The sequence below is a fragment of the Lygodium microphyllum genome, chromosome 9 (genome assembly GCF_053477565.2).
Source record: "Lygodium microphyllum isolate KBCC chromosome 9, Lygodium_microphyllum_v1.1.10, whole genome shotgun sequence".
Taxonomy (NCBI): domain Eukaryota; kingdom Viridiplantae; phylum Streptophyta; class Polypodiopsida; order Schizaeales; family Lygodiaceae; genus Lygodium; species Lygodium microphyllum.
The window spans coordinates 40,690,929-40,763,017 of record NC_141143.1 but is presented as its reverse complement, the minus strand read 5'-3'; the positions used below and the strand labels follow the sequence as shown (position 1 = coordinate 40,763,017).

Genomic DNA, 72,089 nt, shown 5'->3' with positions numbered 1-72,089 from the left:
TAGCAACTGCTTCAGCCCAATAAAAATCTGGCAGGTCTTTTTCATTGAGCATGGCACGAGACACCTCTCCAATATGCCTGTTTTTCCTTTCTGCAACTCCATTTTGCTGTGGGGTATGACTGCATGAATATTGCTGCTTTATGCCATGCTCCTGCAGGAACCTTGCAAACTCATTTGAGAGGTACTCTCCTCCTCCATCTGACCTTAGGCATTTTATCTGCAGACCTGTTTCTTTTTCAGCCATAGCTTTAAGAGTTTTGAAATGCCCAAAAACTTCACTTTTCTTTTTCATAAAATACACCCAAACTTTTCTGCTATAGTCATCAATAAAACTGACAAAATAATGACAGCCTCCAAGAGATGCAGCTTTAGTTGTCCACACATCGGAGTGGATTAATTCCAATGGCTTCTCACTCTCTTGAACATGTCTAGGAAATGGTTTCCTTGCCTGTTTTCCAAATTGACAGGCTTCACATACCTTATGCATTTCTGCAACCTTGAATTTTGGCAATCCTGCAACAATATTTTGGGCCTGCATTGATTTAAGTCGCTGTACATTAACATGACCAATGCGTTTATGCCAGATATCAATATCTGCAACTACACCGGTCCCATGTGCAAACATTGCTGCACTCAATTCAGGCATGTCTGCATCCAACGTAAACATTCTGCCCTTCTTCTTTCCTTTTGCTATCAAGCGACCTTTATTTTTCATATCCTCAACAAAGCATCCATGAGGATTAAATCTGACCTGCAAGCCCTGCTCAACCATTTGACCAACAGAAACCAGATTCTTGGTGATATTCGGGACATGAAATACATCGGACAGGTATTTCTTTTTCCCATCCTGCATAGACAAGGGAATTTTTCCAATCTGCACAATAGGATGTGTAGTATCATCACCAGTCTCCACAAATCCTGGTTTTTCCATTTTCCTTGCATCCTCCATCCATTCTGCATGACCTGTCATATGGTTTGATGCACCTGAGTGAACATACCATACATCGTTGCTTTCTTCTCCACTTGTCACAGAATTGTTCATGTGCTGCACCATGAACAAATGCTCATTTCTGTCATCACCCTGTCTACTAGAAGATGCATAGTTCCCTTGTTGCAGTTTTCCATTCATGATGTCATTCTGCTTTTTATAGCAGTCTTTAGCCATATGACCCATTTTACCACAATAGTAGCATTCAACATTACTGTTTGCATTTTGACCTCTTTGCCATCCACCACGACCTCTTTGGCTCCCCCTGCCTCTAGAGTTACCACGTCCTCCTCCATAGGACTGGTTTTCTTGAGTTTGCTGCATATTCTGATTTCTACCACGGCCTCCAAATCGGCCTCCTCTACCTCTGCCTCTACCTCTTCCAGCATTTGAGTAGAAGACAGCTTCTTTTGAAGTTCCTCCTGAAGAAGATGCACCACCATTTCTCTGCTCCTCAGAAATTAGAAGAGCAATCAACTCCTCAAAATCAGGAAATCTTTCACGGACGGAAATGGATGTCCGAAACTGCGCATAATCCTTTCCTAGACCATTCAAGGTCACAGAAACTAAATCATCATCTTCCACGGGCGACCCAATGGAAGCAAGTGCATCTGCAATCTTCTTCACCTTCATGTGGTAGTCATTGATGCTCATACTTTCTCTTTGCACGTTATGCAACTCTTGCTTGAGCTGCATTTTCCTGGCTTGCGTATTTGTGCTATACATTTTTGACAGAGTATCCCATGCCTCCTTTGGCGTACTTGCATCCTGAATATGCACAATCATAGAGTCTGAAATGCTGATAGACAGCCAATACATAACTTTCCTGGCTCTCTCATGCCATGCTTTAAATGCCTGCATTTGCTGTTGATTGGGAACATCAGGAAGAACTGGTTCTTCTTCATTTCCTGCAACAAATTCCCAATATCCTTTTCCCATAAGGAAATTCGTCATTCTAAACTTCCATGCTTGGAAGTTGTTCTTGTCAAGCTTTTCAGTGACAATCTGTGAAAGAGAATCAGATGCCATTACAGAAGACTGCAAAAAGTTCTGTCACTGCAAAAACCACAGCTTCACCCTCACAAGGGAAAATCTGCAAAACTGGCGAAAGTGGTATTTGACCACACAGTCACTTCCTAGTGACGATTTTGCATCAACAGGCAACAGGGATGATTCTGTAACTCCCAATGTCTCTGCGCACAAGCATACAATGCAATTTTTACAGTAACTATTCACCGACCTGTAGAACAGTGGCTGCACAACATAAAACTGGGCCTTTTCCTGAGTGCGTGCAGAAAACTTCCGCCTCCAAAACAGGCCCCGATATGGCCTCAAATAAAAAAAACAGGGTCGCCAAGAGCTAAAGCTCTTTCCCGCAGCATATACTGCCCTCTTGCTTCACCGCGAAGGGCGTCTCAACCTGAGACAATGCACTCCTGCAATTTCCGGCTGTGCTACCTGCAGAGATCTGCTCCCAAAACAGAAAATGAAAGCAACACTGCTCCTCTTACCAGACCACCGCGAGCTTGGCTTGCTTTCTTGAGCTCCTTACCACGAACAAGGCTCTGATACCATGTCAAGATTGTGGGAGAGAAGGAAGGAGTCTCGCTTGAAGCTTTCTTGCTTGCACAATGGGGGAAGACACACAAGGGTGGAGGCTGAAAACAGTTTTCCTCTTCTTAGTTGTGTAAGCCAAAAGAACTCGAATACAAAGAAATAGAAGAACCCTATATATGGGTCTCAAACCAAACTCAACTAACTAAGGTGGCATACTAACTGAGCCACGAACTAGAGTAGATAAGGATAGCTATCATGTAGCTATTATTCATGGGCGGTGTACCAACCGCGTCTGCAACTGACACGTCGGTGACATAAATGCACAACGGTCACCCTGGCGTATCACGAGTGGAGCTCGATATCTCAACAGATTCCTCCACAATGAATCCTTTCGCAAAACTAGTTGCGAGCTCCTATACTAGAAGGGAGGCTGTTATCGGCAATGATAAAACACACATAGGGTTGATGGGTACTTCTGACATGTTTCCGTTCAGCCAAGTGTAAACACTAGAAGTTTTGAAAGACAAAACTTTCCTTCTGATTTATGATTCAGATTCAGTACATGTTTCAGAAAATGTTGATTGTGAAAATGAGGAGATCATTTGGTTTTGTCAAAGAAGCAGAGATCAACACAGGACTTGATAGAAAACAGATTTTTATGCAAGGCCATGATAAAAACAGGTGCTCAATAGTCGTACTTTTGACTGCGAGGCATGCTGCATATGAAAGAGACCTGGAAGAGATAAAACGGCTCTTTGTTTACTGTTTTGAAAAAGGCAAATCACAGGAGCATGTGGAGAGAAAAGCTAAATTGGGGGCCTGCTTTATGGGTCCGAAGGAAAAAGAAGAGCCGCTGGAAATGGAGAGGGGATGTCGTTGTTTTATTTTTGGGGAAAGGGAGAAAAGCCAACATCGAGAGATCTGATTCCGAAGACAGAAAAAATGGACGATGATCAACAATGTGCAAGAGGGAGGAACGAAATGATGCAGGATGAAGGTGATGATGTGAAGTAAACAGAAGAGGAGGACGAAAAGATGAAGACGAAAAACTGTTTCAATATCCTATCTCTCCACCTCAAAAGGAAAGAGAGATTCATTTTTGGTGGGATGCTCAAGAAAACGACGAAGAGGGAAGGCGCTGAGAAAAATTGGAAGGATTAGCAATCTTAAGAGTGTTGCTGGCTTTGAGTGCTTGGACTGCAATCAAAGATAGAAGTCAAGAGGGTAATATGGATCAAGACCATGAGGAAAGATTGTCTATAGTAAGGGATTTGAATACAACAATTGAGCTTTTGTGGCAAGCTCTTAGCAATTGTGCTGGTAAGATTGAGGCATCTGCAGTAAATCAGGAGCAGTGATGTTATTCCCAAGGAGGAACACGTTGAAGCATCAACTTCTGGCTCTGAAGAAAAGTTGGATCCATGTGCAATTCTTTTGAGCTTACTGAGTGAGGAGCTTCGAAAGCTTTGCTTGCTTCTTGCATGTGAAGGACTCTCAGAGCTGGCATATTCACGAGTTTCACAGGTGCTCAATAAGCTAGCTGATTTGGCAGCCCCACATCGACGCCTCTTTATTACAGAACTGGCAGATGCTGCTAGAAACCTAAGTAGCTCTGCTGTCAACGATCTGAAAAACCTTGCAGATGCAGACTCTTTAGCGATAATTACCCGTTTGTAAACATTTACTTTGCTTGGATTGTGTAGCTCTGGATAGGGAAACATGCACCTTGCCTGGCTGTGGAAATCCATATAAAGTGCAAAACTTTGAAGATCTAACTCGGCCTGAGAATCCCAATCCAAAAATGGCCAATGCCATAGGTGCTAATTCAATTGAAACCTTCATATGTTCAGGACAATTGGGATCCACATTGGCAAGCAACTTCAAGCAGCATGGTGGCTTATCTTGTTGACAGGCTGAAAGAACTGAAAGGCAACAGACGATAATCCAGGAACAGGGCAGATTGAAGGCTAACATTATATATAAAAATGGAAAATTTGAAAATTGTTTCTAACCGTAAGCCATCTCAATATCAGTAAATAGTCATCATGATGGAACTTGAATCAAAAAATTATCCATGTTTATCCACTTTCTTACTCATCGATGAAGACCATACTCTTGGAAATTTTCTTTGAAATGTATAGATGATCTATGCAATCCAGAGGCTGCTCGGGCTTCTTCATCTTGAATCTTGAATCTCTTATTGACAGAAATAAAACAGAGTCTTGACACTATTTCCTCATCTTGCTTATTCATCTGTTTGATCTTTTATCTTGAAATTTATCAAGGTCTTCTGAAGACGCGAATTTGCTTTCACAAACCCTTCGACATCTTTGGTGAGCCCGACGTGAAAGCGTCGCAGAAATTTCAGGATGGGAGATACTTCAGCCTCTATTTCAGCCTCGTCCACAATTCCAGCTGCGTCCTCTACTTCAGCTCCATCAATGACTGCTGCATCAAGTACTTCAACAGAGGATCTAAAGCAGATTTTGCAGAACATGTCCATGTATATGCAGCTCCAAAATTAGCAGACACAATTGTATATGCAGCAGCAGCAACAATTGCATCAACAACAGTTGTCTCAGCAAAGGCAACTCTATTCGAAGCAGGAGAATGCAAACAATGCGACTAAGGCTATTGAAGCAGTTGATAATGAGAAGAAGCTATTTGATGGCCGTAATGTTTCAGCATATTTGAAGACATATGAGATCAAGATGGGGTTTTTCGGAGTTCCAGCTGGACTTATGAGTAAGTACTTCCTTCGTCTTGTCACACCCGCTTTGAGGGCAAAAGTGACTGATCTTTTTATTCAAAATACACATTGGCAAGATTTTAAGAAGGCCTTGAAAGAAGAATATTTCCTTGAGGACTTTGGTATGGCTACTCGGCGGTCATTCCGAGAGTGGGTCTACATGCCAAACAAAGGTCTAGCTGCTTCAGAGTTGATTCGAGAATTTGAAGAGAGGTATAGTCAGCTTGATGCAATTGAACAAAGAGCATTGGATGTTGAAAAAGTTGAGCTTTTCTTGCAAGCTGCAGATCCTGCTCTTCAGGAAGAGTTGGGTGAGCTTCTTGAGGATCGCACGAAGCCTATGGGTCTTAAAACGGATTGGCACGATGCCCAGGATGCAGTCTCGACTTTGACCAAGAGGAGGATATGGAAGACTTGCCTACAGAATGGTTCCATGACACCTACACCATCATCTGCTCCTATGCCTTCTTCTATCCCTATTATTTCTTCTCCTCCTCAGCCAGTTTCTTGGCCTATGCCAGTGCCTACTATTTCCACTCCACCTATTCCTCCTGTTCCACGACCGATACCTGCACCTTCTGCTCCAAAACCATCCGCTCCATCGGTGCCTACCTCTCTTGATGACATAATTAAAAGCATAACAGATTTGACACTGGAATCAGTTAAAGCGGAGTTGGTGGGAAAATTGAAAGAGCAGTTTGCTTCGACTGCGCCTACTACTTCTTCTAGTGCTCCTACTGCACCTAGGAGTGCTCCTAATGCACCTAGGAGAGATTGGAGATGTATTTGGTGCGATAGTATGGACCATCAGCATTGCAGGGATTGTGAATCTTTTCATGATGCAAGGAGGAAGAACTTGGTATATTGGGGACAAGATGGTAAGATTTGGTTGACTGAGACAGGAGCTCCACTTGCTACCAACTTTGGTAAAGGTGGAATGAAGAAGTTAGTGGATGACATGGCTGCGAGTACTTCTTATGTGACAGCTAGAGGTGATGCTTCTGCATATGGAGTCCAGATTGAGAAGGGATCAGAGACTCAGTCAGCACTATGGACTTATGCTATGGAGACTGCAAACAAGGGAAAAATTCAGCAAACTGTTTTGACTAGTGCAGGCTCTAGCATAAGATCAGAGACAGGTTAGGATTCGCCTGTTGACAGGTACTCTATTTATGCTTATTTGGCTAAGTCTCAGGGAGCATATGTACTTGTTGAGGAGAAGCGTAAGAGGGATGAAGAAAATCCAAGTGCAGCTAAGAAGACTAGAGGGGGTGAGTTTGTTACTCCACCTACTGCAGGACCGTCTTTGAGACCAGCGCCAGAACGGCAGATGGAAGATGCTCAAAAGAGAGAAAAGAGGCAAGAGCCTAGAGAGAGAAAGCAGCCAGGGTCTAGATTGATGTCCGATATTGAGACGTCTACAGACATGAAGAAAATCTTTAATGACAAGATACTTGGCAGTGAGGTGACTTTCACTATTTCTGAGGTTTTGGGCATCTCGAAAAGAGAGTTTCAGGATCAGTTTCAGGAGGTCCTGAAGAGGAAAAGACATGCATTGCCTACCACTGATACACAGGGAGTTTTGATTGGGGAGTTGGATGAGGATGAGGATGAGGTTATGGTTGAGAATGCTTCTATTTTTCCGCATGTAGAGAAGAGGGTTTAGTCTATGCATTATGCTGAAACTGATGAGCCTGTCTTGATACCGCGTAGTCACTTTTTGTGGAGTCATTGGGCTAGGGCAACTACAAAGACGATGGTAAAGATTGGAGAGAAACAGGTGCCTTATGTTGCATTGGTGGATCATGGTTCAGAGATTAATCTCATAGTTCGTGGAGTTTATGAGAGTAACAGATGGCCTATGGATATAGAGCATGGGTGGCATATGAGAGCCGCCAATAACACTGCAGGTGAATTGTATGCTGCATGTCCCAGTGTTAGGGTTTCTATTGGTGATGTAGAGGAGGATTTCCATTTCTTTGTGCAGGATTCATGCTCTTATCCTATAATTCTTGGACAGCCATTCATCACAGAGATGCGCATAGAAACAAAGGTAATGGATGATGGATCTGCTTATGCACGGATTCGTAGTAAAGATGGTATGAGAGCAGTTCAGTTTATGACTGTGTGTGTGAACCATGTTAGAAACAGGGATACTCTCAGAGATGCACCTTTGCCCATTGTGAGGGATTCGGGTTTTCATTAGGTACCGCCGTTTCGCGAGATGACGGTGGTACAGAGCAGAGGAGATTGGAGTTCTCGCCTCCTGGCAGTAGTGTTTTCTCCTCCGATTTTGTTGGGATTTCAGCAAACAGTTCAATGAGCTATCAGAAGTTTTCAAGGTTGCCTAGAGCTGCCAGGTAGTACATATGCAAGAAGGAGAAAATTTTGAAAAATGCAGGAATTTTAGAGGATGATGAGCACATAGATGGGATGTATGACAGTATGATTTGTGCAGATACGATGGAAGAGATGGAAGATATACTGAAAACTAATATGCAGAGTTGTCACAGTAATGTATTAGTGCAGTCCCTGGACATGTTTCATGAAATTGCAGATTTTGTGTCACAGATTGAGTCAGAGGCTGAGGTGGCTCAGCAAAAAGTGTTGAGTGCTGAAGAAATTCAGCAAACAGAGTTTCCAGCTAGTTATGATCAGCTTTTAGAGACACAGAGGACTGAAAACTTTCAGCCAACAGAGTTTACTGCTGAAATATTTCAGCATTCAGAGTTTAGGGCTGTTCCTATGCAATCCATAGAGCAGAAGGCTGAGGATATTCAACCATTGGAGTGCAGAATTGCTGATTTATAGCAAGATTTGAGTAATGCAGAAGAGCATAAAGAAGCCAGGGTTGACACGAAATACAAAACTGTGGATAAGAAGGTGAAGCCGGTAGCTGTACCGCTTCCACCTGACAGTGATCAGGAAATAGAGAGGACTGCTAAACAGCCAATTTTGAGGAATCCGGAGCATATTGGTCATAAATTTTCAGCAGAGACTCTTACTGAATTGAAAATTGGAAATTGTGATTTTTTGTTACCCATAGAGAAGCAATGCTTTCAGGAGATGCTTGAGCGACATGGAAGGGATTTGCTTTTTTCCCGCATGAGATTGGATGTGTGAATCCTGATATTATTGCTCCTATGGTAATTTTTACTATTTCTCATATTCCATGGAATCTCCGACCTATTCCGGTGCCTAAAGCACACCTACCAAAGCTAATTGATTTATTGAATGAGAAAATAAGGATGGGAATTCTTGAGCCTTCATCTGCACCATACTCAAACAGGTGGTTTACAGTTCCAAAGAAGAATGGTACTCTCTGATTTATTCAGGACATGCAGCCAGTGAACAGAGTTACTATCAGGAATGTTGGTATAGGTCCAGTTGTGGATGAGTTTGCAGAAGCATTTGCTGGATGTGCCATCTATTCTTTAGGTGATTTGTATTCAGGATATGATCCGTTTCAGCTGGCTTTGGAAAGCAGGAACATAACCACCATGAGAACTCCTATTGGGCTTGTCAGGATGTGTACCTTGCCTCAAAGTGCCACTAATTCTATTGCGCATATGATGAATGCCATGCATAAGGTCCTTCGAGATTACATACCTCAGCTTATTATGCCTTTCTTGGATGATGTGCCCATTAAGGGATGTGCAGAAGAAGAGAAGAATGAGAGTCTAAATGAGCAGGGATGCAGATACTTTGTGGCTGATCATATTTTAGCATGTGAGAAGATTTTGGCCAGGTTAGAAGAAGTGAACTTGACACTTTCAGGGCAAAAATCTATTTTTGGAGTGAATGAGGTTGTCATTGTTGGACATATGTGTGGATATTATGGCAGGAAACCCTCACCTGATAAGGTGAATGCTATAGGCAAGATTGCGGAGTATTGTTCTACCACTTCAGAGGTACGGAGATTCATTGGAGCTTGTGTGTTTTATATGACTTGGATACCTCATTTTGCACACATAGCAGATTGTTTATATCAACTACTTCGAAAGGGGCAGAAATTCTATTGGGATGAGAGCCACACTAGAGCCATGCGGAAATTGAAGAAGTTATTGCAGAATGCTCCTACTCTCAGGAAAGCGGATTATAATTGTGGAAAGCCTATTGTATTGACAGTTGACACTAGTCCAATTGGCATAGGTTGGGCTGTGGGTCAAGATGATGCAGATGGAAATAGGTATGCTATTCGGTTTGGGGCGAAAGTCCTAAACGAGAGACAGAGAAGATATCCGCAAATCAAGAGGGAGTTACTGGGGATTGTTACGGCTCTCAAATGTGACAAGGAGTACTTTACTGGAGCTTCAGTTGTGGTAGAGACAGATTGCTTGCCATTGATTGGTATGATCACGAGTTGCTCTACTCCGGATATAGATATGCTAAGATGGATTGCATACATCAAGTCATTAAATCCAGAATTTAAACACATAGCAGGGAAGGATAATCCAGTGGCAGATATGGTGTCTAGAGCTAGATATGATGATGAGGAGACTCTACTTGTAGAAGAGGATGATGCAAAAATTTCAGCCACTACGGTTGAGATGAATGGACAGATAAAGAGTTCAAGAAGATCAGAAGGAAAGCCTATGGTTATTTTCTCAAGGATGGATTTCTTTGGAAGCATCTGAAGAAAAGAGGCGGATTACCTTTGCGGGTTGTCTGCGATAGAGAGACACAATTACAGGTGATGAGAGAGTTTCATGAGAGTCCTTGGGCTGGTCATAGAGGAGTGTGGTCTACTTATGAGAAAATCAAGGAGAAATATTGGTGGAAAGGCATGTATAGAGATGTTTCTCACTTTGTTGAGACTTGCAGAGATTGCCAGATGTATTCAATAGTGCGTCATCAAGATGAGCTTCATCCGACCTATCCGCTATGTATTCATTATAAGTGGGTAGGTGATTTGGTTACTATGCCTATGGGTCTATGGCAGATGAGATACATTGTTTTGGCTAGAGAGGATCTTACCAATCATGTTGAGGGCAGATCTTTGAGAACGAAGACCACTAGTGCAGTGTGTAAGTTCTTATTGGAGGAAATTTTCTGCAGGTATGGTTGTGTGGGTAAGATCACTGCGGATCGCGGTGAATTGGATGCAGATGAAGCTAGGGAGTTTTTCTCTCAGCTAGGAATCAAGTTGGCTCTAACTGCAGCATATAATCCAGAGGGAAATGGGAAGAGTGAAAGAGGGCATCCGTTGATAGTGAAAGCATTAGCCAAAGCATGCAGAGGATGGATTGGAGAATGGCCGAGACTTCTACCATTTGCTTTGTGGGCTGATCGTACTACTCATAGTGTTACCACAGGATATATGCCTGCAGAGTTGATGTATGGTTAGAAACCTGTTATGCCGACTGAGACTTGTGCTTTGACTTGGTCAGTTTTACCTTGGCAGGAGGATTTGACGAGAGAGGAGCTCTTAGATCTTCGGATTCGACAGTTGGAGAGGAGACCAGAGGATATTCAGCTAGCTATTGACAGGTTGAAGGTTGCTAGACTAAGAAATAAGAACAGGTTTGATAGCACGCATCGCTTGTGGCCTAGAGCAATAGAAGAAGGATATTGGGTATTAGTCTTTGATAGTAGCCTTGAAAATCAGCATACTGCACTTCGAAAGATGGTGAAAAGATGGTTTGGGCTGTACATAGTCAGACATGTTTTTGATAATGCAACATATGAGTTGACAGAATTGGATGGGACAATACTTAGAGTGCCTATTGCTGGAAAAAGAATCAAGATTTTCAAGAAAAGAGATGATGAAGAATATGCATTGGAAGAATTTGCAAGAGAAGAGCAACGAGAAGAAACTCAAATGGAAGAGATAGATGATATGACAGATAATCTTGTTGATATACTGGAAATGCATAATGAAGAGATTGATCTATTTGTGGATCTTGATGATAACGATCATGGGTAGTTGGCCCATCCGGAGGATGTCCAGGATTAGAGAGGGTGGATGCCATACTACTGCGCATTCGAGATGTGGAATCCACCAAAAAGATATGCTGAACATGGGACTGATGAAGAGGTACGTCCAAATGCTTTCATTTATCTTTACAACTTGAAAACTTGTAGCATTACAGGAGCTTTGGAAACAGGACATGAAATGCATGCTGAAATAATTCAAAGGGGATTTGAAAGGGGAGTTTCTTGTGGGAAACATGCTGGTAGAAATGTATACCAAATGTGGCTTTCAAGGAGATGCTTCCAAGTTTCAAAACAATCTACCAGTTTGAAACACAGTTTCTTAGATTGCGAAGCTTTCAGGATATGTAGAATGAGGGAAAAGGATTGCTATTTTTCTGTTTCTCTGAAAAAGCCAAAGAGGGAAAGAAGGAGGGCCAGTTGATAGGGAACTTGATGTCCTATCTAGACAGTAATGACAATGACCAGCAGTCAAATAAAAATGGTTCTGATTATACAATCAATTTGATAGGGGAAGATGGGCATATAAAATCATCTAGTGAAAACATGACTGGATGTCATAATGAATCGTTTGGTTCTGAGGTCTCCAACATAAGCAAGAAAGGTAGCAACAAGAGCTTGATTGATGAAGATGTGTTTGTACCCAGTGGCAGCTATGGGAGGACTGACAGTCTATTGTTATCAAATGACCCTGATTCCTCCACGATGAATCCTTTCGCAAAACTAGTTGCGAGCTCCTATACTAGAAGGGAGGCTGTTACCGACAATGATAAAACACACACAGGGTTGATGGGTACTTCTGACATGTTTCCATTTAGCCAAGTGTAAACACTAGAATTTTTGAAAGACAAAACTTTCCTTCTGATTTATGATTCAGATTCAGTACATGTTTCAGAAAATGTTGATTGTGAAAATGAGGAGATCATTTGGTTTTGTCAAAGAAGCAGAGATCAACACAGAACTTGATAGAAAGCAGATTTTTATGCAAGGCCATGATAAAAACAGGTGCTCAATAGTCGTACTTTTGACTGCGAGGCATGCTGCATATGAAAGAGACCTGGAAGAGATAAAACGGCTCTTTGTTTACTGTTTTGAAAAAGGAAAATCACAGTAGCATGTGGAGAGAAAAGCTAAATTGGGGGCCTGCTTTATGGGTTTGAAGGAAAAAGAAGAGCGGCTGGAAATGGAGAGGGGATGTCATTGTTTTATTTTTGGGGAAAGGGAGAAAAGCGAACATCGAGAGATCTGATTCCGAAGATAGAAAAAATGGACGATGATCAACAACGTGCAAGAGGGAGGAACGAAATGATGCAGGATGAAGGTGATGATGTGAAGTAAACAGAAGAGGAGGACGAAAAGATGAAGACGAAAAACTATTTCAATATCCTATCTCTCCACCTCAAAAGGAAAGAGAGATTCATTTTTGGTGGGACGCTCAAGAAAACGACGAAGAGGGAAGGCGCTGAGAAAAATTGGAAGGATGAGCAATCTCAAGAGTGTTGCTGGCTTTGAGTGCTTGGACTGCAATCAAAGATAGAAGTCAAGAGGGTAATATGGATCAAGACCATGAGGAAAGCTTGTCTATAGTAAGGGATTTGAATACAACAATTGAGCTTTTGTGGCAAGCTCTTAGCAATTGTGCTGGTAAGATTGAGGCATCTGCAGTAAATCAGGAGCAGTGATGTTATTCCCAAGGAGGAACACGTTGAAGCATCAACTTCTGGCTCTGAAGAAAAGTTGGATCCATGTGCAATTCTTTTGAGCTTACCGAGTGAGGAGCTTCGAAAGATTTGCTTGCTTCTTGCATGTGAAGGACTCTCAGAGCTGGCATATTCACGAGTTTCACAGGTGCTCAATAAGCTAGCTGATTTGGCAGCCCCACATCGATGCCTCTTTATTACAGAACTGGCATATGATGTTAGAAACCTAAGTAGCTCTGCTGTCGACGATCTGAAAAACCTTGCAGATGCAGACTCTTTACCGATAATTACCCCTTTGTAAACATTTACTTTGCTTGGATTGTGTAGCTTTGGATAGGGAAACATGCACCTTGCCTGGCTGTGGAAATCCATATAAAGTGCAAAACTTTGAAGATCTAACTCGGCCTGAGAATCCCAATCCAAAAATGGCCAATGCCACATGATCTAATTGAATTGCAACCTTCATATGTTCAGGACAATTGGGATCCACATTGGCAAGCAACTTCAAGCAGCATGGTGGCTTATCTTGTTGACAGGCTGAAAGAACTGAAAGGCAACAGACGATAATCCAGGAACAGGGCACATTGAAGGCTAACATTATATATAAAAATGGAAAATTTGAAAATTGTTTCTAACCGTAAGCCATCTCAATATCAGTAAATAGTCATCATGATGGAACTTGAATCAGAAAATTATCCATGTTCATCCACTTTCTTACTCATCGATGAAGACCATACTCTTGGAAATTTTCTTTGAAATGTATAGATGATCTATGCAATCCAGAGGCTACTCGAGTTTCTTCATCTTGAATCTTGAATCTCTTATTGACAGAAATAAAACAGAGTCTTGACATTATTTCCTCATCTTGCTTATTCATTTGTTTGATCTTTTATCCTAAAATTTAGCAAGGTCTTCTGAAGACGCGACTTTGCTTTCACAAACCCTTCGACAACGTTTATACCTTAAATACTTGCCCACATTCCCGGATTGTAGAATTAGTAAATTGAAAATGTAAAAGAACTAGGGTTTGTCCCTGAGTTACTTAAAAGGAAATAATAAAGTTAGGAAACCCTAGGTCTAACAAACGTCAGCTTAAAGAAACTGAAACGGATTGCTTTGTGACTCCATTATCGCATAGTACGATGCAGGACTTGCGCGGCAAGTACGAAGTCATATGGTCTTGTGATTGATTCCCAAGAAGAAAGGTTAAATATCCTCAACAAGGATGGTGGATCCTTACACAAGTTATCTTGCAAAAAGGATGTATTCTTTGATATCCTTCTAAGTAAGGAAGGTTAAAAACTGGAAACTAAAGTATCCAATGAACTTTAGGATTGACCACGTTGGGCTAATAGGGTACGTCCTAACCCAGAATATAAAGGATCTTGCCAAGTTGCAAGGCACCCTGGATCGAGTGCTAGATACACTCAAAAGGAAAGATTCCTTCCTTAGCAGTTTGCCAAACAACAAGATCGATCAATGGAAATGATTGTGCTTGCTAGAGATTTTAGATCACTGTTTTATCTATTAATTACAAATTAAATGAATATCTATACTTCAGGTTGAAGGCCTGAAGGGAGAAGCAGCTTCAGTTACCCCCGACTATCTGCCTGACCCTAACCAAGGCGGTTGTTGACCGCGCTGGGAACGTGGACCGAACCCACTGCGAGAGGTCTCTCCGTTGAGCGCTACTTGGAGCAGGAGGACGCTTGGGTGCCAGGGGGGCTCTGGTCGTAAATCCCTCGCCTTTTAGGTCCTGCACAAGAGGCTAACATGACTCGAGATTGGATCTCAAGGCCCGCATACTAGTCTATGGGCAGAAACTTGGAATAGTGATCCCTGTGGATTGCTGGATAGCCTTCGGGCAGATTGTGGACAAGCCTACGGGTGGAACTCCTTGTATTTCAAAGATAAATATGATGATATGTTAATAAAGAACTTGTTTGATATTGTTTTTCTATGTCATGTGATAAGATTACGTGAAGGAACCAGTGCTTAACGGTTTAATTAAAGAAGCTAATTGTTACATGTCCAATTAATGTGTTAGTTAATTACATAACTAAAACAAATCGAGGAAAGTGCGGAGGATGGGCCATGGGTCCGTCCTACGGTTGGGTGGTCCCGGTTGGCCGGGAACTTTTCTCAAATCACAAGGAAAGCAGGATGGTCGTCAAAAGGCACGAATAACAAAATCGTTGACCTAGAGTTATGTCTTACCCAATTTACGCTATTTTAGAGGAACGGAATGGAACTATACCTTATGGCAAAGAGGTTGAACTTTGCATTCCCTCTCGTTTCCCATTCTCCTTGAACGAAGTGCAGCGTGAATCCGCTTTGGACCTGGCATTTCTGCATAAAGTAGTTTGCTTGGGTCCGACGCTAGTTGCTGTTAGGAAATGACCAATCAGGAAAACCCTAATTCCGATCGATCCTAAGTGGGAACGGTCAAAATACTTCTGCTACGTGGCAAACGCGGAAAGCCCTAGATCGCAAATCCCGTAACATTCCATGGGAGTGCCGGGCGGAGCTTTCTAGACATCCTTTTTGATGGACTGCTAAGACGTGTCCTGGATGATACTAGTGGACACGTTACAATAGGGAAAAAAAGGGTATCCATAACCAACAAGGTTTCTTCTTGATTCATCTCCATTCACAGGGCTTTCTTGATACCCAAAAGCTTGAATCTTGCCCCCGGGATCTAGTGTACCATTTGGGGAAGCTAAAGGAGTGATTTTTCATAGTCTATGGGCTGTTTTGGACTATTCAAAACTATCATAAACAAGGCAGCCCACAGTCCACTCAATTTGGAAGAGCTTACAAGTGATCTAAATGCATGTATATATTGGATACACTCCCCAAATAGAAGGGAAACCTTGGGCATTCATTAAAGGAGCTTATGATTGAATTGATATGCATTTTGAAGCCTCGATTTAGGGCTTGAATACTCTATTATTGATAGGGTCTAAGTATTTCATTAGATTTGAGAGGGATTTGTTACATGTTTTTTATATATGTCCTTCTTGCAAAGGCTTCTACCTCTATTATATTGAAGCTATATGTACTTTTGAGGAAAATACCTATAAAACTCAATGGAGGACAACAACATGGATCATGGATTCAGTTCATGGATTATGTTATGCATTTCTATATGAGATAGGCTATTGTCTCAATCTATCTTGGATTTCAATCCTCTCTTCTTTGAATGTATTCAGTTATGAGCAAAAATTATGAGCTAATGTATAATAGTATGAAGAAATAATTTGACTGGATTCACCATCATCAATTACATCTCTTATTTCTTTGATCCCTTTCTCTTTTGTCTACTCCTCCCCTTGAATCTCCCTTCACCCTACTATCTCCTACCCCCGTGGTAGAATTTCGATCTCAAAAACTTCGACAATGTTGTAATTTTTTTTTCAATAATGATAATAAACTATTAACCACAAAAAAGGTAAGTAGAAAAAGAAAGCCAGAGAAAGCCATAAATGGAAAGATGGAGACACAAAAAGGAGAAAGGAAAATAATAGCACAAATTTGGTAAAGGTGTAATGTTTCAAAAATATTTTGAAGAATCATCATTTTGGACCTCTCCTTTGTATGTAATAATTCCTGGGATTACTACCCCTGGTTATATAACTCGAAGGGGTTACTCATGAATACACACACACACACACACACACACACACACACACACACACACACACACACACACACACACACACACATATATATACATATATACACACACATATATATACATATATATATCACATGGATTTGAAATAATTTATTTTTAAAATAATATTTTTATGTATTTTTAACATACAAAATGGTGTCCTATAAATGGATTATTTATAGATTGAATAGAAAAGGGTCATGTTTAATTTACCAAAATTTCACAAAAAAGGGTATTTATAAATAGTCCTTGAATGCACGTGATATACATAAAGTAAATCCCCTAAGTTATATAATCATTTATAAAGTTAACTTGAGATTTGTGCTCAATATTCTTGCAAGTTGTAATATTTTTTTTATTGGGAAAGAAGACCCAAAGCTAGGCAAGGTTGTGAGCACTAGTTTTTTGTTCATTTTCAAAAGATCAATCTAATACAGCAAGAGTCAAAGTGGAGGGAAGAGTACTCAACTTGGAGTGGAAGCCACAAAATCAAATCTCTATATATATAAATGAAAAACTAAATAGATAAGTTGATTATTGTGGTGGAAATATCGGAGCACTCTGCTTCTTCTTTTTGCTTCTTCTCTTATTTTTTTTGTATAGACCTTGAGAGTGAGGGAGAGAGTGAGTTTGGGAGTTCAAGCTCCTCGCTTGCTTTGCATTCTTCTCTTCTTTTTGATAAGACAAATAGTGGAGGAGTAATTGGTTTCTTATTATCTTCTCTACATTCTACATTGTCTTTGAAAATGGGTTACTCGTGGATTGAATCAGTAACTTTGGAGTCGATAAGCAGGAATTATGGAGCCACTTGTAAGCCTTTGAGTCATGATGCCAATATGAAGGTACGGAGGTGAGCTCACCATGCCTTTCATTAGTTTGTGCATTCTTTCTTTCACGGAGATTCGAAGATGAGTGAGTAGATCATTCAAAGAGGGAGATATATTGGTGATCTTAGAGGTATCCATAGATGACATCATTGAAGATTTTGAATGAACTAAGAAATGCACCACTTTTCATGTTTTCAACATTGCATCTATAAAGGTGGAAACATTTGGTTCTGTTGTTAGGACCTAATGGAATTGATCATTAAGGTATACATCCCTCCACCATGTAAAAAATAGAAGCATGTAATTCTAAAAACTATAGGAGTTTGCATTTTGAAGTAAAATAGATACACAAGCTAAAAAATTGGCCATAGTATAGTTCAAAAGGAGGGAGGGAGCATTATCTAATGAACATGATTTATTTGGAGAAAATACAAAAATGAAAAGAGAAAATAGTTCAAGTGGATACCATTTGAATCAAGAAAGCCCACCTCCATGAGTTTGAGAATATGCACCATTGTAAGACTGGGACTAGAGATGTTGAAGGCAGTTCAAAAGAGAGGAAAAAAAAATTTAGAGAGTAGATCATGTTAAGAATCATGGGGGGGGGGGGGGGGGGGGGGGGTTGCTTGAGCTGCTACACCAAACACATATCATACACACAAGAGAAAGCTCACTCAAGAACACAAGAAGAGAGATGGATGCCAAAACATTTTATTGCTAGTTTTTATCTCCTTTTTCCACACACAATACAATGTACACAAAGTATAGCTAAGATATAAGATAAACAAAAGTGGCCTACTAAGTCAAATAGTGCATAACTGACTATACTAATTGACTGGTGCCATAACTATGCCAGTTGTAGGTAGGTGCAACAAACTCAAGGTAATAAGTAATAAGTCACTAGCCATTTGAGGATCATAATGATTGCTAACATACTAAGTATAGATACACATGTTGAGCTTGTCATTTCAACACTCCCCCTCAAGCTCAACTCTATCTCTACCTCTCTAAGTAAACTTCAAAACTTTTGAAGCTTCTTTGCACCCAATGCCTTTGTGAAAATATTAGCTATTTGATCCTATGTGCTGACATATACCAAGTCAATCTCTCTAGCAAGTATATTCTCTTTTACAAAGTGGAAGTGCAAGTCAATTTGTTTTGTCCTAGCATGGAACACTAGATTTCTAACTAGTTGTATGCTACTCATGTTGTTATAGTGAATGACAATGCGAGCATCTCCCTGCACATCCAAATCACCCAATAACTTTTGTAGCCATACAAACTTACATGCTACCATAGCAGCACCTCTATACTCAGCCTTTGTACTTAATTAAGCAACTGTCAGTTGCTTTTTGCTGCTCCATGTAATTGCTACACTACCAAGGGAAAATATGAATCTATTGGTAGACCTTATGTCTGACATGCTACCAGCCCCACCCGCAACTCAAGTCTCAACTTGTGATAGTCATGTAAATTAGACTACCTACTATCCTCCTGAACATAGTAAGGTCTCCTATCTCATCCCCAAAATCACTACTCAACTTCACATTTTGCTGCAATGGTAGTGAAAGAGGCTTACATATTGTCATATTATACATGGATAACATATTCAAGCCATACTGTCTTTGGAATAGCCATATACCATTATCATATCTCATTGCCTCAATATCAAGAATGTACCTCAGCTAACCCAAATCCTTCATCTCAATTTTTTTTTTCAAAAAATCCTTAACTTCTGAAATCTCACTATCATTGCTACCTATAATAATCAAGTTATCCACATAGATGACTATGATGACTAAGTATAAATCTCCCTTTCACACATCATGTGAGTGGTGAGCATCAGAAACATAAAAGAAAATGTTGACAAGATACCCTTTGATCTTGTGATAACATGCTCTAGGTACTTGCTTCATCCCATAGAGCGCATTCTTTAACTTGCACATATAAATGAGATTCTTTAAATCCTCATAACCTACTACTTACGCCATCTACACCTATTCTTGCAATTCACCATATAGAAAGACATTCTTGACCTCTATTTACTACAAATTTGAACCTTTGGCTATTGCCAAAGCAATCACAGATCTAATAGTTGCCATCCTTGCAACTAGGCTGAATGTCTCCTCATAATATATGCCATATGTTTCAGCATAGCCTTTTGCAACTAGCCTAGCCATATACTTGTTCAGCAAACCATTTGTGTTGTGCTTGATTTTGTAAACCCACTTACAACCAATATCTTTCTTGCCCTTAGGCAAGGGTAATAAATCCCAAGTCATATTGGATTCTAACGTAGCCACCTCCTCATCCATTATTGCATCCTAATGAGCATGACCAAAAGCATATTTAAAACAAGTAGGCTTAACATCCTCAACTACCTTTACCATATAGTTATAATGGTGAGCTGAATAATCTTCAAAACCAAATCTTTTAACATGGTATCTCAGCTTACTGGACTTGCATACCACTGGATTAATTAATGTAGTTTAATCATATACTCTTTGTACACCTAGTATCCTCATAGAAGGAATACCCAGCTCATCATCCAAACTCTCTAAACCACTAGAATATTCATCAAATCCCAAATGACTAGTACATGCATCAACTCTCTGAACCATTTGACACTTTCTTCTTCCCTTTGTGTTTACCTACAAACCTTGTAGATCCACCTAAAGATATGGGGCTATTGAATCTTCAAGACCAAGGGCTAACTGTAGATGTAGTAATAGATGATGTTTCTAGTTCACTAAGGCTCCATTATTATTGCTTTTATTTCTACACATAACTATCATCATCAGCATCATCATTATTTAATGCATCACCATTAGATGTGTATCAACTGCTCATCTTATAAAAAATAGCATCCTTGCTCACTCTGAACTCACCTATGATGACATGGTTATAACAATGGTATCAATGGTACCCTTTTTGCTTTAAAGAGTATCCAATGAAAATATATTTTTTAGCCTTTGGATCAAGCTTCTTTTGCAACTCGTGTGATACATGAACATAGGCGATACAACCAAACACTTTCAAGTGTGATACATCTGGATTTCTGCCTTTAAAGCATTCTTTAAGGGGTCATCTCATAAACTGCAATCATGGGAATTCTATTTATAATATAGATAGAACTATGAATAGCTTCAGACCAAAAATATTTTGCATATTCTTTTTAGCCACCATCAGTGCCCATGCAACATTTGCAATATGCCTATATTTTCTTTCTACAATCTTATTATGATGTGGGATACACCTCAAAGTAAATTGTGTTTTTATCCCATGAGACCTCAAGAAGGCACTAAATACATTGTAGAGATACTCTTCCCCTCCATGAGACCTCAATAAGGCACTAAATATGTTATAGAGATACTCTTCCTCTCCCATGAGACCTCAAGAAGCCTATTTCTATTGCAATAGTAGAAATGAAAGTTTTGAAGTGCTCAAATATATCACCCTTTTTCTTCATGAAATATACACACAGCATTCTTTAACAATTATGAATAAATGTGACAAATTATGTTCTACCACCAAGAGATACATTTTTTGTAGTCCTCCAAACATTTGTATGTACAACATTAAGTATATTTCTGCTCACATCTCTTTGTCATTCGAAAAATGTTGTCTTGTCACTAACATGCTTCACACACTTTGTGAAATTCCGCAATTCTAAAACCAAACAACCCTATAACTAATCCTTTTGATTGCATTAATTTTAGTCTTTGTACATTTACATGTCCAATACATTTATGCCATATTTTAATGTCTATAACCACTCCTTTTTCTTTGGCATACATAGTAGGATTCATTGCATGAATTGGAACATCTAAAGTGAACATGTTGTCAACTCTACTTCCTTTTACAACCAACCTACACTTATTATTAAATTCTTCTACAAAGTAACCTTTTGTATTAAATTGAGGGTGCAACCCTTACTCTTTGTCTAGCCATCATGGAAGGACAAGGAAATATTTTCAATGCGTGAAATTGGGTCGCATGAATCATCACCCATTTGTACATAATGTGGATTTTGTAAGTCTTACATTTTTTCAAACCATTCAATATGATTGGTCTTATTCGCAGAGTGGAAAGATGGTGGCCATCAAGATCATCGACAAGAAGAAAGTGAAGAAGCTTCCATAATAAACTCTAGACTGCTTATTGTATAGGAAAAAAAAGAGAATTTGCTAGTTACTTTTGCACATAACTAGAAAAAGTTTAATATAGAAAAAATCAAACATTACTAGATTGCTAATCTAGAAAAATAGTCTTGAATATATATATATTTCTCTAGCTAACTTACTATGTAGAAATTTTATTAAAGTTATTATATAGTAAAATTATAATATAGTTATCTATATAGTAACTGTATCATATAACTTAGTATATAGCGATTTAGTAAAATTTTAAAAAAATATATTTTACTATCTACGAGGGAAAAATAGAATTTAATAGAACAAAAGTGAATAATATTTTTTTTTTGCCAATGTCCATAATAGAAAAGTAGCATACAAAAAACAATGTTCATAACTGCATGTTTTATAAGCTATCATATTAAAATTTTATATGCAAAAACTAATCTAATGGTTTCATTGCACATCACAAAATCTACAATGTGGCTTGGTCACGTGGGCAACATTTTCGTGTTGAATCGACAAAATGCACTCCACAACGGATTATGGTATCATGGCAAAGTTGGAGCAAGAGAGGCAACGGTGCGCCATGAATAGGAACATTGTTGTAGATGAGATTAAGTCTTTTGAAAACTTATAGTGTTATCTCAGTGGATTACCATAGCTTCTCTATGATCATATTCGATGTATAATGGTTTAAAGTGTTATTGAAAGAAGCTGGGGCAACCGTTTAGTGAGATCCATCGGGATTTTCGAAAATAGATTATGAGAAAACATGGATGGATCTATGCAATACGTTTGTCTTTGTGGCCCATTATGAACATGTACATCACCTATTTTTTAAAAAAAATTCACAACACGAAACAATCACAATTGTTGACTCACTCTTATAGGTAATACTGAAAAATGTAATCATCTATCCAAATTCCCGATGATCTTGATGGTGGTATGTTGTGCCATTAGCTCCTCGGAGTGTGAGAGTGTATGATGAAAGAAATGTTATTGGCATAGACAGGGAGAGTATACAGGTGAAGGGGTTGATATTGCGGAGGGTGGAGGTAGAAGAGGGCTTGGAGTATGTAGAGGAGGCAGACACAGGTAACGTAGATGAAGAGATAGGAGGCTAGGAATTTTTTGAGAATGAAGTGGATTGCTCCTATTGTGATGACCTATCTATAGATCTGCCAGTGTACATGGAGTTGTGCTAGGAGATTGACATGGGGCTATAGGTTGGGTCATATTTGCATCCGCCTACTTAATTTGTAGCATCTTTGCATGAGGAGTTTTTGGTATCTACCGTGGCATAGAGGTTTCCATTGGGTGGATGATGGAGTGTATGCGTGTATACACATCACATAGAGGATTGAAGGCATGCAAGGTACTCAAGAGTGGCACCTCAAAGCCTGAGTGGCTGGACATAGATGATTGACAGAGACTCACGAAGGAGGCTATAGATTCTCCAGGATGATGGCGACAACAATGAGAGGCAGCAAGGGCACAATCGGAGGCATCATGCATTGTCTGGGGAATGGCAGCCACAAGACTTATCTGTAGGAATTTGTAAGTTTTGTTTTGGTTCTTCTCACTTTTTTATTTGCAATATTACTTGTATTCTATTTTCATTGCATCACTTCATCACAAACCATGATCCTAGAGATTTGGAGACTTGATATGTAGAGAGACATGGTATCCTTGTACTCATCGATAGATTGTACGCATGCGGAGGCTCAATAAGTCAATCATATTTCTTGTTCATCATCACTTTTTTTTTAAAAATGCATTATATATGGTGGATTGATGTGTAGTTATGCACTTTACAGAGTCCATTCGATACTCCTTTGCATCGAGACAAGCTTTTTAATAGCAAGGATCTGTAGCATGCACTTGGATTCATGGAGCATACATGGTTTTCTTTTTTGGTCATGTGATTTGTGTAGGCATATTCCATATTCCATAGATGTATTTATCATCCTTTATATAAAAATGTATCTTGTGATAATTACAGATAAAATTTCATATTTTTTTTGGCTCTTCTCTCTCTCTAGGGTTCCATGTAATGTCATGCACTGTCATCACTAGTCTTGTACTTATTCAATGAGTTATCAATCTTGTGGGTTTAAGTAGTTTTGGTACTCCTCTAGATGAGCATTGCATATCCATTGCTTTGCACAATATTATACAACACATGGTGCTATATATGTCTACCTGCCACAAATTCTTTTTTTCTCCATAAAACCGTCCTTATAACATCGTTGATTTCTCTACACACATCGCTATCGCCATCACTATATGTATGTCACAAATCCTCGTTATTCGTGTCGGTATTTGCATCACAGATGACAATGGTTTCTGCGATGATTCTATAGAGACATTTATACAAACACTTTTCGTGATGATAGAGGCAAATTTTTTAATAAACATTTTCATTGCTTTGAATGCTAGTATGAGGCTTTGTATCTTTTAGTGCATATTTTCTTTTAGGATGAAAGTCCAAGAATACTATAATTGTAATCTTAAATTATATAGGCATGTAAAAACATGTTTATGATCACTAAATAGCCAATACTTTTTAGGATTTTATTAACACTTTGTTTATATGGATGTTTTATTGCTCCATAGTTCTATGTTTTTGTGTATTCTTACATAAACGTGACTATACATCAATGTATATCTTCTTTGATTATGTTATAATAGTTTTCTTGAATTTGTCATCTAGATCACACAATTTGATCGTGAATTTGGTGAATTTATCATGTAACTTGTAGCCTTATGTATTTGTAATTCGCTCTTGGACATTGTTTACTAAGAATAGCAAGTTACACATGATAACATGTATGTTTAATTATGCTTGACTAGTTCAATTCAAAGAATTGCTAGATGAATTATCTAATTGGCACTCATGACTTTGTTTATTGAGATGGGCCATGTCATACATGGTAGCTCATGTAGGGGGAGAGAGAGAGAGAGATTGTTACATGGGACAAACACACACACACACACATAGAGATGGGGAGGAGGAGAAATAGAGAGATAATAATTGGTGGGAAATGGAGGAGAGAGAGAGGTAATTGTACTTGAGGAACTCAACATGGGGGGAGAAATATAGGTGGAGGAGGTGGTGGTGGAAGTAGTGGAGGTGGTGGCATGAAAGGGGTAGAGGTGGTATTGGGAAGAGCAATGGAGGTAGTCGTGGAGGAGGTGGTGGTGGAGATGATTATATTGGTGGTGGTGGTGGTGGTGGTGGAGATGGTGGTGATAGCAGAGGAGAAGTAGTGGTGCTTGATATATGCCTAGGAGAAGAGGAGAAATAAGTGGACTATGTGAAACAAGAAATGAAGGTTGTCTAGAAAAGCTTGCTCAAATTCTCGTTCAAAAAGCTCACTTCACACGCAATCCTTTTAATAGAATGGTATATCAAGTTATTTCCATGTTTCCTAAAACAATCCACGCTTTTACCTCTAAGAACTTATGAAGAACATCATGCCATATTGAGTGATAACACAAAGGGAAAAGACAAACTGCAAACTCCTTTATGTTTTTCTATGTATATGTTCAATGACTATTTTTCAAATTATCATTATATGACCCCAAAACAAGATAGCCTTTTTTGCCTCTTCATGGAGTGTCTCGCATGAAAAGTCTTATGGAGGGAGGTTTAACAAGCATTAGCTTTGTTATTAGAGGAGCAAATTTACATTCATGCCATACTTGACACTATGTAAGTTTGTAAGGGAGATCATGATGTATAAATTCTATATATCACATGCGTTTATCGCATGTTTTATATATCCCTATATGTAACATATTCTCTATTTTTTTGGATTTTTTCTGTATCTTTTGACCATTATTTATAAATATATTATTCTAATTTTATCTTTTTCATGAAGAATTTAAAAAATCTTTATGTAATAGATATAAATATTTTTCATTTACAAACCTTCACAAATCTACTGCGAACTTTGTAATCTCCTTTTCAAAGTATTGATGATCTTCGTATTAGTTGAAAACATATTGGCCCACATGTAAAATACCATCAATGATCATCTCAAGGAGTGCACTATATATCTCTCAAACAAAATACCACAAGCTTTTCTAGCTGAGCTCCTTGATTGACATGCATCCGTTCTAAGATTGGTTGCCCTAAACATAGTCAACCCTCTATTTGAAATCTGGAATTGGTATAAATACCTCATGATCCTTACAGAATATGTTAGGTGATGGTATGAAGTCAATATTGTTCTAGATGATACAACACCAATAGTGGCTCAACTCTTGCTAGAAGATGTCATCATCAAGCATTCATGCCCTGGACAAATACTTTTGAACCAAGGCCTTAAATTCAAATCTAGGGTAATCGTGTTTTATTGGCAAAGTATGTGGGACTAACACAATTGTTTGCATCATCTTACCACCCTGAAATAGATTGCACCAAAAAATGACTAAATAAGATAATCAAACAAATGATTGCTATGCATATAGATTTAAACCTTGAATAGTGGGGTTAGGTGTTATTGTATCTTTTTCATACCTATCACACAATGGTAGAAGAATCATTACTATATCCATTTTGTGCTCAAGAAAGTCATGATTGGAAGTTTCTTGCAAATCTAATGTAGATGTATGTCCATCTTGGGAAGAATGGTGTGATTGATTGGCAAAGACATCTCCAAACATATTGAGCTATCATGTGCATCCCCACAGTAGAGAATCTCAAAAGCACGCAATAAGGACAAAAGAAGAAATGTGATCTCAATCATCGAGAGGTGCAGAACTACCCAATACAAAAAGTATTCTCTATTACCCACTCCAGAAAACAAGGTTATTAAAAGTTTTAAACATAGATGGAATGGTTATTATGCATTGGTTCGCACCCTTAATAAAACAATATGCCTGCTCACTTGGGATTACCTTACCAAAATGAAAGAACAACTCATGTATATGTCAAATCAAGCCTTATTTTGGGTCCCCATAGATGGATTCATTAGCAGCAACAATTTTAATTCTCTCCTCACCCTATTCAATGCATAGATTATACAAAACTATGTACACAAACAAGAAACGAGAATGAAGTGCAATTCGTTACACTCCAATATTTGCATTCCTTTGATACAATACATGACATGATGTATGCTCATTGGGTTGTGCCATAGTAATTTGACTCAGGTTTGAGCAATAAGAATCTATGAGTTCAAACCTTGTGCACCACATTCCCTATGGCATAATAAAATAACCATTCGCTTCTAATATATGACATGATGTATGGCACTTGGAATACCAAATTTATATATTAAAATGTTGATGACTCTGATAAGTCCGTTTCTTTAGCACAATACACGATGATAAAATGTAGATAGATCGTAGAGTTGCATGAGGTACCTAGGTGTTCGCGCGGAACGCTAAGATAGTTTCTTGCACTTGGACCAACATTTTGCTCTGTATCGCAGCAGGAGTAGAAGTTAGAGGAAAATGCAATGGCGATTGCATAGCCGGGTTATAGAGAGATTGAAGACCGGGAGGGCGAACTTGGACGTGTTGTCGGCTAGAGCTACTGACACTGTCGTGGGCGGCATACTCAGCCATAATTCGGCATCATGGATCGGTGCGGCGATCATCAGCCAGGAAAACATACGAGTTATTAGTTTAGAACCATGGGTCCCGTCGAATCTCATGGATGGTGATGCGCTTTCAAGGGTCCATAGTAAGCAGCTTCTTGATAAGCGTCCTCGCTTGTGGAGAGACCCAGGGTAGGAAGGAGAACTGGGCAGCACAGATTTAATCAAAAAGTTGAGTTCCAACCGCAGCATCTTTGAAGGGCCTGCGACTGTCCAGCAGGGTGAACAAGACCACCCCGTAGGACCACAGGTCGGCAGCCGCACCATCATAGCCATAGGCATTAATGCCCTCAGGCTCACTCTCCCTGCGCATCCCTGTGAGAATTATCTCCGGCGCCACGTACACAAGGAACTTTCAATCGATCCCCATATAGGAAAAAAAGAGAATTCCCCATGGAATTCCCTAGTTGAAAATACATATAAGTGGGGAAAGTAAAAACTAGGGAAAATGGGACATTTCCTAGTGAGAATAAGTAGGGAATCACATAAGACCTTTTCTATGTAGGAAATATTTCTAGGAAATATTTCATACATAGAAAAATACAGAATTTTCTATGTAGGGAATAATTCCTATATAAGAAATATTCCATATATAGGAAAAAAATTCTAGATGTGATTCCCTAGGTACTCTCACTAGGAAATCTCTCATTTTTCCTATTTTTTAGATTCCCTACTTATATGTACTTTCAACTAGGGAATTCCGTGGGAATTCTCTTTTTTCCTTATCAATTTATCTACTTTGCCCTTACTCTTAGACATGCTAATGTCAAACAAGAAATTACACAATAAATTTTTAACTAGAAATTTATATAGAGAATGTCATAATTTCTAAGTAAGGATCAATAACATACATTTAATGATCAAAATAGATTAAACAAATTAAGACGTCAACATCTACTTCTAGCAACCAAAAGAAAAATGAAAATACTTTTAAAGGAGCATAGAACTAAAAACTAATTAAGCAACATATGTGTCTTGAATGTTTTATCCCTTAAATCTCCAATATGTTCCAAAGTAATAAATGTTTGAGTAATCCCTCAAATCTCCAATATGTTGAAAAGCAATAAATTTTTAACTCAAAGTAGAAGTTATGCTAAAACTTCCACATCATCTAGACTAAGCACATTGCTATTTTTGTTTAATACAACTTTGCCATTTCCTAGTAGCCAATAAACAATCTCCTTAATCATATCATCACTTGTTGGCTTCTTTGTATCCTTAATCAAGACTCGAAAGCTAGCTTCAATCTTTTTGAGATTCATGTATGTACTCTTTAAAGAAAAGTACATATCATGAATTGTAGGCACACCAAGATACTTCAAAAGTATGGTTTCCATGTTCTCTTTTGTCATATTAACTTGCATTGAATAACAAAAAGAGAATAAGTAACTTATTATACTATGTATAGATAATTAAATGACACGAATTATAATATGAAAAGCTATAAATTTAACTACATGACTATTATATATATATATATATATATATATATATATATATATATATATATATATATATATATATATATATATATATATATATATATATATATATATATATATATATATATATATATATATAAACAATAAAGCTACCCTTTAAGCATCATTTGAAATGTTAATCTCAAAGCTACAAATTCAACTACATGACTACAATTATATATATCTAATTAAAATATAAATTAACAATAAAGTTACCCTTTGAGTATCATTTGAAATGTTAATCTCAATGCCTTGGTTTGGGAGATCTTTAAATTCCTAATTCAAATAAAATAAAAAGATTAGATTATGCTTTTGATGTATGACATAAACAAAAATATAAACATTTACATCTAGCACCTTTGGTTCTTTTTCGTTGATACTAGTACCTCGTTTCATGCTCCTTTATTGCAAAATATCCTTCATCTTTTCACTTGGCTAGTCAACACGTAAAATAAATAGTTATATAATAAATCATATCTTTAGTTATTCACTAAACTACGACGCTATTGTTCTCTCACAAACATATATCAAATACCTTCCTCTTTCTTTGACTTTTTCGAGATGTTTCATTAATGTCATCATCTGGATTAGCCTACATTCAAAACTAAAATTAGTAATCACATTAAAAACATTTATATAGAAAAAAAAGTTACATACCTTATCATTGCTTGAACTATTGATACTTTGTTCCAGAGTTTCTTGACGTTTAGTTGAGTACATTATTTTGTCTAAACCATGTGACAATAACTTTGAAAAGCTGGCACAATTTTCCATATCAAGTGTCTCATCTTCATTTTCAACATCCTACATTTTAAGCATGTAAAGGATAAGATACTGTTAAGAACATGAATCATATGGTTAATCTTAAATTTAATATAAAGCAAAGAACCTCATCGGATGTATAACATTGAAATTCTTCAAAGCTCTTTTCTTCCTCCACGAACATATTCATCTATGGGAAATGAAAGTTAATGTATAAGTATCTGTATAAGAGACATTCTCAAAGAAAGTTATTAGATATGAGCTCAAAAGCATTACCTGCAAGGATAAATCTGTTTGCTTGTATTGTTGTCCTTCAAAGGAGCTACTTTCTTCTAGAGGCTACATCAACAAAATAAGATCATGTGTATAAAGCAAATGTCTCCAAAATATATGGAATCAAGTACAAAAATGATAAACATATAAGATTATAAGATACCTTTTTCAAACCTTGTTCATTCGCAATATCATCCATGCTAGGAATGTATACATCAAGTTGATTAGAATCAATAGTAGCAACATATGGTTCACTCTGCCATCAATAGACACCCCTAAATGAGTATGGGAGAAAAAGAGCCAACCCTACACTTATGATATCAAGCTTATAAATCATATCATCTTACCATTGATGATGTTATGTCATTTGATACATTTTGAAGCTTATCTATATCATCCACTCCAAGAGATATGGATAATTCTCTCTATATGTCATAAGATTAATAGTTCAATAACTAAGAATCTACACCTCAAATATTAGGAAAGCCAATTAAAAAAAGTAACAATCAACTTACCTTCTTTAAAAAATCTTTTTTCTTCAAATACTTTCTTTCATCTTGGTTTGTACCCTTCCACCAGTCATATATGTCATTCTCTCTCCATATGTACTCACATTCAGTAAACGTCAATGGTAAAATCTCATGGTGATTCTCTGATATAATTTTCATGATATACTTTTTATCCGCATTTTTATAACGTAGATCATCTGGATTTAAGGATTCAAACCACCTACGTACTCGATGATAATTTTCGAGCATGACAGTGTGTTGACTTTTAAAGTATTCACCCAAGAGCTTTTTTCCATAAAGTCTACCCTCTTCTCTAAATTTCAACATGGGTGGCCGATAGATATCATCATATGATGGTATGCGTATCACTCCTATTGATACTCAAGTGATCAAATATCATTAGTTAGTATAACCATTTCAAAAAATGACTCATTATCAACATAAGAAAGCTGATAATACCTGATTCTTGGCTTGAAGAAGTGTTAAGGCAAGCAATCTCAATGTCTTCCTTTCTTACATTGTCTCTTGTGTCATCTTTAGTAACTTGTTTACCTATATATACATAGAGCTAACCAAAGCTCACGATAATACAAGGTTATGAAAATTTTCAATAACACAAAAGAAAGTAATTAGATATTGTGTATGAATTTGGATCACCAAATTTGTACAAGTTTTTGATCCTTAAAGTTGGTACCTGCATCTTGACTTGAAGAAACATTATCGCAAGTAACCTCCTTATCTCCCTTTCTTACATTACCTCTTTTCCCACCTTTTGTTGTTCTTTTATCTATGTTTATATATATACACACAATTACTCAAAGTTTAAAGATATGAATAACTATGAACATTTTAAATTTGGCAAAGAGACTAATTAAAGCTAGTTAATCTCAAAATGAATCACCTAATAAAGCAATATGTAATATATGTACAAATTTAAATTTTCAAAGTTTAGTAGAAATAAAGACATATACCTGTATCGTGATTTGAAGAGACATTAGGGCCAATGACCTCCTTAGCTTTCATTGTTCCATTATCTCTTGTACCTGCATTTGTGATTTTGTTACCTTTATGTACACATAATAAACCAAAGTTTAGAAACATAAGAGACTTATATTTTTTAAAAAGAAGTACTATATCAAACTAAATCACTTAATTCCTTAGCACTTGGATTAGAACACATAAAATAGTAATAAAATTAGGTATAAATTTAGTTATTAGAGTTAGTTACCTTTCACTTCTTCCACAACTGAATCCACAAGCCCAAGTAGTTTGGGATCCTCACTCATCATTTTTTTCAAAAGAGCCATCATCTCTAGATTAGAAGTCGACATGGCAAACCTACATAGGCATGGTAACAATAAGAAAGTATTTGCAATGTATGTTTGAAAATGTATATCACATTAAGCAATACAAAACAAAAGACTTCAATAAACATACCGTCATAATGTTTGAAAATGTAAATTACATTAAGCAATACAAAACAAAAGACTTCAATAAACATACCGTCATAACATTGTTGCCTCATGCTCATGCGAACGCCACATAGTAGGTACAATCTTTCTTTTGTTGTCAATTGCAATTGCTTTTGTTTTGAGTACTTGCCATTGCTTTTTCGTGGATACACATAGCCACCAATCCTTCCAATCTTGATCCTCTATTCTCACTTTCCAAATATTTTCTTGCAAGTGTACATTAGTTAGCCATCCCACTTTTACTTGCTTCATTTCATAGTGTACTACTCTTATAACCGCATATTTGAGGTCATTTGGCTCACATAAAGCATCTAGATGAGACTTCATATAGACAACATCATTTTCCTCTAGCCAAGGAGGAATGCAACTGATGCAACCTATCTTAATCAAACGTGACCTTGGTCTCAAATCTTTTGTCTCATATGCGATGATATTGTTTCCATGTTGAAGTGGAATAAATTTGTGTAACAATGATTGTATTGGTCTAATACAATCCCATGAAAATGGAACAAAACCATTTTGCAAGACACTCATACCTGTAGTGGTATCCACAACTAGACTTTCATGGCCACTTTCAACCACAATACATTGTGTAATAAGCTCCAAAAAATAGTTTCACTTCACCATTGCATTCAAACGAAAAAAATGATGATATGCATGCTTTCCAATGGCCAACATCTATGTCCACTCTAGAGTCTTCATCGCATCTTACCACCACTTTATCTCCCACTTTATAAACTTCTCCCTTTAGAAAAACCTTTTTATATTCTGTCACTGTTTCCACCTCTATGTTGAAGCTATGATGAACATATCTCTTTTCTTCATTAGTTGCATCTCTGCGTCTTAACTTCTTTGCTCCTATGGTTATTCCCTTTGTTAGAGCTACTCTTTTGCATGCACAATCATTAGCCTTTTCTAAAAAACTCCATATTTCTTTTGCTTTCTCCACACATGATACATGCATGAGACCTGATGCATGCCATTCTGGACATTCATCGTACCTATTGGAATCCACTAAGTATCCATCAGGTGGTAGTAAAGCTTTGTGGCGTTCTCTTGTCATCCTTTGATACGGCATAAGTCTGTCACGTTGGTCTTTCGTAATATGCATAAATATCCATGTAAAGAATCTTCGTCTTTGGTAGTTTGCATAAGAAATCTCATTATCTTTGTTATTTGTTTTGATATTGACATATATGAGACCATACGCTCATAAATATAACACCAGAAAGCATCTTGGCTACCATGTCGAATAATGTCATCCAAGAATTCTCCAAAACCTACATTTAGTAAGGCAAGAAAATGTATACGATTAAAGTGAAATATAATTGCTATATAAATGAAAAAGCTAAGAAAATAAAAAATATTTATACCTGGAACATGTTCCAAAGGAGCTGAGTTTGATCCTAAGAGCTCCTCAGATCTTACTCTCCATGAACCAAGCAATTCTCTCAAAGTGTTTATATTTTCTCTAGACCAACCATTGTCACGAGTGTAGTTGTAAAAAGCATGAGCAATGTCTATCAGAATCAATCCTAGGTCATAGAATACCTTCGGAATACCTTCAATCTCACATAGTACATAAGGCAAACACCATTGAATCCACTTTTGATTTTCCTCAGCCTTGTAGCTCTCACAATACTTACTAGGATATCTTGGCCAGTGACCATAACGAATAGAGTATGGTGTTACTTTAGTGACACGATGTGTTGTCTCATCAATTTTTACTTTCATCCTGTTATCCACAGTCCTTACTAGAGCACATATATATTTTGAGAACAAATTTAGAGCCAAAATATGCATGCAATCATAGACAAGGTCCAGGGATAAATCAAAGCCATAGAGTTCATATAGTCTCCACAAGCATGATCTACCAGAAAGTCCCGCATCTTTCAAAATCTCTTCTCTTTCTGCTTGGGTGAGGGCTCGCTCTGCCACAGTCAAAGAACTAAGCATTTCATTGGTTGATCTTTTAATTGGTCTATATCTCAACTGGAATCTATTTTGATCATAAAAGTAACGTCCTGAGCCCTCACCCTCCAAAGTGGCTATTGCTTTGTCTCTACGACAAAATGATTGACCACCATCTTTGAAAGATCCAATCTTGCACTGAGCTGGATGGTCTCCAGTTACCATCATTAGCATAGCACGTGCAATGAATCTTCGACTAAGAGAATTTTCATGCTCAACAATCTGTGTGACTGGATAATTGAAGTCTACTTCAAATCCATCAACAAATAGACTTTCTAATTCATCTATCAATGGTTGCATGAATATGTGAAAGAGTTTACTAGAGCTTCCAATAACTTTTTTGCAACTAAATGGAATAAATAAAACCGGTATAACTCCAATAAAGGAGCTCTTTCCAACATTGAGAATTTTGATTTCAACAACTCCACAATTCTTCTGGGTTGTCTTTGAGGCCAATGTAATAACAAGGCGAAATTGTGTGGATCACCCTATTTATCACAAAACACACCACATTTTAGTAACCTATATCAAATTTCATTTATATTAATTAAAAATATGAGCATGATAATAAAGTGTACCTTACAAATCCTTTTGTATCCATGTATGTAAGTTCAACATGATTTGCAGATAAACTTGTAGGCACTCTCAATATCATCCCATGAATGATCAAGCAATGGCGACCTTTGGGTAGAAGGCCAAGCTATATAGACTTGTTTGCAATGCATGTTATTACATATCAATGGAAGCTCAAAGTATGATTCAGGATTCCAAAAATCATTTACACTTTTGCATTTTGTACCATCCCAAAACTCATTTATTGTAGAATCACAAAGTGTATTCTCCTGTGTTAACCATTTGTTTTTATTTCTCCACATTTCCAACAATTCATGGCATAGAGTTCTACTTCTAGTTAGTAGACGCAATTGTTCTCTAATGGAAACATAGTCAAAAGAGAGCATATCTTTTCTCGGTAGAGAACACTTGGAACACTTTTCACAACATTGTGAACAATCACGCTTTAACTTCTTCCTTCCTCCTTTTCTGGTGTTACACAAGCATTCAATTGTGTCTCTAATGTAGTTATCCTCCTTGCTTGGCTGATAAAGCAATGGTGCATGAATAGAGCTCTCACTTCCTTGGCATACCCTGTAACGTTGGGAGTTAACCATACCTAGCCGTGTGAACATGATACCAAGTTTCTCCCAACAAGTAGGAATATTTATACCATTCAAGTCTCCATCCCATGTGTTAGGCATTTGTACTAGTAGTTTGGCCAAGCTTGGCATATATATATTGTCCATATGTGCTTGGGGGGGATTAGAACTGACCATATCACCAAAAAGAATTTTAAGCATTTTATCTTGAAACTCAATTGAAGCTTGATGCTCATCCCAAAGTGCTTGCAATTGAATTATTCTTTGAACGATTTTGTCACATAAAGATGGTTCAACATCATCCATATCGAACGCTTCATGTTGTGGTTCCACCTCATTATCCTCCCTTTCGTCTAAATTGTCAATCTCATCTGATGGGTCATTATGGACCTCATCTCCCATGTCATTATGCTCTAGTAGAATGTCATCTTGTGGTAGTCCTTGAGAGTCACGTAAACCAAGATTAGTAGTGAGACTCTTAAATATTTCCTCAATTTTCATGTGTCTTGCATATGTTGAGTGAGGAACCATATGTCCACCTCCACAATATGTTCTGCATGTACACCACAAACGCCTGCGTCTAGGCAAAGAGTGAGATGATGGTTGATCCATAGGAGGGTTATCTTCACTCATAGGAATATCATTGGTAGAGGCATTTTGACCTTCTGAATGAGCCAGAACTGATGAATGTATTATCCCATTCATATCCTTGCGACTGTGTGCATAGTAAGTTTGTCTAGTAACATTCTGATAACCAAGGATTGAATGCCTACACTTATAATTGCATTGACATCTCCTTAAATTATTCATTATGGCTTCCTGAAACATAGACATAAATAAAAAATAATCAATCTATATATTAAAGTTACATATCAAAGGTGGAAGATTGATATGCTAAAACATATAGAAAAGTTGATTTATACTTTAGAAAAGATAAATACTTCTCAATAAGTGTATGAACTTAAAGCACATAAGTGTACAAACTGATTCATATATGAAGCTACTTAGTAGTCCGTCACAACAGTTATCCCTTCTGCGTGTGGTTTTACAATCTTCCTTATCCACACTTATGAAATGACATATTCATATTGGACTAGACTAGGAAAACTAGAGATATGGTCAGATACACAAAGATCAGTCCATATGGGGGCCAATTTTATTTAGCACTAGGAAATGTAAAATACTGACAAGCATTGAATTTGAGGACAAGTCAACATTATCTTATGTAATAACTAACCATGAAGACCATGACCATCATCTACAAGTAAAGCACAACTATACCAAACATACAAGTAGGTTGATACATCTCAAAGAGAGTGTATCTCATATTATTAGATGCAAGAAAAGTGGAATTGTTTAGGAAACTCCACCAAATAGAAAACTTGATGAGGAAAACTTGACCTACGATATAGATAAGTAAGGAATGTGAAGAGTTAGTAACCCAGGAGTAGACACCATATGAACAAAAGAAGAGTATCCCATGAAAGATTTACATAAAATCAAGAAAGACACAAAGTGGATTGGTGAAGGATGCATAAAATTAGGTCTCTAACAAGATGGATATACAAGAAGATACTAAAATCTCAAGTCTACAATGAAGGAAACCACCAAAAGCCAAATGTAAAGACCCCTATTGAAAAAGAACTTGTGGAAAGAACCACAGTAACAATGATACTAGGATTGTTTACAACCCTAGAAAGAGTAAATCTAGTTACTCAAGGCAATCTCAAGCATAACTTTATATATGTGACATCATGTTTTATTGGTTCACAATAACTCTTATGCTATTAGGAGCTTCATGATATGATAGATCCCTCACCCAACACTAAATGACTTGTAAGTGAGATGTGCCTTGTGCCACAGTACTTAAGATAGCTAGGTAGATAGATAGGAAATACATAAATAGAGAAAGAGGCACATGAAGATAGAGAAAATATACATGCATGTGTGAAAGAGACCTCCTGCTTGTACTAGCTTGATCAGGAAAAAGGACAATAATTTCCTTGCAAAGAATCCCACCAAAAGTTTCATACATTTAAGAGCTTAGAAACTACAATTAGGTTTATAAATCCAAGTGAAATTTACACAATATTCTTAGTGAAAATGATATTGACCCCTATCTAGGTTATAGTTGTTTCCTATGTTTAATTGGTATGTTTGGTATAGTTGTGCTTTACTTGTAGATGATGACCATGACCATGAAAGTACTCCTAGCAACCTACTACAAATCAAAACATATCGCAAGACTTATTTACAAGTATTCATTCTAGTATGAATTAAGGGAGGGGAGGGAGGGGGGACAGGTGAAGGGGAGAGAGAGAGAGAGAGAGAGAGAGAGAGAGAGAGAGATGAAAAGATAGCCATGCATGAGAGGTCAATATATCTTTAGATTAAATTAGATGTTCATGGGTCCTTTCAGGCCTAGCAACACAAGTTAAGAACATTGGTCAATGTTTACATTGAGTTTACACTTACATCTATATGCTTAATAATCTTAGGAGTCCACTACACTTGTTTAACATGGCATTGCACTCTACATGTGATTAATCAACTTCTGTAACACCAAGGTAACACATATAGAATATGTGGATCCATGCATATATATGTGCATTTCTTTGAAGAGGGAGTGAGTGAGAGTACTTTAAGAACAAGGTTTCATAAATGCAAGAAAGCTAAACCTTAGATCAATTAACTAAGTTTCACTCACATTAATATTTACTCATTGACTAAGACAAATACAAAGAACATGCTCAAACAAAAAGTTGTAACGACTATTGACTAGTATTGAGAATAAGAAAGAGAAAGAAGTAACGAGTATAGACACATATGGGCGGCTTCTTATTAAGAAATAGAAAGAACTAACCTTAACTCAGCGACTGGGAAGGTGCGCCCTGCGCCGACGGAAAGCTGTGTGACTGGGTGGATCAGAGGGGCCCCCTGCTGGCCGTGTCTTGTTCACCCTGCTGGCCTGTCGAAGGGAATTCAAGCCTTTTGTTGTGGATGAGCGCCCAACCGTCTCATCTACATCAGTGGCATCATCAAAAATATTGCGAAGAAGGTCAGTGACATCATCATCATCACTAGTCCAAACTTTCAAAGCTCATGCTAAATCTGGCCAGAATAACAAAGGATTAGCTGGAGGACGACGCCATATTGCTCATCAGTACAAAAATTATAACCGCAGAGCCTTAACAACAGGGTTATAATGGACCCAATACGTTAAGGCTGCAGAGCCTTAACGGCAAGGTTATAATGGACCCAATACATTAAGGCTGCAGAGCCTTAACGGCAGAGCCTTAATGGCAGGGTAATCCCTGCCGTTAAGGCTCTGCAACCTTAACGTTATAATTGACCAATGCAAACATTGATCACCAATGTAAACGCCATATTGAAGATGATGCGCCGAGACGTACCGCATCGCCATTCCGTGTTGATTATAATGGACCCAATACGCATCCACCCACGAACAACGTTGACGTACTGATTAACTGTCTGGATAGGTCCCTCCAAAGTCGATGATGCCGTTGGAACTCGATCAACTTTTTGATCAAATGATCTGTACTGCCCAGTCCTCCTTCGGATCCCCTCCTGGGTCGATCTCTCCACAAGCTGCCAGGACGCTTATCGACAACAAGCTGCTTACTGTGGACCCTCGGAAGCGCATAACCATCCATGATCAGATTCGACGGGACCCATGGTTCTCAGCTAATAACTCGTTATATGTTTCCCTGGCTGATATTGCCACACTGATCCATGACGCCGAATATTGTGGCCGAGTATGCCGTCCACGACAGTCTGTGGCTCTAGCCGACAACAAGTCCAAGTTCGCCCTCCCGGTCTTCGTTCTCGCTAACGTCCCGGCTATGCAATCGCTAGTGCATTTTCCTCCAACTTCTACTCTTGCTGCGATATAGAGCAAAATGTTGGTCCAAGAAACCTCTCTCTCTCTCTCTCTCAATATTGGTTGAGTTATAACAGGTCTCCCTCAAAATGGCGGCAAAATGAACGTTGCTACCAACCCTACACATGCATACTAAAAGCACATTAAATCCCTTAATAATTTAATGAGATACATAATGTCTCCCCCTTTTTCATTCTATTATTAGACCTTAATAAAGGATGCATCATCTTGCATATGTACATATGCAGTTATGCCACCAAGTCCATTTGACATTGGAATATGTCTTTGTCGGGTTGAAATAAAATCCACCATAATCTCATAGCCGCTAACCTCTTAGCCATGCAAAAGCACGTGACGCATTTAGTCCTTCCCCCCGGTCCGCAAACATTTGTGTAGCAGTCCCCTTGGATCAAATATAAAAGTAATATTACTCTCATCAAGCTCACCAATAATGAAAATTAGATTTTGGTGTTTCTTGGTAAAAGATTACATTTATATAATGGATCAATGTTTGATACCTACATGCTTACACAATGTAATTCTATATTGGATTTTGATGTTTCTTCTTTTACATTGCACATGCTAAAAAGAAGAGTCTTCACCCTTTGGAGATTCTAAAAATAGGCAAGTAGCTTGTAATCAGAGTCATCATCATCAATGTCATGAAATTCCAACTATAAAATGCAAGTGGCTCCTCACAATCTCATGAATCATGTCATTAATTTTGGTGAACATACGCTTAGTGTTTTTTGTAACAAAGTAACGATCTCAAGTCCTCTCTTAGATTTGAGGAGCTTTGAGAAAGACAACACAGAAGTTTTTATAGAGGAGATTGGTATGTACATTATAAAGTTGACTTACACTCAGAAGACAAAGTTCATTGCTAGATGTCATCATTAAAGTAGAAACAGATGAGTGGTTGCAAAAGAGGAGGCATTTTGAAAATAAAATTAACTTTGGATACTTTTCAATGTTTTTAGCCTCCTCTTTGCACTATATAGCGTTGCTAACAATAGGCGGAAAGGGGGGAGGGAGGGGGGGGAAGGGAAAGGAGACGATGATGACACCACGAATGATGAAGGGGAGAAGAAGATGATGACATAGAAGGGGAAGAGGAGTCGTCAACATGGAATGAGTAGGCGTCGTTGAGAAAGAAGGAGAAAGTGATGAAGTAAAGGAGAAAGAAGACGATGATAGTGAGAGAGAAGCTGAAGATGATGAAGAAAACAATAAGGGGAGACCAGAGGCCTACCACCACGCCACCACCTCTCCATGTTTTCCCCCATAATAATAGCCCCCCTTCCCACTATAAACCCCCCCATTGTCAAGAAAAATGAAAGCCTTGGAGGAGGCCTCGATCTGTTGCTACCATGAGGGAGAGAAAAGGAGTGAGAGAAGAAGAAGAAGAAGAAGAAGAAGAAGAAGAGGGAGAGAGAGAAGGAGAAAAGGAGAGAGGGAGAGAGAGGATAAGAAGAGAGAGGGAGAGAGAGGATAAGAAGAAGAGAGAGAGAGGGAGGGAGAGAAAGAGAGAGACGCTTTGAGGGTTCTCCTTCCTTTCCCCTCTTTAAAGGGTGACCACACGTGTTTACCCCCCTCCTATTCGCAAGCCTACCACTACAAGAGAAAGGCCCTATAGACGCGTACTCTACATGCGAAATAGCGGGTGCTTTTATCAGCGCATCTATTGGCGCTAGTATATAGACACAAAAAACACATCTACCCACGTTTTTAAACGCGCTTATAGATGCAAAAATAAACACACATATTTTTCATTTCTCATAAAGTCCCTAAATATGACCAAACATCTTAACAACTAGTATTTTTTAGAATACATTACCAACTTTACTTCTTTTTTAGCATTACAAATATACATCCAATCATTCAGAGCTAATTATATGCTACAATGAATGATCAATCTTATCTTCAATTAGATCGGACCTTGCTAGACTATCTACCTCTAGGTCTATGTTACCAATAGGCAATGAAACAAATAAGTCTATCCCACTGTCAAATGTATTGCTATGCTCAATTTCTTCATCATCATCTGCAACCATATTGTTATCCTCTTCTGCGCTTCCTTGATCGCGGGGATCATCTTGCACTGCATCATGTATATAATCGATCATGGCATCATCATGTGCATCATCATTGGTTGTTGGATTGTCATCAACTATCTCTATGTTGGTAGCATTGCCATATATTGGTTTTGAACAATTAGATATGGGGATGACGTGCCACCATCGGTTATTGTTTACCATTGGGTGATACACAACTTGCATTTAAAAAACAAAAATAAGTAACTTAGATATTTATTGTATTTTGAGAAAGTATCAAGAAGTAATATATATGAAAATAAATAGCTTCTAATATACCTACTCGCATTGTTGAGGTAGTACGAATGTGTTATTCTTTCCTTGGTGAAATTTTGTAGAGTCAATCACTACAAAATCACTTAGATGACGTCTAATTGTGCAATGCTCACCCGTTGTTACTGCTTCTTTAGGCCACTTCACATCTACTACATATATAAAAAATTGCCTAAAGTCAAGCTTCAAAATATCTTGGATCAAGCCACAATACCCTTTCATGGTGCCGTTGGTATCCTAGAAGTTTGCAAGGATATCACAATCTTGGGTATTTCTCTTATCATCCATACGTTGATTTCAAAAATGTTTGCCTTTACATCAAATAGCATTGAACAATGTGCACTAGTAGTACATTGTTGAGATCATATTAATGATTTAGTTAAAGATGAAATATGTGAAATTATTATACTATATATAACTAAAGATAGTTTAATTATAAGTATGTCTCACCTTTGATAAGCAACCTCGTGCGTATTCCCACTCCTCTTGCGATATATCCATCGCCTCCTCTTTTTCAACTTCTCCATTTCTTCATGTAGCCAATCTATATCAATATGACATGGAAGCGCACCTAAATGTTCTGAATATGGGACATTACGTCCATGTCTAGCACGAAATGCTTGCCTTTCACTTACTCTTCTTGCCCTTGCTTCTTTATATAGTATCACCCATTTGCTCCTTACTTCACTGTTAAGTACACAAAATAAATTTAACTTACGAAGTTCCTCTTTCATTAGCACTTTGCTCCTTCCTTTTCCTTGAGGTATTATAGAGGTCACCCTCAAATCTTCATCATTTTTCCATAGTCGTGGTAAAGACGGGTCCACTTTAGTAGGATATTCAGAGATTTGTACAAGGGATGATTGCACTAACCAAGCCTCAGCCATGCTTCCCTCGGGCCGTGCATTTTACCTTACAAAATCTTTTAGGGTTTTCATAAAGCGCTTTAGAAAAACATCCACCTTGCATGAACTACCCCACAAATTGCGATCTCATCAATTAGATGTACGAGTAAGTGTACTTGAGTAGTCAAAATGGAGTGAGGAAAAGTTTCCTCCACCAAACAAACCACCTCAATGGACAATACTCGAGCCTCTTGCAATGTATTTGGATCAATTTCCTTTAAACTCACAAATCTACCAACATCCAATTGGGAACGATGATTAGTTTTGTCCATAAATTCAAGCGGGTTTACTACGTGATGTACGTAATATATAAACTAAAAAATAAGTATAATGTATACATACCTTGCAAGCTCACCCATCTTGTAAATGATATCACACACATATTTCGAAACACAATGAGATATGCTAGTAGGAAGGATGAACTGTATGTAAATATTCATACATTGTTAATTAGTCTACATAGTTACTCCACTAATTAATATATTTATGGCTATGAAAATCCTTACCTAAATCATTTTGTGCCAATTGTGAGACTTCAAACCGAATAGTTGCTCCACACCTATTTTCTTTTTCTTTATGAAGGATCCCTTGAGGCATCTCATATATCATGTGGGAGTTCGAAAGCTACATATCTACTGCTTCACCATCTTTTCTTCGGTCTTCGACAACATCCAAGGTGCATGCGGACTCGATCTTTTCTCTGGGTCCGATGCGTGGCCAAGCTCTTCTCATACACCCAATGCTACGTAAATCCTCCCTTACATTGACAGAATCACGAGTCCCGATTAAGTAATCCCATAATGTAGAGGCAACATTCTTGAATATATGCATGGGGTCCAACAGGTTATTGATCTTGAGTTCAGTTCAATATGGGAGATGAAAAAATATAGAGAATCTAAGGCACAAACAATATATTATTTCTTGTTCTCATAATGGAATGTACTTTAAAGACAAACAAAAGAAGTAAACTACTTATCCACTCATGTTGAGTGGAGGATGATCATTAGCGTGTATCCAAGTTTCCTTCCAATCTTGAATGGTCAGAGATTGTGAAGTTCTTCCATTAGTGGGGGGTGCATATTTGGGGTGGTCAATAGGAAGAAAATGATGATGATTGTCATAGATAACCTTCTTCAAGCGTGTCAGTCTAGAAGAAACCAGAGAAGGACCGCAAATTGGATATGCATGATATCTTGATGTAGTTAAACTTGTAAAAATAAGTGGGTTAATGATGATGTATATTTGATTAAGGGTAAGAATGAATAAAATAGAGTACGCAAATACCTGAACACTCTCCATAGCCTGGAAAGTCATGCATGGTCCACAACAACATGCCCTTTAAAGTGAAATCTCTAGAGGACAATGGTGCATTCACATCTTGCACTTCAGTACCTCTCCATAGCATTTCTAGCTCCTCGATCAAAGGCTCTAAGTAAACGTCCATGTTTTTTACTTTGTGTTTTTCAAGAATCAAAAGGGACAACATTACATGTCCTTTTTTTATTGCCATGGATAGAGGGATATAACAGCTCACCAATACCACTGGCCATACACTATATGAGGTGCTTTTAATGCCAAATGGATTTATTCCATCTAATCCTAGACAAAATCTCAAATTTTTGGGCTCTTATTTGAAAGTAGGCCACAAATTGTCTACGTGTTGCCATGCTGGTGTGTCCGAAGGAAAAGTTGAATACATGGAATAATAGGAAAATTTCGCAAAATCTTACGAGGCACATCCTTTGATTTCATCTCGTGGGTGTATCTTGGTTCACCACAAATAGGACAATGTCGTGCAGATGCATGAATATCCCCACGAAACAAGATGCAATCATTGACACATGCATGGATTTTAACGTAATCGAGACCTCCAAGAGATGTCAAGAAACGCCTTGCTTGCTCCCTTCTAGTTGGTAATTTATTTCCATTTGGAAGCATTTGTAACAATAACCTACATATATTGTGCAAACAGGGTTAACAAACCACGAATATTGTCTAGAAGCATTTATGAATTAATATCAAATGATACATACTTCAATAATGGATTCAAGCTAGTATTATTCTATCCATAAATGGTTTTTAAGTTCAGTATCTCGAGAGATGTATGTAGAACGGCATATGTGCAACCTTCATACAATGGAGTTTCGACATTATGTGTAGCAGGTCATCTGTCTCTCTAGTGACGCCCTTCCCCCGAACCTCATGGGAAAATAAATTGTGCACCATGTTGTCCAAAATCTCTTCCTCCAAAACTTGATGGGGCATTTGAAGAGGGCTGCTATCATCGTCGTCACTCTCTACTCTTCTTGATGACTCTGCCTCCTCGCGTTGTCAAAGGGTTCCGAAAGCAAGATCGCAACCACAGAGGTTCTTGAGAAATTCCAAGATAGAAGAATCAATCAAGCAAGATCAGGCTATGCAGAACAACTTGTCCGTTCTCTAGGCTCCCACATCTTGAATCATGAAATGATGGTGAGGTTAGCTACTGCTGCTAGAGGTCTGTATGTGGCTTTGGGAAAGGCTATGGATGATCCCTCACGACGTCGAAATGATATTGTCACTGTGAGTTCAGTGGCAAAAGCTATTGCCTCTTCTCTTTCAATCCTCTTTCTTAACAACTTGCAACATGATGGTTGTGTTGGGTCCTCATCATAATCATCCGAGTCTTCAATGTCAGTCAAGTGTAGATACCACTTTTGAAGCAACTAGTCAGCTTTTATGGACTTCTGTACCAAGTTCTAGTACTCCAATGGAAATAGAGACTTGAAAGATGGAAACAGAGAGCTCTGAACTCAAAGTAGGTGGATAGGCATGGATTTTAGAGATTTTACGTAACTATGTCGGGCTGCTGGAATATCTGGCGACATCCTCCATCCTATTGGATCCTTCTGCTATGGCACAACTTTTAGTTCAACCTGTGAGTGGGGAAACTATTCCCATTCCCAAAGACTCAGAAAATTTTGTTTTGGCTCTTCAAGCACAAGGTTTAGAAGTGGTACTCCCTGTGTGCAATCATCCTATGTTTCCTCAGTGCAATCCAAATCTAATCGAGTCGCTTTGCTCTATTCTATGACACATATTTTCTGGTATAAGAAACACAAAAAGGGCAAAGATTTCATGAAGTGGGAATTACTGGAAACAGATTCAACTTCTCGAGAGAAAATTTCAACATCCCATCCTGAAGGGAGCTCTCTGGAATTGTGGTCAGCAATATCATTGTAATCTGTGGGTACATGAAGTTCTATGAAGAATTCCTCTAGATCTCATCTAATAAGTTATAGTTTCCTTCCTCCCTGAATAAGCCTATTTTTCTTATTACTAGTTAATCTGCCCGAACAGTCAAGAGTTTCCAGCAAGATTTAGCTTGTGCATATTCTGTCCAATCACCAATTCTCCACTGAATTGATTTATCGATGTTTGAAGCTATGGATTCGTTGTTAGACAGTAAGGGCTTTATCTTCCAGAAAATCCTTCCCGACTTCAGCCATGACAAGGGAATTCAGTTCGAAAAGGAAAGAAAAATAGAGAAAATCCTCTTTGACTTCATCCATCACCAGAGAAAAGACAAAATAGAGGTCGGAAAGGAATTTCCATTATTGTTGTGGTTCCCCCTTTTGTGCATTCACAAGTAGCATCAGGTAATTGGATCCCAGCTAGCACCTTTGAGTATCTGCATCTAAAAAAAAAATTCATGGTCCCAAAATCTGTTGAGTGTGCCGATCTGCCGTCCTCCATGCCAAAATCGCAGCCTCAGGTAAGCTTTTTTTCTATGATGATTCCCAAGGTGAGCTTTCCCCCCCCCAAATTGGCTTCCCTCCAATCCTCCTTTCTCAGCGTCGTCCGCCTTCTTCGCCTTCCTCCACAGTCGATCTCCCCCCTCCGTTCCAGAAAAAGCCACCTTTTTTTTTTAAAGCCACTCCTTTTTTTCTCATACACACGTAGGTTTTTCCTATCAAAAAGCGTTGGCTAAAATGGAGAGCGACAAGAATAGCTTCACCTGGTTACCAGAAGCTGCAATCCTCAATGCGACAATCGCAGGGGTGCGAAGGAATAGACAGCATGGCAGGCTCAATCTTCTTTAAATAGAAGACTTACAATAGAATCTCCATTCAACTGCAACCACAAAACGAGTGTTCTTGTCCGAAAAGTCTAGACCCTCAGAAATCTTGCCTCTACAGGCAGTAAGAAATGCTGCCCCACCCTTCGACTGTTGACTCAATCATATATTGATATGCTGCTCCTTTGCACTTCTTTTACGACTTCGGAAAAGTTTTGACTTTGAACTCTGATCCATATTTTTCGGTTTTCCAGTTATTGCTGTGTAATAGTCATCCAGCATTGTTTCAAAAGTTTCCATCTTGCCTGCAGGTTCAATAAACAGCTTCTTCAATTGAGAAAGCCGTTCCCATTAACCAGTAGACTGCCAGCGATCACAAAGCTTTTCCAAAAGCTTGTAGCTTGGGAAGAATACCAAAGCACCATCAGGAGAAACTTTAAAAAATTCCTCCAAGGCACTTCCCAAAGCATCCTGGAGAGCATAACCATCTGCATGTTTGTAGCTCGTATTCAGTGGTACATTTCCTGGTCCTTTGGCAACTGATGTTGCCCATACCTCAAACCTTCCAAAAATTGATCGTAGCCCTTTGAGAGAGAGTCCAAAACTCTCCACTTGTTGTATAGAATTCCGTAACAATTTAGACATGTATTCTGAATTGCCTGCTCTCTTGTATCTCTCATGCAATAGCAATATAGCACCATAATCATTGCGATGCCTAATGCAGTGTCCCACTGCTTAATTAAGTGCTTGGAAAGCCTGGTAACAGTACCATTGATCACCACTGAGAAGATTTTTTGAGGATTTATACTGAGAATTGTATTGCTTCTTCATATTAATCTGAAGATCTTTCTGGTTTGGAAATGGAATTCCAACAACTATCATAAAGAATGACAATATCAGTCGTTGCCATATTAATTTCCAACCCTCCAGCCCTTGTAGATAGTAAGACAATGAACTTGTCACTGCCTGGTTGATTGAAAGAATCGGTAGCACTCTCCCAATCTTCCCCACTTGTGTCTGGATCAATATGACAGTACTATTAGTCTCTGAAAAAACAATAATCTTCCAGAATATCTAGCAGTTGTGTCATTTGTATTTTGGATCAGATGTTCCCCTATTCTGAAAGTCTGTCAAATACTTGATAAGTGCCCAACCACAACTGTTATACATGTCCACAAGTATATTGCCAACATGAAACTCATTATCTAGTCCCCTTTTGTATATCTCTACATGGAGTTCTCGGCTTGTATCTAAAGCTCCTATGATGCTACATGATTTTAGGCTGTAAACAAATGTACTAGCATCAGCAGAAATACCATCCAGTTGTAGATGTTGGAAACATCCTCACAAAGCCCATAATCGGCATATCTTGAAATAAGTGTAGCCCATGAGATTGCATCTTGAGTTACCAGTCTACCAAAAACTCCCTGTTCTTCTCCGTCTTCAGCATAGAATGAAAGAGCAAACATAACAACTAAGTATGTACAAAGTATCAAATCACACGCACAACTTTTGGGTGGTTTTCACACCTCGAATGCGCAGCAATACGACATCCACCCCCTCTCATCCTGCGCATCCTCCGGATGGGCCAACTACCCATGATTGTTATCATCAAGATCCACAAATAGATCAATCTCTTCATTATGCATTTGCGGTAGATCAACAAGATTATCTGTCATATAATCTGTCTCTTCCATTGGAGATTCTTCTCGTTGTTCTCTTGCAAATTCTTCCAATGCATAATCTTCATCATCTCTTTTCTTGAAAATCTTGATTCTTTTTCCAGCAATAGGCACTCTAAGCACTGTCCCATCCAATTCTGTCAGCTCATATGTTGCATTATCAAAGACATGTCTAACTATGTACGGCCCAAACCATCTTTTCACCATCTTTCGAAGTGCAGTATGCTGATTTTCAAGGCTGCTATCAAAGACCAATACCCAATCTCCCTCTTCTATTGCTCTAGGCCGTAAGCGATGCCTACTGTCAAACCTGTCCTTATTCCTTAGTCTAGCAACCTTCAACCTGTCAATAGCTAGCTGAATATCCTCAGGTCTCCTCTCCAACTATCGAATCCGAAGAGCCAAAAGCTCCTCTCTCGTCAAATCCTCCTGCCAAGGTAAAACTGACCAAGTCAAAGCACAAGTCTCAGTCGGCATAACAGGTTTCTGTCCATACATCAACTCTGCAGGCATATATCCTATGGTAACACTATGAGTCGTACGATCAGCCCATAAAGCAAATGGTAGAAGTCTCGGCCATTCTCCAATCCGTCCTCTGCATGCTTTGGCTAATGCTTTCACTATCGACGGATGTCCTCTTTCACTCTTCCCATTTCCCTCTGGATTGTATGCTGTGGTTAAAGCCAACTTGATTCCTAGCTGAGAGAAAAACTCCCTAGCTTCATCTGCATCCAATTCACCACGATCCACAGTGATCTTACCCACACAACCATACCTGCAGAAAATTTCCTCCAATAAGAACTTACACACTGCACTAGTGGTCTTCGTTCTCAAAGATCTGCCCTCAACATGATTGGTAAGATCCTCTCTAGCCAAAACAATGTACCTCATCTGCCATAGACCCATAGGCATGGTAACCAAATCAACTACCCACTTATAATGAATGCATAGCGGATAGGTCGGATGAAGCTCATCTCGATGACGCACTATTGAATACATCTGGCAGTCTCTGCAAGTCTCAACAAAGTGAGAAACATCTCTATACATGCCTTTCCACCAATATTTCTCCTTGATTTTCTCATAAGTAGCCCACACTCCTCTATGACCAGCCCAAGGACTCTCATGAAACTCCCTCATCACCTGTAACTGTGTCTCTCTATCGCAGACAACCTGCAAAGGTAATCCGCCTCTTTTCTTCGGATGCTTCCAAAGAAATCCGTCCTTGAGAAAATAACCATAGGCTTTCCTTCTGATCTTCTTGAACTCTTCATCTGTCCATTCATCTCTTTTGCTTAGTGTACTAAGGTACCTGCCAATCTGCAACCAATCTCCAACATAGAGTTCTTCTATGAAAGCCACAATATCATAGACATGACAAACATGATCAACCATAGTGGCTGAAATTTCTGCATCATCCTCTTCTGCAAGTAGAGTCTCCTCATCATCATATCTGGCTCTAGACAACATATCTGCCACTGGATTATCCTTCCCTACTATGTGTTTAAATTCCGGATTTAATGACTTGATGTATGCAATCCATCTCAACATAGCTATATCCGGAGTAGAGCAACTCGTGATCATACCAATCAATGGCAAGCAATCTATCTCTACCACAACTGAAGCTCCAATAAAGTACTCCTTGTCACATTTGAGAGCCGTGACAATCCCTAGTAGCTCCCTTTTTATTTGCGAATATCTCCTCTGTCTCTCGTTTAGGACTTTTGCCCCAAACCGAATAGCATACCTATTTCCATCTGCATCATCTTGACCCACAGCCCAACCTATGCCAATTGGACTAGTGTCAACTGTCAATACAATAGGCTTTCCACAATTATAATCCGCTTTCCTGAGAGTAGGAGCATTCTGCAATAACTTCTTCAATTTCCGCATGGCTCTAGTGTGGCTCTCATTCCAATAGAATTTCTGCCCCTTTCGAAGCAGCTGATACAAACAATCTGCTATGTGTGCAAAATGAGGTATCCAAATCATATAAAACACACAAGCTCCAATGAATCTCCATACCTTTGAAGTGGTAGAACAATACTCCGCAATCTTGCCTATAGCATTCACCTTATCAGGTGAGGGTTTCCTGCCATAATATCCACACATATGCCCAACAATGACAACCTCATTCACTCCAAAAACAGATTTTTTCCCTGAAAGTGTCAAGTTCACTTCTTCTAACCTAGCCAATATCTTCTCACATGCTGAAATATGATCAGCCACAAAGAATTTGCATCCCTGCTCATTTAGACTCTCATTTTTCTCTTCTTCTGCACACCCCTTAATGGGCACATCATCCAAGAAAGGCATGGTAAGTTGAGGTATGTAATCATGAAGGACCTTATGCATGGCATTCATCATATGCGCAACAGAATTAGTGGCACCTTGAGGCAAGGTACACATCCTGACAAGCCCAATAGGAGTTCTCATTGTGGTTATGTCCCTGATTTCCAAAGCCAGCTGAAACTGATCATATCCTGAATACAAATCACCTAAAGAATAGATGGCACGTCCAGCAAATGCCTCTGCAAACTCATCCACAACTGGACCTATACCAACATTCCTGATAGTAACTATGTTCACTGGCTACATGTCCTGAATAAATCGGAGAGTACCATTTTTCTTTGGAACTGTAAACCACCTATTTGAGAATGGTGCAGATGAAGGCTCAAGAATTCTCATCCTGATTTTCTCATTCAATAAATCAATCAGCTTTGGCAGGTGTGCCTTAGGCACTAAAATAGGTCGGAGATTCCATGGAATATGAGGAATAGTAAAGATCACCATAGGAGCAACAATATCAGGATTCACACATCCAATCTCATGTGGGAAAAAAGCAAATCCCCTACCATGTCGCTCAAGCATATCCTGAAAGCATTGCTTCTCTATGGGTAACAAGAAATCACCATTTCCAATTTTCAATTCAGCAAGAGTCTCTGCTGAAAATTTATGACCAATATGCTCCGGATTCCTCAAAATTTGCTGTTTAGCAGCCCTCTCTATTTGCTGATCACTGTTAGGTGGAAGCGGTACAGCAACCGGCTTCACCTTCTTATCCACAGTTTTGTATTTCGTGTCAACCCTGGCTTCATTATGCTCTTTTGCATTACATAAATCTTGCTGTAAATCAGCAATTCTGCACTCCAATGGCTGAATATTCTCAGCCCTCTGCTCTATGGACTGCATAGAAACAGCCCTAAACTCTGAATGCTGAAATATTTCAGCAGTAAACTTTGTTGGCTGAAAGTTTTCAGCCCTCTGTCTCTCTGAAAGCTGATCATAACCAGCTGGAAACTCTGTTTGCTGAATTTCTTCAGCACTCAACACTCTTTGCTGAGTTACCTCAGCCTCTGACTCAATCTGTGACATAAAATCTGCAATTTCATGAAACATATCCAGGGACTGCACTAATACATTACTCTGACAATTCTGCTTATCAGTTTTCAGCATATCTCCCATCTCTGTCATCGTATCTGCACAAATCACACTGTCATACATCCCATCTATGTGCTCATCATCCTCCAAAATTCCTACATTTTTCAAATTTTTCTCCTTCCTGCATATATACTGCCTGGCAGCTCTAGGCAACCTAGAAGTCTTCTGATAGCTCATCGAACTGTTTGCTGAAATCCCAACAAAATCAGAGGAGAAAACACCGCTGCCAGGAGGTGAGAACTCGAATCTCCTCTCCTCTGTACCACCGTCGTCTCGCGAAACGGCGGTACCTAATGAAAACCCGAATCCCTCACAGTGGGCAAAGGTGCATCTCTGAGAGTATCCCTATTTCTAACATGGTTCACACATACAGTCATAAACTGAACTGCTCTCATACCATCTTTACTGCAAATTCGTGCATAAGCAGATCCATCATCCATGACCTTTGTTTCCATGTGCATCTCTGTGATGAATGGCTGACCAAGAATTATGGGATAAGAGCATGAATCCTGCACAAAGAAATGAAAATCCTCCTCTACATCACCAATAGAAACCCTGATACTAGGACAGGCAGCATACAAATCACCTGCAGTGTTATTGGCGGCTCTCATATGCCACCCATGCTCTACATCCATAGGCCATCTCTTACTCTCATAAACTCCACGAACTATGAGATTAATCTCTGAACCATGATCCACCAATGCAACATAAGGCACCTGTTTCTCTCCAATCTTTACCATCGTCTCTGTAGTTGCCCTAGCCCAATGGCTCTGCGAAAAGTGACTACGCGGTATCATAACAGGCTCATCAGTTTCAGCATAATGCATAGGCTGAACCCTCTTCTCTACCTGCGGAAAAACAGAAGCATTATCAACCATAACCTCATCCTCGTCCTCATCCAACTCCCCAATCAAAACTCCTTGTGTATTAGTGGTAGACAATGCATGTCTTTTCCTCTTCAGGACCTCCTGAAACTGATCCTGAAACTCTCTTGTCGAGATGCCCAAAATCTCAGAAATAGTGAAAGTCACCTCACTGCCAAGTATCTTGTCATTAAAGATTTTCTTCATGTCTATAGATGTCTCAATATCGGACATCAATCTAAACCCTGGCTACTTTCTCTCTCTAGGCTCTTACCTCTTTTCTCTCTTTTGAGCATCTTCCATCTGTCGATCTGGCCCTGATCGTGAAGACGGTCCTGCAGTAGGTGGAGTAACAAACTCACCCCCTCTAGTCTTTTTAGCTGCACTTGGATTTTCATCATCCCTCTTATGCTTCTCCTCAACAAGTACATCTGCACCATGAGACTTAGCCAAATAAGCATAAATAGAATACCTGTCAACAAGCGAGTCCCAACCTGTCTCAGATCAGATGCTAGAGCCTGCACTAGTCAAAACAGTTTGCTGAATTTTTCCGTTGTTTGCAGTCTCCATAGCATAAGTCCATAGCGCTAACTGAGTCTCTGATCCCTTCTCAATCTGGACTCCATATGTAGAAGCATCACCTCTAGCTGTCACATAAGAAGTACGCGCAGCCATGTCATCCACTAACTTCTTCATTCCACCTTTACCAAAGTTGGTAGCAAGTGGAGCTCCTGTCTCAGTCAACCAAATCTTACCATCTTGCCCCCAATATACCAAATTCTTCCTCCTTTCATCCTGAAAAGATTCACGATCCCTACAATACTGATGGTCCGTACTATCGTACCAAATACATCTCTGATCTCTCCTAGGTGCACTAGGAGCACTCCTAGGTGCAGTAGGAGCACTAGAAGAAGTAGTAGGCGCAGTCGAAGCAAACTGCTCTTTCAACTTTCCCACCAACTCCGCTTTGACTGACTCCAGTGTCAAATCTGTTATGCCTTTGATTATGTCATCAAGAGAAGTAGGCACCGATGGAGCGGATGGTTTTGGAGCAGAAGGTGTAGGCATCGGTCGTGGAACAGGAGGAATAGGTGGAGTGGAAACAGTAGGCACTGGCATAGGCCAAGAATTTGGCTGAGGAGGAGAAGAAATAACAGGGATAGAAGTAGGCATAGGAGCAGATGATAGTGTAGGTGTCATGGAACCATTCTGTAGGCGAGTCTTCCATATCCTCCTCTTGGTCAAAGTCGAGACTGCATCCTGAGCATCCTGCCAATCCGTTTTAAGACCCATAGGCTTCATGCGATCCTCAAGAAGCTCACCCAATTCTTCTTGAAGAGCAGGATCTGGAGCTTGCAAGAAAAGCTCAACTTTTTCAACATCCAATGCTCTTTGTTCAATGGCATCAAGCTTACTATACCTCTCTTCGAATTTTCGAATCAACTCCGAAGCAGCTAGACCTTTGTTTGGCATGTAGACCCACTCTCAGAATGACCGCCGAGTAGCCATACCAAAGTCCTCAAGGAAGTATTCTTCTTTCAGGGCCTTCTTAAAATCTTGCCAATGTGTATTTTGAATAAAAAGATCAGTCACTTTTGTCCTCAAAGCGGGTGTGACAAGACGAAGGACGTACTTACTCATAAGTCCAGCTGGAACTCCGAAAAACCCCATCTTGATCTCATATGTCTTCAAATATGCTGAAACATTACGCCCGTCAAATAGCTTCTTCTCATTCTCAACTACTTCAATAGCCTTAGTCACGCTGTTTGCATTCTCCTGCTCCGAATAGAGTTGCCTTTGCTGAGGCAACTGCTGTTGATGCAATTGTTGTTGCTGCTGCATATACAATTGTGTTTACTGATTTTGGAGCTGCATATACATGGACATATTCTGCAAAATCTGCTTTAGATCCTCTGTTGAAGTACTTGACGCAGCAGTCATTGATGGAGCTGAAGTAGAGGCAGCTGGAATTGTAGAAGAGGCTGAAATAGAGGCTGAAGTATCTCCCATCCTAAAATTTCTGCGACGCTTTCACGTCGAGTTTACCAAAGATGTCGAAGGGTTCCGAAAGCAAGATCGCAACCACAGAGGTTCTTGAGAAATTCCAAGATAGAAGAATCAATCAAGCAAGATCAGGCTATGCAGAACAACTTGTCCGTTCTCTAGGCTCCCACATCTTGAATCATGAAATGATGGTGAGGTTAGCTACTGCTGCTAGAGGTCTGTATGTGGCTTTGGGAAAGGCTATGGATGATCCCTCACGACGTCGAAATGATATTGTCACTGTGAGTTCAGTGGCAAAAGCTATTGCCTCTTCTCTTTCAATCCTCTTTCTTAACAACTTGCAACATGATGGTTGTGTTGGGTCCTCATCATAATCATCCGAGTCTTCAATGTCAGTCAAGTGTAGATACCACTTTTGAAGCAACTAGTCAGCTTTTATGGACTTCTGTACCAAGTTCTAGTACTCCAATGGAAATAGAGACTTGAAAGATGGAAACAGAGAGCTCTGAACTCAAAGTAGGTGGATAGGCATGGCTTTTAGAGATTTTACATAACTATGTCGGGCTGCTAGAATATCTGGTGACATCCTCCATCCTATTGGTTCCTTCTGTTATGGCACAACTTTTAGTTCAGCCTGTGAGTGGGGAAACTATTCCCATTCCCAAAGACTCAGAAAATTTTGTTTTGGCTCTTCAAGCACAAGGTTTAGAAGTGGTACTCCCTGTGTGGAATCATCCTATGTTTCCTCAGTGCAATCCAAATCTAATCGAGTCGCTTTGCTCTATTCTAAGACACATATTTTCTCGTATAAGAAACACAAAAAGGGCAGAGATTTCATGAAGTGGGAATTACTGGAAACATATTCATTTTCTGGAGAGAAAATTTCAACATCCCATCTTGAAGGGAGCTCTCTGGAATTCTGGTCAGCAATATCATTGTAATCTGTGGGTTCATGAAGTTCTATGAAGAATTCCTCTAGATCTCATTTGATAAGTTATAGTTTCCTTCCTCCCTGAATAAGCCTATTTTTCTTATTACTAGTTAATCTGCCCAAACAATCAAGAGTTTCCAACAAGATTTAGCTTGTGCATATTCTGTCCAATCACCAATTCTCCACTGAATTGATTTATCGATGTTTGAAGCTATGGATTCCCTGTTAGACAGTAAGGGCTTTATCTTCCAGAAAATCCTTCCCGACTTCAACCATGACAAGGGAATTTAGTTCGAAAAGGAAAGAAAAATAGAGAAAATCCTCTCTGACTTCATCCATCACCAGAGAAAAGACAAAATAGAGGTCGAAAAGGAATTTCCATTATTGTTGTGGTTCCCCCTTTTGTGCATTCACAAGTAGCATCAGGTAATTGGATCCCAGCTAGCACCTTTGAGTATCTGCATCTATAAAAAAAAATCATGGTCCCAAAATCTTTTGAGTGTGCCGATCTGCCGTCCTCCATGCCAAAATCACAACCTCAGATAAGCTTTTTTTCTCTGATGATTCCCAAGGTGAGCTTTCCCCCCCCCCCCAAATTGGCTTCCCTCCAATCCTCCTTTCTCAGCGTCGTCCGCCTTCTTCGCCTTCCTCCACAGTCGATCTCCCCCCTCCATTCCAGAAAAAGCCACCTTTTTTTTTTTAAGCCACTCATTTTTTTCTCATACACATGCATGTTTTTCCTATCAAAAAGCGTTGGCTAAAATGGAGAGCGACAAGAATAGCTTCACCTGGTTACTAGAAGCTGCAGTCCTCAATGCAACAATCGGAGGGGTGTGAAGGAATAGACAGCATGGCAGGCTAAATCTTCTTTAAACAAAAGACTTACAACAGAATCTCCATTCAACTGCAACCACAAAACGAGCGTTCTTGTCCAAAAAGTCCAGACCCTCAGAAATCTTGCCTCTACAGACAGCAAGAAATGCTGCCCCACCCTTCGACTGTTGACTCAAGCATATATTGATATGCTGCTCCTTTGCACTTCTTTTACGACTTCGGAAAAGTTTTGACTTTGAACTCTGATCCATATTTTTCGGTTTTCCAGTTATTGCTGTGTAATAGTCATCCAGCATTGTTTCAAAAGATTCCATCTTGCTTCGAGGTTCAATAAACAACTTCTTCAATTGAGAAAGCCGTTCCCATTGACCAGTAGACTGCCAGCGATCACAAAGCTTTTCCAAAAGCTTGTAGCTTGGGAAGAATACCAAAGCACCATCAGGAGAAACTTGCAAAAATTCCTCCAAGGCACTTCCCAAAGCATCCTGGAAAGCATAACCATCTGCATGTTTGTAGCTCGCATTCAGTGGTACATTTCCTGGTCCTTTGGCAACTGATGTTGCCCATACCTCAAACCTTCCAAAAAATGATCGTAGCCCTTTGAGAGAGAGTCCAAAACTCTCCACTTGTTGGATAGAATTTCGTAACCATTTAGACATGTACTCTGAATTGCCTGCTCTCTTGTATCTCTCATCCAATAGAAATATAGCACCATAATCATTGCGATGCCGAATGCAGCGTCCCACTGCTTAATTAAGTGCTCGGAAAGCCTGGTAACAGTACCATTGATCACCACTAAGAAGATTTTTTGAGGATTTATACTGAGAATTGTATTGCTTCTTCATATTAATCTGAATGATATTTATTATTTTTTGGAAGCTCATGATGATTCTTAGTGGAAATATGAAGCTCTGTGATGTTCTGGTAGATTCTGTTGAGGTTCTGATTGGTTTTGATACCTTCTGTTTAGCTCTGTTTTGTTCTGATTTTCTTTTGAAAATGAAGCATGAATTGATGATTGATGAAGGTTGAAAAATTTTGAAAGCTTATTGAATAGTTTGGAATGGTTTTAATATGAGTTATTAGGTTCTGTTGTTCTCTGATGACCTTCTATAACCCTCTAATGAACTTCTGTAGAGCCTCTATCTCTGTTCTGTTTCTTCTTCTTCAATGGGGGTAAGGGATCAAAAGTTAAAGACTTCCTAGCAGTACCCACTGGTCTCCTTAACAGGACTGCACTTCCTAACACCAAATGCTATAATCGATGTGCTGCACGATCCGGAGGGGTTGAAAGATCTTGTAAGTTAAGTACTCCTTTTGCTTCATCAGGAGAACTTGAGGGAGATTCAGTAGACGACGCAGGGGAATGATACACAGTAGCGGTACCAACAATAGAGGTACCAACATCCTGGAACTCCTCTCCAAAAGATGGAAACTCCCCCTCATCCAGGGTGTCAATTCCTCCTGCTTCCGGGCTGTCATTCTGCAATAACTCCCTTTGTTGTCCTGCCAATAACTCCCGTAATTCTCTAGATTTGCTTCAGGTTAGAATAACATTTGATCGGTATGGGTAATTTGCTGACATATATGGAGAAATGCAAAGTTAAACCTGTAATCTGCATCATGCTGCTTGAAGCAATATACCATTGCCCCAAGAAGTAACTAGATTTTTAGATATATATCATCAAAGAAAAATATTTCGACTATGGTTCAACATCCAAAAATAAAAACCACATAAAGAGTGTTACATTGTCTTGATTCCGATTCTGATTCTTCATGCATAAAACTTTTGCTTCATGCAGAAAACTATTGCTTCATGCAGCAACTGCGAACATCTGCGCTTAACCTTCATCATTCTGAATAATGTTTCAACACAAAGGTTCCAAGAAGGCAATGGCAGGATCGCCAAAGTGTTGCTGTCCTTTCTATGCAAAATACATAAAAGAACATAGAAATACTTCATGAAGCAAAAACCTAATCTCACACCAGACATCATAGTAACTCAGAACCAACCATAGGAAGGCATAGATACACTACATTCAGCATCACTAATAAGAAAACAGAGAGTAAATCACACAAGACATGCTACAAACGAGATCAAGATTTCAGCCATGATGGTGCCAACTGCCAGATCCTCTTCATAATTAGGTAGAAACATACATCAGGCGTGATCATCACCAGTGATCAGATAGACAAGAAGAACACACAAAATGCCTCATCAGGTCACGTTTTTCAACTGCCCCCAAAACTGTACTTCATGAGGCAGTAAACTTCATAAGACATATAAAGGCTGCTTTACATAGGAAATAGTAATAACTAAGGTAATGCACCATTCTAAGGGTAAATGTAGTGTCAAGCCAATGGCTAACAATATTGTCTTAGTAAGGATGGTGTACTTGGAAAAGTGCCTTCAAAGTGGAAAATTGAAGAAATATTTAATGATCTCCATGATGATGTGTGTGGAGGCCACTTTGCACACGACATCACAAGTAGAAAGGTTCTACAAGCCGGCTTTACTTGGCCCAATCTACACCGAGATGTCAAATATTGGTGTCAAACATGTGAAGAATGTCAGAAATTAGGACCATGATGGCTTATAATAGAACCCCAAACTCCAATCAAGGTCTATGGGTCATTTGAGAAGTGGAGAATTGATGCCATAGGGCCTCTACCACGCACTCCATCAGGAAAACAATATATTATCATGGGGGTAGATTACATGACTACATGGACCGAGGCTATGCCAACTAGAAGAATCACTGCTAAGGAAGTGAGTAAATTCATCTTTGACCACATTTGTTGTAGGTTTGGTACCCCTCTTGAAATACTATCAGATAGAGGACCAGGTTTAGAGCTAATGTGGTGGGTGAACTCATGCAAAAGCTAAACATTCAACGATGACACTCTACCCCTTACTACCCTCAATGCAATGGATTGGTGGAGAAGGCAAATGGAATGATTTGTAAAATCATCAACAATCAAGTACATTCAAGCCCCCGGGATTGGTACAAGCACCTTAGTGGAGCTCTATGGGCTTACAGAACCTCCTTCAAAACCATGTTAGGGTTCACATCTTTTCATCTAGTTTATGGACAAGAGGCTCTTTTGCCTATTGAGGTGAAATTAGATAGCCTTCGAGTATTAGGTGGCACAGTAGGCTCTCAAAAGGAGAAGTTACATCAAAGATTACTGGACCTAGAGAGGCTACAGTTGGATCGTGAAGAAGCTATCAACCACTACTCCCAGGAAGCTGAGAAGCGTAGAGAAAAGTTCAACAAGAAGCTAGCAGATAAAAACATCAAGGAGGGATCTTTAGTGCTTCGATATGACAATCGCTTTGATAAAAGAAAGGATGGCAAGTTTCTCTACCGGTGGGAGGGACCATTTTGGGTCACAAAGAATTTCAACAATGGCTCCTACAAACTTCAAGACATTGAGGAAAAAGTGCACAAGACTAGGGAAAATGGATGGCGCTTAAAACCCTATCACATCAGGGTGGGGTCAGCTCAAGATACCAAAGAGTGTCTAGAGGCATAAATACCTCTAGCCAGGTTGGGGGGGATATATGATCCGAGGAAATCACAAAAAAATATTTGTCTAACACTTTGTTGATTTTTTGTACATTTAGAGGTTTGAAATAAAGAAGAGGGTGGGAACAACCTCTTGGGAAATCCAAGAAATCACTAGATGGAAATATTTCATGGACCGGTTTACCAAGGGGAGGTGAAGAGTAAAGATCAATAGAGGAAGGTGAAGGGAAAATGTGTAATGTGAAAAGAAAAGACATGAAATGGATTTGGAGCCTTCCAAAGGGCATGTGAGGCTCATAATGTCATGGCTTTGGAGCCTTATGATAATTCAAACAAATGGGACCCTTCTTGGAAGCATTAGTGGAAGAAAAATCAGGCACATGATTTTGTAAGTTTTTTTAAAAATACTTCCACTCCGATCCAAAAAATATTTTTTAACATAAAAGTTGTAGCGCGTGAGCTAAAGTTTTGGCTGGTATTTTTTTATAATTTTTTGGAGCTACAAGTTGGGAGATATGGCCAAAATGGTGGATGCTAATTTTTTTCCAACTCCGGTAGAGACCACCTCCCAATTTTATACACACCCACACTTTCTTCCCCACACTTAACACTTTCATAAAACATCATTTATTAGACTTCCAACCCTTTCCCCTCTCTTCTCCTCTCTCTCAAGCTAATAAATCATTAGAATTTCCCTCCTAAATCACACTCAAATTATCCTTAATTGTAGTAGTAATGTATGAATTCTCACTACTCTCCCTCCATTATTGCTAGATATGATCTTATTTTATGAAGATTCCCTATATTTTTCTTATAGGAGAGCTCTTAGACTCAAGCTATGGGGGGAGAATGGAGACAACTCACCTATGATGGAACTTGATTAAGTACAAAATTGGTCAACAAAACATCTAGATGGAGCTTCCACATTGGTGGAACCGCCTTAATGCAGCTTTGGTGGTGTTAATTCTTATTCTATCTTAACCTCCTCTCTAAACACCCTCAAGGCCTATATAAAGAGGCCTTCTCCTTTGTAATTTTCAAGAGAGAGCCAAGAAGCGTTCTTCAGCCCTATTGAGCATTCCCCATTCTCTCTCATGAGCTCATGCAGTTTATTCCCTTACTATAGCTTATGCATGCTCTACAGTGTAATAAACCCATGCTATTGGTGTCCATATTGCATATATTGGTTATGTCTTGAGGGTTATCCATCTCTTGTGCCCTCTTAAGTTTTATTGATTCATCTATTTTTTGTAGTTCTCTCTCTCTCTCTCTCTCTCTCTCTCTCTCTCTCTCAGTTTTTCTCTCTTCTCCCTCACAAGCTCCTCTCCCTCTTGCAAAGCCTCTATACTATGAGTTAGGTTTAAAGTGGATGGAGACCTAACATGATGATGCTATCTTATAGATTGGTGGACCTGATTAATCATATGCTTTCCTCGTGCTTTCTTTACCCTATGATATTGTACTTCCCCTATGAGCATTTCCATGGTTAGCACCATTTTAGGGGGTTGAAGTGGCATTATGCCAAGGTAGAGGGGTTAATGCTTAACTCCCCCTCATCTCTCACTCCCCTTGAACTAAGTGTGGCACTAGTTTGCTCTTTGTATCAATCGGTTGCAAAGTGACCTTTCTTTATCGGATGCTAGATTGCTAATAGAGTCCAAGAAGTCATAGGTCCCTTAGGTTGATCCTAGTGGCTCAAGAACATGGTGTGTGAGATAGAGGCAAAAGTCACCTAACTAGCTAAGTTTGTGAATCCTAAGGAATCTAGATGATGCTACTTAAGAAAGGTGTCTAAGTGAGTACTAAACATTTCCATCCTTGGATTTGATTTGATACATCACAAAAATGAAGTTGCTAAGTGAAAAAGCAAATTTCAAAGGAAACTCATGCATTTGTGTTTGAAAATATCTTACCTTATTATTATTGGGTTGTAGAAATTTCTACTATTATATAAATTATGAACAAGATACAACAATTGTACATGGTGTGACATCTAAGGAAAACTATTCTAGTAGAAAGTCAAATCTATCCTATCTAAAAGTAAGAGGATGTATTTCTTATATGCATATTCCAAATGATTTGCAGAGAAAATTGGATTTCAAAGAAAAAATACACTTTCATGATATTCTCTTGAAAGTAGAAGAGATATAGATGCTACAACCCTATTATATATGAGTTGAGAATAAGCAAGGATGTTTTCTTTGATAAAAAAAGTAGCTATTGTCATAATATCTAGATACAATTGATATACATAATAACATGATTCTAAAGAAAACAAGTCAGTAGTCATAGACATTGAGTAAGCAATAGGAGGCTCCTAGAGTCATAGGTTTATTGATAGACCTTCAAATGACAAATTGTGGTCACACATCACTCCACCACAAATGTTAAGAAAAGATAAAGAGAAGATTGGATACTCACCTATTGTGGATGATGTATCATTAGGAGAATAGATTAGATGAAGAATTTGGGATTCCACTTTTTAGGAAGCTTGATGATGTGAGGGATGCATAAGAGATGTTCAAGGCACCTAGTAGTGATTTGGGTCCACACAGATCAATGAGACATTAAAAGCCATTTCAATGATTGTCATATGGTATCTATGTAACTTATCACTATACATATATAGCTAAGGTTGTGCAAGCTGTAGAGACCACTCATTATGCTATAGTTGTTAACAAGTATAACTACAAGTTAAATGGGAGGTGGGGCAATATGATCATTCAACCTTCTACTTCAAGATATTGAAAATTAATATAAGGAAAACTATAAGCTACATAAAAGATCATGATGGAGTAGAACTTACAAATAATGGATATATAATCTCACCCTTTCAATCTCACCTCACAATGATTATTAAGTCAAAATATATCAAGGTTGCAAACTATGAGAGAACAAGGTGGATCAAGAATTGCTTTCAAGGACATGAAGTTGACCTTCATGACAATGCTAATGAACAATTTGAAAGGCTATTTAAATAGAGGATGAAATGGTATATGTATTAAAGAAAATGAAGGACAATAAATATCTAGGGTTTGATACACTTCAAAAGTATTTGCAAGATATGTGGAGAATACTTCACCCACTTAAAATTTTTTTACCTTAAGGAAGAAAGTGTCTTGTAGGATATAGACCAAGGCTTAATTAAATTGGTATCTAAGGCTATTAAGAGGTTAAAAATCTTACAATGGAGGCCTCTAACCATGTTAGGCCTCTTATACAAGTTAATAACAAAGATGGTAGCATTGAGGATCAAATTTTTGATGCCTTGAGTTCTTCATTTGTGTTAATGTGATATTATCTATGAAAAAAAAGGATGCTATCTTGAATCTTGTGATTTCTATGGATTGGGCATTATCAAGTGGCCAAAAAATCAATCCTTATAATCATAGATTTTGACAAGGTATGCAACCATGTGAGCTCAGATTTCATAATTCTGACATTAGAGGCTATTGGCTTTGTTAGAGCCTTTGTGCCAAGACTATTGGGGGTTAAAGACCACCAGTGTGCCTGGCCACCTACATTTACTTATACTTACTACCCATACACCTGTACACTATAGGCTAACTACTAGTGGCAACCAGTCATCATTGTCACTTTATTGTTTATTATTTTTATGACAATAGAATAAGGGAAGGTAGGTCACACATTGTGACTATTAGAGTTCCCAAACACCACCTTGCTCTCTCTTGCCTGAACCTCCATAGCTCTTTCTTCCCTCTTCCTTCCACTTGTGCTTCCACTCTTGCTCCATCTTTCAACTAGTATTAGAGCATCATTCAAGGATCTTTGCTAACATTCACCTCAACTCAGACAATTAGCTTTATTCTTAGCTTCCATGGCTATCACTCAATGAGGTATGCATCAATTCCATCTCTCACTACAAGGATTTAAGCATATAGCGACGGTGGGTAGCGACGCGGGTAGTGGCGTCGCTATTTGCGATGCAAATAGTGATGCCCCACAGGGAAAAAAAATAGTCCAAAATCGAGCGTGGGTTTATTTTGCATTTTTTCGTCTACTGTTTTGAGAGCGAGAGCGAGAGAGAGAGCGATCGTCGTGAGAGAGGGAGAGGAAGAAGGCTTGCCGCCACCGCCGCTGCCGCCGTTGTTCACGAAGGAGAGAAGGAGCCTTCATCACAAAGAGGAGCTGCCAAACCCTCGCCATATCTCATCGGTGATTCTATTCTCTCATTCTTTTGCTTGTTTAGGGTTTAATTCTCTTTCTCTTTTGCTTGTTTAGGAGAGGAAATGAGAGAGAAAGAGAGGGAGAGGGAGAGGGAGGGAGAGAAAGAGAAAGAGAGAGAGAGAAAGAGAAAGAGAAAGAGAAAGAGAAAGAGAAAGAGAAAGAGAGGGAGAGGGAGGGGGAGGAAATGAGAGAGGGAGAGAAAGAGAGGGAGAGAAAGAGAGGGAGAGGGAGGGAGAGTGCATTCTCTCTCTCCCTCTCCCTCTCCCTTTTGCTTTTATAATTTGTGTATATATACTGAGAGAGGGAGAGGAAATGAGAGAGAAAGAGAGGGAGAGGGAGAGGGAGAGGGAGGGGGAGGGGGAGGGAGGGAGAGGGAGGAAATGGAAGAGGTTGTGGGCAAAACTCTCTATTCACTTTTTTGAAGTGTTCAAATTAACATAGGATGCATGCATAGATCATTCTTATGTGTGCAAACTTGAGAGCTTTCTTCTCTCTCCTTGTATCCTATATTCTTATGCTTCACATTGAGGGTGAGGGTGAGGGTGAGGGAGAGTGAGAGAGGAATTAAGTGAGGAACTAGAAGAGTGAAGCTTCTCTTCTATCTTGCATTCTTCTCTTCTTCCCCTTCTTCTTCTACAATTTGGAGGATAAGAGATGGAGTTGAGATGAGGTTGGGATATCCCTGTTTCTTTTCTATGCTTCCTCTCTTTGTTGGAGTACTTGAGGAATGGATGGATTGCAAAATGGAGTGGCGTAACCAATTGAGGGAGCCATGCTTGGATTGTGAAGCTGAATTGATTTGAGATGATGATTTGATTGGTTGAGTATATTAGAGTAGATAGAAATCAACAACTCAAATTTTTATTTAAAAAATCTCTAATATCTCAATGCAAGTTAGCAATTAGACGAAAACGCCGATTGTATATAGAACACGTATGACGATTTGGCGAGTTTCAATCTGAGATCATTGATCAGGCGATTGCGGATTTTCAGTAAACGGTGTCGTATTGCTGCGCATTCGAGGTGTGAAAACCACCCAAAAGTTTTGTGTGTGATTTGATACTTTGTACATACTTAGTTGTTGTGTTTACATTTATTTTCTGCGTATGAGTATAGTGGGGAGGAGTTGGAGGCATAGTGGTGAGCATGATGAGATGCTTTCAGCCTATGTTGAGTAAGGTCAAGTGGAAAGCAGTTTATCGTGCTACAAACAAATGCAAGAAGAAGGTTGTATTCCTTGCAAGGCAATATTTGTCATTAGCCTTCAGGCATGCTTAGTAGTAATAGAGAAGATGACATCAGTAGAAATTGGCCAAGCAAAGGTGACATAAAAGGGAATTCACTACCAAAGAGGATTTCCTAGAACCTTGAGAATATATGATTTGCAGGTTCAAAGCTGAGGCTTCAATGGACCATTAACCCATTGAAGGGAATAATGAAATGAATGTTCTGAAAAAAAGGAAATTCAGCAGCAGCAGAGCTTTTGGAAGGAGCCTTTATTTTCAGATTAGTGCTTGCAAGATGGCTGCTAACCTTAAAAGTCAGTGTCACATGAGCAGTTCTGAGAGGTCCTACTCATTAATCATTCAATACATCAGTTCATCTCATCCTATGGGCCCAGGCAATGGTTAAATTATGCTTATTTGTTTGCCGAGATCTCCAAGTGTATTGGTTATGTTTTCAGCCAAGGTAGACCTGATTGTGGTATAAACGGGCACTCTGTTTTAGTGGGGAATGTTTTCAGAATTATTAAAAAGCAGGAACCTGTGGAACAAGAGCTAAAAAAGGAGATAGAGATATATATCGATTTTTTTATGTGAGATGGGAGGAGAATCAAAAAGGGGGCGCAGGGAATCTCGGAATGGAGGAGGCTAATTAGCTAATTCAAGAGCTAATTATGAGGAGGAAAAAGATGACTGCTGTTGGGGAGGCCGACGGAAAGAAGTTGTTGTGACGACGAAGCAGAAGAGGAAGAAAAAGGTGACAAAGTTGCAGTGACGAGAAAAGAGCAGAAGACAAAGATGAGGGAGAGGAAGCTGCAAAACAAGACGAAGGTGCAGACGGAGATGAAGCTTTCCAAGAGGAAGCAGAAGATGTTGCTACAAACGAAGACAAAGGTAAAGGATGACAGGAGGTGGCAACGGTGTTCTTTCGATCTGCTAGACTGATGGAGGTAAAGATGGCCTTTGGCATCCTCTAAGTGGCAATCTTTCGTCGCTCGCTACCTGGTCAGAGCTCTATGTATTCAGTGAAGGTGATCATAGTGGTGACGATGGTGGTGGACTCGAGGTGTTGGAAAGCCAGAGCTTAAGCCAGAAGTTACGACAAGCATCATTGGATGGGGGAATGTGGACAGGATGAGCTGCATCCACGACTGTCAAATGTGGAAAGAAGGCATAAAACAGTGACGAACCGGAACGACAGACTGACCAAACAGTCCGTCAGATTGAATTGAGGTTGATTAGCAGCTGCCGACTGGTATGAATTCTGCTCAGGAGCTTCATGCCCAGACGGAGGCAATGGAATTAGTTCTCAGCAGCCCGCCCTTCATTTTTACATGTAACTCTGGATACGTTGAACAGAATCAGCAAACGGTTGAAAGTGAATAAGCGACTGTCAGCCAGAAAAGAAGAAGTTTTATGATGCCGCAAGGCTTGTATCAATACACAACATTATTATGAGTTTTCCTCAAGGGGGATTAGACACAAGTAGGAGAGCAGGATTTGAATGAGTGATGGAGAAAAGCAGCGTGTGGCACTAGCAAGAGCTTTTTTGAAAGGCTCTCCATTAATGTTCTGTAATGAGGCAAGTAGTGCATTAGGCAGCACTACTGAGGCTGAAATTCTCTCAACTTTCAAATCGCTTACACAGAACAGAACATCAATTTTCATCGCACATCGGTTGATAACTGACATGCAATATGATGAGATAGTTGAGTGCATGAGATTCTTTTGTCAAAAAGGGAGCAGTTCCTTTGGGTGCAGACTGTTTTCAGAGATTATTGCATTAAACAACTTCTTACGAGTGCATTTGAATGACATTGATCTATAATTTAGTAGCATTAGTGTGCTGAAAGAAGCAAAAACAGAGTTTTCAGATCTCTGTGGAAACCTTAGCTCTTTCTTGGAGCAATGGAGGGGAAAAACTGTGAAACAGGTTGAAGAGTTCTTGGTGGATAGATACAGTTTCCACACAGGATGGACCACAGTTCGAGAAATTAGTAAAGAGACTATATTACAGTTCATGCTTCCTGATTGTAATCTCACTGATGGCAGTTTCCCACAAATTCTCGACATCTGAATCCAAGAATATCACGATAGTGTTGTATATTTGAATTCTAAATTTTTGCACATAATGTTTGAGGTCAAGGATCTACAAATGTAGCAGAATTAAATTGAGAGGCCTAAAATCAGTTGACTGATCAGATTTGAAGTCATCTTGTATTTTGCAAACTTCATGGCAGTAATATAAATACTTTTTGGTATCATTTTCACATCTTGCTTATTCACATGCTGGATCTTCTATCTTGAAATTATTCAAGGTCCTCTGTGGTCGCCACTTTGCTTTCGAAGATCCTTTGACATCTTTGGTGAACTCGACGTGAAAGTGTCGCAGAAATTTCAGGATGGGAGATACTTCAGCCTCTCTTTCAGCCTCTTCTACAATTCCAACTGCGTCTTCTACTTCAGCTCCATCAATGACTGCTGCGTCAAGTACTTAAACAGAGGATCTAAAGCAGATTTTGCAGAATATGTCCATGTATATGCAACTCCAAAATCAGCAGACACAATTGTATATGCAGCAGCAGCAACAATTGCATCAACAGCAGTTGTGTCAGCAAAGGCAACTCTCTTCGGATCAGGAGAATGCAAACAGCGTGACTAAGGCTATTGAAGCAGTTGAGAATGAGAAGAAGCTATTTGACGGCCGAAATGTTTCAGCATATTTGAAGACATATGAGATCAAGATGGGGTTTTTCGGAGTTCCAGCTGGACTTATGAGTAAGTATTTCCTTTGTCTTGTCACACCCGCTTTGAGGGCAAAAGTGACTGATCTTTTTATTCAAAATACACATTGGCAAGATTTTAAGAAGGCCTTGAAAGAAGAATATTTCCTTGAGGACTTTGGTATGGCTACTCGGCGGTCATTCCGAGAGTGGATCTACATGCCAAACAAAGGTCTAGCTACTTCAGAGTTGATTCGAGAATTTGAGGAGAGGTATAGTCAGCTTGATGCCATTGAACAAAGAGCATTGGATGTTGAAAAAGTTGAGCTTTTCTTGCAAGCTGCAGATTCTGCTCTTCAAGAAGAATTGGGTGAGCTTCTTGAGGATCGCACGAAGCCTATGGGTCTTAAAATAGATTGGCAGGATGCTCAGGATACAATCTCGACTTTGACCAAGAGGAGGATATGGAAGACTCACCTATAGAATGGTTCCATGACACCTACACTATCATTTGCTCCTATGCCTGCTTCTATCCCTATTATTTCTTCTCCTCCTCAGCCAGTTTCTTGGCCTATGCCAGTGCCTACTGTTTCCACTCCACCTATTCCTCCTGTTCCACGACCGATGCCTACACCTTCTGCTCCAAAACCATCCGCTCCATCGGTGCCTACCTCTCTTGATGACATAATCAAAGGCATAACAGATTTGACACTGGAGTCAGTCAAAGTGGAGTTGGTGGGAAAGTTGAAAGAGCAGTTTGCTTCGACTGCGCCTACTACTTCTTCTAGTGCTCCTACTGCACCTAGGAGTGCTCCTAGTGCACCTAGGAGAGATCGGAGATGTATTTGGTGTGATAGTACGGACCATCAGCATTGCAGGGATTGTGAATCTTTTCAGGATGCAAGGAGGAAGAATTTGGTATATTGGGGGCAAGATGGTAAGATTTGGTTGACTGAGACAGGATCTCCACTTGCTACCAACTTTGGTAAAGGTGGAATGAAGAAGTTAGTGGATGACATGGCTACGCGTACTTCTTATGTGACAGCTAGAGGTGATGCTTCTGCATATGGAGTCCAGATTGAGAAGGGATCAGAGATTCAGTCAGCGCTACAGACTTATGCTATGGAGACTGCAAACAAGGGGAAATTTCAGCAAACTGTTTTGACTAGTGCAGGCTCTAGCATCAGATTAGAGACAGGTTGGGACTCGCCTGTTGACAGGTACTCTATTTATGCTTATTTGGCTAAGTCTCAGGGAGCAGATGCACTTGTTGAGGAGAAGCGTAAGAGGGATGAAGAAAATACAAGTGCAGCTAAGAAGACTAGAGGGGGTGAGTTTGTTACTCCACCTACTGCAGGACCGTCTTCAAGACCAGGTCCAGATCGACAGATGGAAGATGCTCAAAAGAGAGAAAAGAGGCAATAGCCTAGAGAGAGAAAGCAGCCAGGGTTTAGATTGATGTTCGATATTGAGACATCTACAGACATGAAGAAAATCTTTAATGACAAGATACTTGGCAGTGAGGTGACTTTCACTATCTCTGAGATTTTGGGCATCTCAAAAAGAGAGTTTCAGGATCAGTTTTAGGAGGTTTTGAAGAGGAAAAGACATGCATTGTCTACCATTCATACACAGGGAGTTTTGATTGGGGAGTTGGATGAGGATGAGGATGAGGTTATGGTTGAGAATGCTTCTGTTTTTCTGCAGGTAGAGAAGAGGGTTTAGCCTATGCATTATGCTGAAATTGATGAGCCTGTCTTGATACCGCGTAGTCACTTTTCGTGGAGCCATTGGGCTAGGGCAACTACAGAGACGATGGTTAAGATTGGAGAGAAATAGGTGCCTTATGTTGCATTGGTGGATCATGGTTCAGAGATTAATCTCATAGTTCGTGGAGTTTATGAGAGTAACAGATGGCCTATGGATGTAGAGCATGGGTGGCGTATGAGAGCTGCCAATAACACTACAGGTGATTTGTATGTTGCTTGTCCTAGTGTCAGGGTTTCTATTGGTGATGTAGAGGAGGATTTTCATTTCTTTGTGCAGGATTCGTGCTCTTATCCCATAATTCTTGGTCAGCCATTCATCACAGAGATGCGCATGGAAACAAAGGTAATGGATGATGGATCTGCTTATGCACGGATTCGCAGTAAAGATGGCATGAGAGCAGTTCCGTTTATGACTGTATGTGTGAACCATGTTAGAAACAGGGATACTCTCAGAGATGCACCTTTGCCCATTGTAAGGGATTCGGGTTTTCATTAGGTACCACCATTTCGCGAGACGACGGTGGTACAGAGCAGAGGAGATTGGAGTTCTCGCCTCCTGGCAGCAATGTTTTCTCCTCCGGTTTTGTTGGGATTTCAGCAAACAGTTCAATGAGCTATCAGAAGACTTCTAGGTTGCCTAGAGCTGCTAGGCAGTATATATGCAGGAAGGAGAAAAATTTAAAAAATGCAGGAATTTTGGAGGATGATGAGCACATAGATGGGATGTATGACAGTGTGATTTGTGCAGATACGATGACAGAGATGGGAGATATGCTGAAAACTGATATGCAGAATTGTCACAGTAATGTATTAGTGCAGTCCCTAGACATGTTTCATGAAATTGCAGATTTTGTGTCACAGATTGAGTCAGAGACTGAGGTAACTTAGCAAAGAGTGTTGAGTGCTGAAGAAATTCAGCAAACAGAGTTTCCAGTTGGTTATGATCAGCTTTCAGAGACACAGAGGGCTGAAAACTTTCAGCCTACAGAGTTTACTGCTGAAATATTTCAACATTCAGAGTTTAGGGCTGTTCCTATGCAGTCCATAGAGCAGAGGGCTGAGAATATTCAACCATTGAAGTGTAGAATTGCTGATTTACAGCAAGATTTGAGTAATGCAGAAGAGCATAATGAAGCCAGGGTTGACACGAAATACAAAACTGTGGATAAGAAGGTGAAGCCGGTTGCTGTACCGCTTCCACCTGACAGTGATCAGCAAATAGAGAGGGCTGCTAAACAGCCAATTTTGAGGAATCCGAAGCAAATTGGTCATAAATTTTCAGCAGAGACTCTTGCTGAATTGAAAATTGGAAATGGTGATTTCTTGTTACCCATAGAGAAGCAATGCTTTCAGGAGATGCTTGAACGACATGGAAGGGGATTTGCTTTTTTCCCGCATGAGATTGGATGTGTGAATCCTGATATTGTTGCTCCTATGGTCATTTTTACTATTCCTCATATTCCATGGAATCTCCGACCTATTCCAGTGCCTAAAGCATACCTGCCAAAGTTGATTGATTTATTGAATGAGAAAATCAGAATGGGAATTCTTGAGCCTTCATCTGCACCATACTCAAACAGGTGGTTTACAATTCCAAAGAAGAATGGTACTCTCCGATTTATTCAGGATATGCAGCCAGTGAATAGAGTTACTATCAGGAATGTTGGTATAGGTCCAGTTGTGGATGAATTTGCAGAAGCATTTGCTGGACGTGCCATCTATTCTTTAGGTGATTTGTATTCAGGATATGATCAGTTTCAGCTGGCTTTGGAAAGCAGGGACATAACCACAATGAGAACTCCTATTGGGCTTGTCAGGATGTGTACCTTGCCTCAAGGTGCCACTAATTCTGTTGCGCATATGATGAATGCCATGCATAAGGTCCTTCGTGATTATATACCTCAGCTTACCATGCCTTTCTTGGATGATGTGCCCATTAAGGGATGTGCAGAAGAAGAGAAGAATGAGAGTCTAAATGAGCAGGGATGTAGATCCTTTGTGGCTGATCATATTTCAGCATGTGAGAAGATTTTGGCCAGGTTAGAAGAAGTGAACTTGACACTTTCAGGGCAAAAATCTATTTTTGGAGTGAATGAGGTTGTCATTGTTGGACATATGTGTGGGTATTATGGCAGGAAACCCTCACCTGATAAGGTGAATGCTATAGGCAAGATTACGGAGTATTGTTCTACCACTTCAGAGGTACGGAGATTCATTGGAGCTTGTGTGTTTTATATGATTTGGATACCTCATTTTGCACACATAGCAGATTGTTTGTATCAGCTGCTTCGAAAGGGGCAGAAATTCTATTGGGATGAGAGCCACACTAGAGCCATGCAAAAATTGAAGAAGTTATTGCAGAATGCTCCTACTCTCAGGAAAGCTGATTATAATTGTGGAAAGCCTATTGTATTGACAGTTGACACTAGTCCAATTGGCATAGGTTGGGCTGTGGGTCAAGATGATGCAGATGGAAATAGGTATGCTATTCGGTTTGGGGCGAAAGTCCTAAACGAGAGACAGAGGAGATATCCGCAAATCAAGAGGGAGTTATTGGGGATTGTTACGGCTCTCAAATGTGACAAGGAGTACTTTATTGGAGCTTCAGTTGTGGTAGAGACAGATTGCTTACCATTGATTGGTATGATCATGAGTTACTCTACTCCGGATATAGCTATGCTCAAATGGATTGCATACATCAAGTCATTAAATCCAGAATTTAAACACATAGCAGGGAAGGATAATCCAGTGGGGGCAGATATGTTGTCTAGAGCCAAATATGATGATGAGGAGACTCTACTTGTAGAAGAGGATGATGTAGAAATTTCAGCCACTATGGTTGATCATGTTTGTCATGTCTATGATATTGTGGCTTTC

General features: G+C 39.3%; 1 long non-coding RNA gene across 1 annotated transcript; it reads right to left on the bottom strand.

Annotated features, from left to right (window-relative positions):
* Positions 1-29,701: 29,701 nt before the first annotated feature.
* LOC148030972 (uncharacterized) lies at positions 29,702-30,150 on the bottom strand. Its single transcript, XR_015691969.1, has 3 exons — positions 30,040-30,150; positions 29,856-29,948; positions 29,702-29,758 (listed from the first exon to the last, which is right to left on the bottom strand). It is a non-coding gene; the product is annotated as an uncharacterized LOC148030972 (long non-coding RNA).
* Between the last annotated feature and the right edge of the window lie 41,939 nt (positions 30,151-72,089).